The sequence below is a fragment of the Lygodium microphyllum genome, chromosome 2 (genome assembly GCF_053477565.2).
Source record: "Lygodium microphyllum isolate KBCC chromosome 2, Lygodium_microphyllum_v1.1.10, whole genome shotgun sequence".
In the NCBI taxonomy this organism is placed as follows: Eukaryota; Viridiplantae; Streptophyta; class Polypodiopsida; order Schizaeales; family Lygodiaceae; genus Lygodium; species Lygodium microphyllum.
The window spans coordinates 155,318,856-155,390,944 of record NC_141136.1 but is presented as its reverse complement, the minus strand read 5'-3'; the positions used below and the strand labels follow the sequence as shown (position 1 = coordinate 155,390,944).

At 41.9% G+C, this 72,089-nt stretch overlaps 2 protein-coding genes across 4 annotated transcripts; one reads left to right on the top strand and one right to left on the bottom strand.

The window, feature by feature from the left end:
- Window positions 1-27,963: 27,963 nt before the first annotated feature.
- On the bottom strand, window positions 27,964-30,157 carry LOC148040505 (zinc-finger homeodomain protein 2-like). Of its 3 annotated transcripts, none has more exons than XM_087700020.1 (4): window positions 29,828-30,157; window positions 29,692-29,733; window positions 28,632-29,567; window positions 27,964-28,363 (listed from the first exon to the last, which is right to left on the bottom strand). In XM_087700020.1, exons 3-4 carry the CDS (start codon window positions 29,429-29,431, stop codon window positions 28,309-28,311), a joined length of 855 nt encoding a protein of 284 aa, XP_087556146.1. In that variant the 5' UTR covers window positions 29,432-29,567; window positions 29,692-29,733; window positions 29,828-30,157; the 3' UTR covers window positions 27,964-28,308. The 3 variants fall into 3 exon arrangements, with proteins under 3 accessions (XP_087556146.1, XP_087556155.1, XP_087556138.1); XM_087700029.1 differs by having other exon boundaries at window positions 28,632-29,529; XM_087700012.1 differs by having other exon boundaries at window positions 28,632-29,529; window positions 29,692-30,157.
- Window positions 30,158-41,171: 11,014 nt separating this feature from the next.
- On the top strand, window positions 41,172-43,348 carry LOC148040504 (U-box domain-containing protein 8-like). The gene has a single exon (XM_087700000.1). It carries the CDS (start codon window positions 41,589-41,591, stop codon window positions 42,753-42,755), a length of 1,167 nt encoding a protein of 388 aa, XP_087556126.1. The 5' UTR covers window positions 41,172-41,588; the 3' UTR covers window positions 42,756-43,348.
- The last annotated feature ends 28,741 nt before the right edge of the window (window positions 43,349-72,089 follow it).

Genomic DNA, 72,089 nt, shown 5'->3' with positions numbered 1-72,089 from the left:
AAACATGCATAATCAAGGGGCGGTAAGTATTGCAAAGCAGAAAGCATTTTCATTCCCTTCAAGAACATATGGCCCAAACGGGCATGCCAAAGAGATGCATGTAGAATGGAACTGACTGACAAAACATGGTTGAAGCTTGGAGCTTGAGGATGGAGCTTGCTTGAAGCTTGCACTTGGATCGTGGAGCTACTGGAGTGTGCGGGAGAGGAGGTAACTCGAACGGCATGGAGGTAAGCTCACTACACCCGTAGATATGGATGGCGCATCGGCTATGTGAGAGGTAGCCATTAGTACTCGGCTTGGAACGCTTGAAACAATAAGCGGTCTGTGGGTCTTGGCAGTTAAGCAAAAGCTCCCACATTTTGGTTCTGTTGCCGGGACAAACGAATTCAAGCCTTGAGCGCTTGTGCGCTTCGAATCGAGCATCGAAGTAAGGGTTTTCCCCCGAACTGGTGCTTGAGATACGTAGGAAGTGAGGGGGTTAAAGATGGTATTCGATCTCCTTAGGAAGTAGGTTTTTTGCTTTTTGAGATTTATGTTGTGAGATGGAGTAGTGTAGGTATTTATTTTGTGATTTGGATGCATTAGAGTAGGAGAAAACAAAGAAAAACAAAGAAAATAAGCATTAGGGTTTATTGTTGCAAAATAGGGCAAAAACAGGGCAAGAATCGTGCAAAAGTGGTAAAAAACTCACTTGTGATGCCTAAGATCGGCAAGTGAGTTATTGGGGGCATCAATACCATACCCGGGAAGGGGTATAAGGGCCAAAAGTAGCAAGAAAGGCCACATTGTGCACTGTAGGGTTTCGGGAGAGCAGGAGAGAATAAGAAAGCTTGGTGAGTGGATCCGCTTCGCTCTTGGCATCAGAGAGATATTTGCCCAGTCCAAGTAATTCTACACCTTCCCCTACATGAGTAGGATGGATCTGGAGCTACTTGACTAGGGGGAAGGCCTCCAACACCCGGCACGGCAAATTTCATGAGATTCAGCGAAAAAATGCACCACGTCCGACTTGTCGAGTGACGGCAATTCTTGTCCGAGGCCCAGAATCGGCCCTCAAACCGCTCGGCCATTTGGCCCTCGGCCCACTCGGCCCTCCGGACCATTCGACTCGGCCCACTCGGCCACTTGGTCCTCAAACCATTCGGCCACTACCACTCAGACGCCCATGCTCGGCCCTCCTAACTTAGCCTCGGCCCACTCGGCCCTCGGACATCCAGGTTCGAACTGGCTGAATTTGGCATTCGGACAATTACATACGGCCCTTTCCACTCCGCCCTCGGATGTGCCAAATCGGGCACTCGAACCCTGCAATTCGGACCAGTTGGGCCGAGTGTACAGTTTCACCAAATTTTCAGAAAACTTGACCTGACCCGGCTAAAACTCAGCAGCGCGAACTGTCGAAAGCCCTTAGGACGCTCAGAACTTGATTCTGGCACACGGAATAGCCAAAATCGTAGGGCGCAGCTGCTTAGCAGCTAAAGTAGGCAATTGCGAGACCAGGGACTTAAACGCAAACCACTGAGTGAAAAAGCCTAATCGGACCCAAAAACGAACGAGGCAACGAATTAGAAAAACTCACTCGAGCAAGTGGTTCAAGATTTGGCTGAACGATCCTCCAAACTATGCATGGTGTTTACCATAACGGCCCTGCAGGTCGGGGAGGGGACTACCCCCCGGACCCCCCCAGAGGGGGCTCTGCCCCCTCTACACCTCCCCCAAGTAGGTTGGAGAGAAAATGCGCGCCGTGACAGGCCCTCCAACTTAGACCCTCGGGTAGTAATGGCTCTACATGAGCATGGATTCTCACTTGCAAAGGAGCAACCAAAAGCCTGTACTCGAATAAAGACAAACAGAGACCCTAAAACCTCAACGGGCCAATCTAGCCATCAAGGGCAAAAAGGCCACACTGCAAGGATACATGTACATTGTGTTCAAACTGCGTCTAGTCAAAGCAAAATGCAACATCATCAAGCTACCAATGCGAGAATGACTAGACATGACAGTCCTGACGATAGATGTATCTTGAGCAGTGCTGCACAAACAACCCAAGATCTCGGTAGAGAATCCACGTCTGACTGTGCAACGAGGGACTCAAAGGCATATATCAGAAGGCTTGAAGCTATAAACCAAGACCCGGAAGATGAAGGCATAGTGCCATCTGCTTATCTTAGGATCAAAGTCACCGCAAAAGGAGAGCATAGTGTTCATGCTCTCATTGATGAAGGAGCAAATTTCAATATCTTAACTTACGAAGCATGGACTCTACTAGGTCAACCAGAGCTCAAACCAACTGATGCAGCTCTTAATCCTTACGGGGAACACCCACCAGCACTTCTAGGGAAGTGATGAATCCTTGTAACTATTGAAACAAAAAGCTTGCCAGTCATGTTCTATGTTCCGCCAAATAGCGAGAATTGTGGAAAGGAAATCCTCCTAGGAAGGCCCTTCAAAAAGGCAACGAAGTGTGAAGCCGACTATATCGCACAGAGGATACACCTAACACTACTAGGTGTGAGCATAATCACAACTTTTAGCAAGGGTGACCTCACCAAACCTCGAGGGAAGGGTAAGGAGCTTTCTGACATACAAAGCAAGCCTAGTAATGAGAGCAAGGAGTTGTTAAAAGAGTTGATACAAGCGCAGGTTGAACGGAGAGAACCAGTGAGAGTGAGGCCATACTTGAAACAAAGAGGTTAGGAGATAAGGCCAAGGATAGGGTTTGGACTTACAAATATCGTAGAAGATCACGAAAGAAGCCCAAGCCTTATAGACGAAGGCATCAATGGAGGGCTAGCGCAATGCCACGATGGATATCCAAGGCGTTGCTTCGTGCTCAAGGGTATTATACAGGCAACCGATGGATTTGGATACCAAAACCCCTTGCTAAACCACCTTGGTCAGAAGCCCAAATTAGGTCAAAAGCAACGAGCCATGGGAGGAAACCTAAACGAAAATCCAAGTCTCGAACCAAAAATATTGGAGTGATTGCGCCCCTCACGATTGAAATCAAGAAACCAAACATGGCCTATCAAAAACTAGAACCTCAGCCTAGCATGCTTAGCAAGCAAATATCAGAGGTATCCGTTGAGTGTGCACAAGGTCCACTAGTGCCCAAGGAGCCTTTGACTTCCCAAGAGGATAATGAGCACCACAGGCACAACATCACTCATGCAACAATCATGAGCAAACCATTCAGCCCCTGTGCCATGTCCGCCTAAGAGTCCTAGGTCTCCTATATCCTCTCTTCCCAAACGAACCCAAGAAGCACAACAACAGTCGTCAATGGTAGGGGATCACTCCCAATCTCTGTCTCCATCAAAGCTTCCAAACACCCAAGAGGGGAAACATGACACTAGCCGTAGCTCTCGGCCCAAGGATATGCCCGTGCAACCAAATGTGTCTGGATCAACTCAGGATCGATCTACACAGGTGAATGCTCAAAGGATAATAAAAGACATGACCATGTCTGATCGCCCCAGGGACTCGACACTGCAATCCCCCAAGAGTAACCAGCCCACTGGACTAAACGCCACTGCTTCCAATCAGGGATCACAGCATTCACAGCCCTCGGCCGTGACTACACCCCTTACAGGATGTGTCCCTAACAATTCATCTGCGGAGGAGGTGCCACAATCAGTATCCTTGACAACTCCAACCCGTCCCAAGCACCTAAAGCCTAGGCTCAAGGAGAAACCTCTCAAAGATGTGGCCAAGGAGATGACGCAACAAACCACTCAACCTAGCAAGGCTATTCAGCAGGCCACGCCTATGTTCCATAAGGACACACTAGAGAAAGGAAATGCTAAGGTCCAACCAGGCATAACAACGGTTGACCTAGTCCAGGGTCCTGAGTCATTGAGAGATGCGCCTTCACTAACCAAGAAAAAGAGGAGAAAACAGTGAAAACAACAACAGTTGCAGGTGGTTGGGGACCCCAAGAACTTTGAGACAAAGAGCACTAGAGAGTTGATGAATAAAGCATCGACTCCACCCACCAATGGACCCATTAACGCCTCCCCTAATGGCGGTGAAATCTCAAGCACATCCGTGTGCTCTGAAGAATCAAAGCAGTCGTCACCAACAATGACTGCTTGCAACACTCAATCCACCGACAATAGAACTTGCATTCACCAGTCAAGAGTGGAAATAACGTTGTCACAACAGGGCGACAAATTCATACCAGTCACGTCCAAGGAGAACCATGATGCAATAACGAAGCCTCAAGAGAAACATGGAAACCCCAAGCGCATGAACACTCCTAGCATTGACCAATCTTGCTCATCTAGGCCTGAGCCCCCAGGTACGCTAAAGCCCAGGCAAACTCCTAGAACCTTGCATGAGATGGCAATCAAGCAAGCCCTCGTTGAACATAGAAGTGTCGCAAAATGCATAACTGAGTTGGATGCCAAGCTCAAGGTGTTCGCATGTGTCTATGTCCTGGTAGACATGCGCGTATTCCCTAAAGAGCAACTCGGAGAATACTTTCCCTTTCCTTTATCTTGGGAAGAGCAAGAACATCTTGATGAGCACTATAGCAGACTCCTGCACGAACACTTGCTACTCATCTCGGGCAAGAAAGCCGACGAACTGCGCTTAACTGTCACATTCAATGATGCATTCTGCCAACCAAATCTCTTAGAGATAGAGCAACTAAAGGGACTGTCAGAAGGCCGAAGTCAATTTGAACAGCGTTGGTGTGAAAACCGCGTTGCAATGGCGAAACTAGGAGCTCAAATCATGACAGTCTTTGAGGAGCAATTGGCCAAATGGTGATCCCAAAGAGACCCAACCTATGTGGCATCAACTTCCCTTCGAGTGCTGACTGCCATTCGGGGCACGGACTTGGCTGAACCGAGCCAAGAAAACCCTCTGCTTGATAAGGTTCTCATTGAGGAGGAGTTACATGTCACCAGTAGACTCGGGCAAGGTTCCATGTTACTCGATGTGGCAAAATATCTATCAGTATTGAGTAAGCTGCCATGTGTACTAGATGTGTGTGCCACGCTTCAGTACAATCCCGAGTTCTACAATTGGTTTCTATCCTCGTGAAGTGACAGGGATTCGTAAATATGTATATATATAAACAATGACTTTTGTGTCACCCTGTATAGACACTATCAACACACACAAGTAATAAAAAGTCAAGTGCAGACAGAAGAATCGGGGCCAACAGGCTAGGCTAGTCCGGTCCCCCTTTCACATGATCATGTCCGCTTCCGGGCGAAGGGCATGCACCCCACATTGCCACCATGGAAAGCCCTGACCAACATCTCTGATGATGTAAGCACGGCGCAGTCCCTCTCTATACACTTTTCCCTTTCCGGCCTATCCTTCCAAGGATGAGCCTCCCCAAACGCAGGACCACCAACCGATGTAACTCAGCGTGAGTCAAGATCTGCTAGTAGCTAGAGGCTAAATGGACACCATTACAGGGGCCATCTCTCTGCAACGAGTACAACATGTTCCGCACCTTCTCTTCTAGTCATATGCGTTTGACAACCCACACTGAAATCCCTCCTATGAGAACAATCTTATTCTGTATCAAGGCCTAACCCTTGGATTGCATCTTGTAGGCCCCCACAAGGAAAACATGGAGAACCACGGGCAGCTGGCATGCAAAGACACTCTTCGTGGACGATGGGAACATGCAGCACGCGCCCCTCCCGCCGGTGCACTATGTGCCCACTCTCAAGAGATATGCAAAGAAACGCGGGCCTAAACGGCACCGCCTCGGATGAAGGCCTAAAAATCCTCAGACGAGGAAAGTCAAAGTTTAGTGAAGCGTGCAAGCCGTGGCAACACCAGTTGCACAAACCCCCCCCCCATGTACGCTGAAGCACCAGATGCTCAAGGGCTAAAAAGGAGGCCCGAGACATGGTAGAGTTCAATGAATTATTTAAAGGCATTTTTTAAACGATGGCGGCCCGGGACTACACCATCCATGTCCCGGCCGACATGTGCCCTGCCCGACCTCACAAGAGTCTCGCACCAGCACCAGCCCAGTCGCCTAACCAATCGGACTCGCCCCGCCTAGTACAAATCGACTAAGCCCCTATGATGTACAAGTAGCTTGACAAGTTATTAGGACATAACTTTTTGTCTTTTGATGGGTAAAAGGGCAACTCCCCACTTGTACAACTTCTTCTGCCTATCGCTAATGTATGCCACATCTTTGACAAGCGATCACATGGGCATTACAACTAACATTATAGCATTTCGAAACGTCGTGTTTTAACATAACTACATTTGTTGAATTACTTAACGAAATCAAGCATGTGCTCTCATGACGTGACAAGTGGATGCAAGATAACACAGGTCTTCGTGCAAACGTGTTCAACGCCTGGGTCACTGCAAAACCACGACTGTGCACTAACCGCAACAAGGTCACACTGCTGAACACGAATAGTCACCCTTGCGAGTGCCCACATCACACGAACCAACGCATAGTCATGGGCTACACTCTCTTCTTGGGCCAAGCTCTACACTCACAACGGGTGACACTGCAATCGTACTGATATTGCAACAATGGCTCCCCTAACAACAAGGCTAAGGCCAAATCACCACTGTCATATCCATTTCCTGAGCCTCCAAGGCTTGACATGTTCCAACCCATTGAAAGGCTCATAGCCTCCGCATATTGCAATGGTTGTACTGGGAAAAAAAAACCAAAAAAAAACCCCGATCACAGCACCGCACCTAGGGCTCCTTAAATTAGGTGCGTCCAGTGACCTTGGTCGGCTAGCTCCGTCCCTAGTCCCCTAGCCCCCTAGCATCACCCATAATAGTTCAGGGCACATCAAGGGCATAATAGCCCTAGGGAGCTTGTCTCTCCCGCGGTTAGACCTGTTACCCTGATCATTCACACAATTCCCGCTTCCACTCTGCCTTAAACCCATGGCAATCAATTGGGGCACACCCTGCACAAATGGCCATGAACAGTACACCGTCCTCATCCACAGGCCCAATGTCTCCCACCTACGGCTCATACACTATCCCTGTGTCCTATCCTGCTACGTCTACAATCACAATGCACAGGATGTCGCACCCACCTTCACATGTACTTCTTTCCACAATGGACCACTCTGTTTCATCCACACGGCGTTATGAGCCACCAGGCCGCGGTCTTCTACCTACATAATATTTAAGTATGCACGAGCACTCACATAATATCTGCACGAAAGTCTATACACAGTTTGGGTCCTCAAGTGCAGGACAATACTCCAGGCTCGACCTGTCTCCCAAACTAATCAAAATATGTCTTGTGCATGCTAAGAAGACTAGCACTACCCCTTAGGGAGAGACCACCTGAGAGGTTTTCCAATTGCAAGTCTTAAAGACTCCAACGAAAGCGTCGTCAACTCTACATCAACACTCCACTCTGACCTCTTGCCATTTACGTCGTCATGGAAACCACCAAATAATCCTCACGCGCACAATCCACCATGACCATCCCACGAACACCAACCCCCGTGCCAGTTATGAGTGGCCATTCCCAACAAAAAATGACCCTATCGCCATCATATCATCAACCAATCGGAACAGCACAGTGCCACCGACGACCTTCATCCGCACCAACATCAAAACTCCCCCAAGGCAAACCACAATAGTCCCTTCCACCCACATCTTTGGTGCAAGCTCCGCATGCTACCTACGATGGTGAGTGCCATGGGACTGGCACTCGTCTAGGAGGGGGGTAATGTTAACCCCAACACGAAGAAAGCAAAAGAAAATAAAAAAGATGCAGGGCAAAGGTGGAAAAAATGTAGCTCGACTGAAGAAAGAAGAGGAGAAAAGGCCAAAAGCGCAAGGGCAACCTTAAAAGTCCAAGGCAGCTACAAAAGGGGAAAGGTGCATTTTAAAATACAAAGGCGCACCCTGAAATCTTGTAAAAGAGTGCCAAGCGGTGGAAAATCCGGAAAGCTAAAATAAAAGACAAAGACAAAGACAAAGGCCAAGGCAAGAGAAATGGAAGGCAAAGGCACACCAAGAAAAGTGCAAGACAAAACTTGTGTAAAAGAGCGCAAGCGTACCGCGATTTAATTCGAGGAGCACCGAGCTCTCACCCGTGCAATTTGTAAATATAGATGGGCAGCGGAAAGGAAGCTAGGAAGATAGAAGGACAATGGGAAAAAAGGCCTAGGCTACGACCGGCCATGTAAAAAAGGGAAAAGGGGATGACTGCCCAAAAGGGATTTAGGGTTTTGTATATAAAGTTGAAAAGTGAATGAGAAGCTCATTCTTGTGTGTGGCAAAAAGTGGCTCTCCTCTTCTTTTTCTTCTTCTTCTTCTTACTTGCTTGAGCTTGTACTTGAGAGAGGGAGTGTGACAGTGTGAGGGAGTGAGGGTGTGAGGGTGAGGGACTGTGGGGTGGAGAAGCTCTCCAACTTCTCCTCTCTTCTTCTCTTCTCTTCTCTTGCTCGCGGTGATGGAGCTTGGAGCGTGAAGCTTGAGGATGGAGCTTGCTTGAAGCTTGCACTTGGATCGTGGAGCTATCAGAGTGTGTGGGAGAGAAGGTAACTCGGACAGCATGGAGGTAAGCTCACTACACCCATAGATGTGGATGGCACATCAGCTATGTGAGAGGTAGCCATTAGTGCTCGGTTTGGAACGCTTGAAACAATAAGCGGTCCATGGGTCTTAGCGGTTGAGTGAAAGCTCCCACATACTTTGTCTTTCCCCTTCTCTTTGTGCTTCTCATTGCACAACTCATGACACTTTGGGTGTATATGACCCTTCTTGCCACAATGATGACATGTCACATTAGCATTTCTCCCACAAGACTTGCTACGCGACTTACCACAGGACTTAGACCTAGACTTCTGCAAGTCTCTGTCACGTCTATACCCACGGTCATTCTTTCCATTACTATCTTTGCCTCTAACAGTCAAAGCATGCAACACATGAGATATATCCAAGTTCTTATGGTTGATCTCTTCCTGTAGAAGAGCACTCTCTACATCAGGCAAGTTCAAAATAGTAGCAAGAGCACATAAGGCAGTATGGAATACATCCCATGACTCACTCAAAGTCCCAAGCAAAAACAATGGAGTAATCTCATCATTAAAGGTAATGCCCTACGAAACTGCTTCACTCAATACATCTGACTTGTTGGACTTTTCTTGTCATAGAGGTTCATATTCAATGAGAGACAAGATGAGGGTGGACTTGCATAACTTATCAAGCTCATCCCATTCGTCATCAGTCATAGTTTCAAGCTACTCGCCATGCATCCTTAGTGGCTTTATCTGTGATTTCTACACCAATACCTGCCAAATTTAGCTCTTCCAATAGGCATAATCCATACCATCAATCTTAGTTATGTTAAAGATAGCACTATCAGTAGAAGAAGATGCCATATTTCAGTCCAAAATGGTGCAAATAGTTCAAAACTGCTTGTTGTTTTCTGTTGTAAACAGCCAAAATACTACCAAAACCAAGGCAAAATGACCACAAATTGATAGTTAATGATGTTGCCCACCAAGTACCATCAAAAGTACATAAAACCAAGATGATTTTGCATGAAAATTCCACATCAATCCATGCATAACTGCTTGCTGTAATAAATTACAAATGGAGAACAATGAGAGCAAAATGTAGGTAAAATGGATGCACCAAGTCAACCACTGACTGTCAAAGCATAACCAGCATTAAGCGGACATAAATCAACATGTAACAGTCATCTAGACATCAAGCAAACACCCAAGCATGTCAATGTAATCCTCAGTAAGCCAGCACACCCCATGTGTAATAGGGCAAAGTGTACACAACACAAGCAAGACCTGACACAAATAGGTGCATGCTTAGAGAGTACAAAGCCCAAATCAGCCCAAGTACATGTATGCGGACCACAGCATATCAACCATGCAACATCCAAGTGAAGAAGATCCTAATCTCAGAAGACTCGAAGCTCGATAGCATAAACCACCTACTCAATGTCTATCAAGCATCCAAAGATGCTCTCACTAGCACAAAATCTGTATGGATCAAGCCAAGAGGCTCAAGAAATGCATATGATAGCACTAGTGTGACGGAAGATCCAAGACCAAGCATCAATAAGACATCATGAGCATATAGGCTCTGTAGCCTCCAATCATAGCATCCATAGACATCAATTGTATCCCAAATACAACCCTAGCAAGCCAAGAAATATCCCAAGTAAGCTCCAAGAATCCAAATTCAAGCCAAGACAAAGCTCTAGTAGCAATCAGCTCCAAACAATGTAATTAGCATGTACTAGTGGCATAGGCCAAGCATGTCAAGACCGGTCAGACATAAGCAAAGTACATGCCACAAGTACATCAAAGATGGAGCATCCAAATGCTTTCCAAAGCCGAGCTCAAGCTCAATCAATGATCCGATATGAAAGCCAACATCCCGAATGTCAATACATCTATTGCATACATCCAAGACATAGCCTGAAAAACCAATAGGCATAACCAAAGGCAATCAGAGGCACTTCATCCCACTGTGTATAGTAGACATTCACTGCATTAATGGCATAGCATACGAGTATGAGATAGTGTATGTAAATGAGCTCCATGACTTGTACACTTCTACTACAGAGACTGGACAAACTTGTTGTTGTATATTACAGCCAATCTGTACTCAAATAAATGTCCCAAAGCTCAAGAGAAGCATCAATACATTGCAACCAACATTGCCAAGCATCGCTCTAGTGCCCAAGAGACCAAGTATGGTCATTGCCATGGAGTAGGAATGCTGCCCTTTGCTACCATGAAATAGCACAAACTAATGTGGCCAATCTGATGGTGCTGCTTCTTGTAAGTGGCTAATTTAGGGTCAAATGAAGCTTGAAGGGGTGCCAAAGAAGGCACACAACAAGCCTTAGCAAGTCTTGTATCAAGCCAAATGAGATATGAGAAGAGGGAGGACCAATGGTGGTTGCCCCTTCCTATAAGTACCCTGTGTGACATGTAAACCAATGAAAACGCTAAAGCAAAAGAAGCAATACCTCTACTACAATGCCCTGAGGGTGCCCCCAAAGGGATCGGAAAGGTGCTGGGAAAGTCGAGGAGTGACAAGAGCTCGAGGGAGTTGGCTATGGCTGTTGGAAAGGAGATCCAATGAGTGTAGGTATTCGAAATGAATGATGAAAGAGTCAGGGACTAATCTCGAATGCTCAAGCAACCATGCTCTGATACCAGTTGAAAGGTGAGAAGGATCAAAGCTTGCTTGGAAGAGTTATGGTGGGAGAACAAGAACAAGTAAGAGAGAGTGACCAAATGGGAACTCCAACAGTCACAATGTGTGACCAGGCCTTCCTTTATTCAAATTGTCACTAAAAGAATAAAGAATAAAGTGATGGTGATGGGCGCCCACCACCTGCAGTGTACAGTGGCGGGTACTGTTAGTGTGCAGTTGACTAGACAGAGGCGCCTTTACCCCCAACATTAGAGAAATAAAAACTATTGATTTCTAGGCTCTAAAAAAGGACATCGATAACCTTAATAGTTGCATGCTTATAGTAACAAATCTCAAAGTCACTTCTGTGTAAGCTCCATCCATCTCTTTTTTTCACCCCAAAGATCGAGCTAATCACAAAGGAATTTCAACAAATGATGGTCATTTCAAACAGTAAACCAAGTGCTATACAACTACTGATACCATATTTTAAGTGCATGGATAACCACTAATAATTCCTTGTGTTATAAGATCCGAGATACATGCTCAATCTTCTTATATACTTAAAAGATATATGGTGAATATTATGTTGGCGCAGAGAGAGAACAAATGAGAGAAAAGAAAGATGTAGAGAGAAAGAGACAGAGAAATAAAGATTAACAACACACTAGGGACTGGAAGATGGGCCAGTCCCCCCCTTGTGGAGTTATATTATTGACAAGGAGAAAGCTCCTCCATTACATATAAACCAATTCTTAACTTGTAGATCTTGAAAACAAAATCACAGTTCCTTGCACGGTATATAACCAGCTAACACTTGCATAACTTGAAAGTTGGCATCTTTTGATCCTTCTTGAGTCTCTCCTTCTCTCCTACACAATATGTGTAGGGATCTCCTCTTGGAGCTTGATTTCAATAGAGCTTCCACAGCACTTGCACAACTCAAGGGTCGGCGAGCTTGAGCTTACACAGATCCTTGCACGGTATACAACCGGCAAGCACTTGCACAACTCAGAAGTTGGCTCCTTTGATCTTCTTGATTTCTCTTCTTCTCTCCTATGCAATATGTGTAGGGTTCTCTTCTTGGTGCTTGATTTCAACAGAGCTTCCGCAGCACTTTGTGAGACTCAAGAACCGCCTTCTCTCCTCCTCTTGCATGTATGCAAAGTGATGCTTCCTTCACCTCCTCCACTCCCAAGGAGAGCCTCCCTTTTATAAGCTCCAAGAGCTTCTCTTCTTGGAGAGAGACTTGAGGGACAAGATTGGAAAGGTTGATCTTCATGCAAGATGTTATTCTAGGACCTACTCTGCAGCACCAATTTTGGAATATCTCTTTGTGCATTGCTCGAATGGAAAACGTCCAACACAAAAGTTGTAGATCTTGCCATTTTTGATAACCCTAGCAAGCCATTTTTAGAGATCAACTTTCTATCCCGATATATTTTAAAAATGGATTCACCATGTCTGTTTTAAGAAAAACCGCTTTTTAGACTCTATTCTTAACTTGTGGTCCATGCAACCAACTTGAGCCATAAATAAGGAGAGTTCGTTAGATTTTCTTGGGCCTTAACCTTAAGATTGACTTCCACACAAAAGCTTGTGTTATCTTAGACCTTAGAAAGAGAAAATCACTTCTCTCCTCATTTTCAGAGGATCACGTCTCTCGTCTTTCTTAATGAGAGAATTACCTCTCTCGCTTTCCATAGTGAAAGAATTACTTCTTTCCTTAATTCATTAAGAGGGAAAAGACCTTAAATCTTGACTTGTAAGGAAGAGGATGATCCCAAATGAATGCAATGCTCATTACACACAAGTAAACGTTCCCACGAGGCGTCCTCGGATGCACACATAAATACATATACACAGTGCTAATGCACTTCCTCTTCTTAGAGCTCAATCCATCTTCATTTATGTGTAACTCCTTGGTTCTTGTGTACACTCTTACTTTTGGCAAACACTTCCTTCCCCTTTCATAACTTGCACTGCATGTAGCAGATATCCCCATCGCAGTGCTCTGATCACCCCATTAAGTGATGCACTAGGAATACTGGTCTCTAAATGGTCTCATGGCCATGCTAGATCATCATCAACACTTCAAGAAAAGTGAGTCATTAATTTATTGGCATAAATTTACTAAATAGAGAATGTGAAATAAGCAATCAATTTAGTTACACCTTGTCTTGGGTTTTGTTTGGGCATCGGTGAGCTTATAGCTCTCGAATGCACATGTCAACCATCCTAATAAAGAACAACACCTATAGCATAATCATAGCATCGGTATGAGTCTCATTGGGTTTTTATGGATCATATTTTGCAACATTGATACAGTAGCAATAAGCTATTTGAATGTTTGGAAGCATTGATTGACCTCACTAATCCAAACAATAGGCATAATAATGTGTTTTTTCTTACTTCAAATACCCTTGAGCAAATATATCAACAGCTCAATAATTTTTACATAGTCCTTAATGAACTTCCAAAAAACCAATGAAACCTAACAAGGATTTCACCTACCTAATGATCCTTGAAATAGGCCAATGAAGTACTACTTGTAACTTTTTGTGATCAATCTAAATGCCATTAATGGGTCAAGATGAAATCTTCAAGGTACAAAAGCTTTATGCACAAAATTTTGCACTTAGATAGGTTTGCAAATAATTGCTCTTGCCTTAAGAGATGTAAGACAATCCGCAAATGAAGTATGTGTTTCTCCAACAACTTTATAGGTGAGCATGTTATCTAGAAAAATAAATTCTATTTTCTAAGATACATATAAAACATATCATTTATAATCTACTAAAATGTTGTGGGAGCATTTATCAACCCAAAAGGTATGGCCAAAAAATGAGTGTACATGCCGCATATGAAACATAGTTTGAACATCATCAGCAATTATCTATATATAATAATACCCATTCCTAGTACCAATCTTGGTGCAATATAATTTACACATAGAGTCGATCAATAAGGTCATCCATCTAAGGTACTTGATCGTTATCTCTAATGGTCACCTCATTGAGACCTTTGTAATCAATACATAAGCCTTCATACCATCCTTCTTTTCTGCAAGAAGGATGAGCATGCCCCATAAAGAATTACTAGATTAAATAAATCCCTTGGCAAGATAGTCATGTAAATGCCTAGCTATCTCATGCTTCTCTTTTGGACTAAAACCATAAGCCCATTGAATAAATCCCTCGGCAAGATTGTCATGTAAATGCCTAGCTATCTCATGCTTCTCTTTTGGACTAAACCCATAAGTCCGTTGAGAGACAAGGTGGCTACTAAGAAATGGCTCTATCTTTGAGTATGTGTCCCAAGCATCAAGCATAGCCTTGCTGCCCACCAAACATATGTCTTCCCCTAAAGCGTGATTTGTATCTATCCAATGCAATGTACATGATCAAACTAATAGAAATTGAAATATAACTATGAAGATAAGAGATAAGGCCTAACCCTCACCCCTAGGTGTTGTGCTTGCACGCATCATAGGGAGAGGTGATGAAAGATAATAGAAATTGGTTAGCCTATGCCTATGAATAGACGTTTATTTAAAAGGGGGAGAAAAATATGTGGGTAGGAGAGAAAAGATGAGAAAGAAACAAAAGGTAAATTGAGCTAGAGGCAAGCAAAAAATGGAACATTATTGGAGATGGAGGAGACTATTAAATGTTGTGGACGACTAAGACTGGCTATTCAATGTGTGTGTGTGTGAGAGAGAGAGAGAGAGAGAGAGAGAGAGAGAGAGAGAGAGAGAGAGAGAGAGAGAGAGAGAGAGAGAGAGAGAGAGAGAGAGAGAGAGAGAGAGAGTGAGTGAGTGAGTGAGTGAGTGAGTGAGTGAGTGAGTGAGTTTACTTCATAAACATTGATAGAGAGATGAGTGACGTTGAGAAATAAGAGTAAGAAAATGGGTGAGATAAATAGCACGAGTGAGAGAGGGAGAGTTATTTTAATGTGCAAGTGTGAGGTCAACATCCAAGAGAGTATATGAGAGTAATTGATTGCTATTATAATAGACTGCTAGAGAAATAGGGGTGCAAGGAGCATTACATGCATATCTAGACAAACCTTTTATTAGCACTTGCATGGTTATGAGCTACTAAGTCCCCTAATTGTATTGAAGTTTAAATAGAGGGTTGTCCACATATAACAAATCATTGAACTCATGCCAAAAATAAACTATGGAAACTAAAATGTCCAACACAAAAACTTAAACCAAGGTGGCATCTCATTTGGCCTAGGCTACCACATACAATTAGGCCTAGCCACTTTGCCATTTGTCACAAAATTGAGTCATGGCCTAGTCAAAGTAACAACAAGGCCATCACATTGGCCTTGACCTATCATACCACCAATCAATGTCACTACTACCTACACGTGTATCATCAACACAATGACCTTCATATTAGCTAGCTAACCTCAACTCCTCTCTCTCTCTCTCTCTCTCTCTCTCTCTCTCTCTCTCTCTCTCTCTCCCTCCCTCCCTCCCTCCCTCCCTCCCTCCCTCCCTCCCTCCCTCCCTCCCTCCCTCCCTCTCTCTCTCTCTCTCTCTCTCTCTCTCTCTCTCTCTCTCTCTCTCTCTCTCTCTCTCTCTCTCTCTCTCTCTCTCTCTCTCTCTCTCTCTCTCTCTCTCTCTCTCTCATGCAAGTCACTTAACTCTCAGCCAATCACTATTTGTATAGGTTGCTTGAATCTCTCTCATCAACCAATCATAGCCCTTTCATAATCTGCGTAGTCTGGCTCCTTACCCCATTAGAGTTTATGACTTCCCTAATAGGTTGCCTAGCAAGCATTGTTTGTCTCATAGTAATCTAACAATCAAGTCTATCATTCTAACGAACCTAACCCTTCCTTCATTTGTTTTTTTCTCTTTTTCTTTCCCATCCACATATTCTCTGCCCTTCTACATAAAGACTTATTCACGCATACGAGTTGACCAGTTTTTAATCTCCCCATCACCTTCCCCTAGGGTGCAAGAGTAGCATCTAAGATTGACGGTCAGGCCTAAGCTCTTGTCCTAACAATGAGATCAACCCAAAGATTTTCTCAACAATCTTGGCATCACTACCCATCCACATACTCTTCCCCCTTCTACATAAAGACATGGTCATGCATACGAGTTGACCAATTTTTAATCTCCCCATCACCTCCCCCTAGGGTGCAAGGGTAGCACCTAGGATTAAGGGTTAGGACTAAGCTCTTGTCCTAATAGTGAGATCAACCCAAAGATATTCTCAATGGTAATGGTGTTACTACCCAAGCCAAATAGAGAGCCGAACTCATAGGAGGAGTATTTATATCAATGAGTCCACAACTTGGAAGCAAAGAATATGGTTTTAAAGACTTCGTTGTTGCCAAAGTACAAGAAGTGGCTATAACCAATAAAAAATTTAAAGATGAAGTTAAGCAATAACGACCAAAGTAGAACAAGTACAAAAGGAAATTAAAATAAGAGTGAAGATAGATCAACACATACAAAATGAAATCGAAACAATGAGACAAATTAATAAGGTATAACAAACACCGTTTTTTCAATAGTTAATGAGCCTCTATTGTTGATAAAGAAGACTACATTCCATGAACATATAGGAGGCCTCCCTTGGGGATGGCATGAAGAAACACAAGAGCAACTAGTTGACAAAGAGAGCCAAGAATGCTCATAGTCATATAGACTAGAGACAAAACTAAATTGTCTCCAAGCTATAATAAACACCATCTTTTTAGTGGTTAATGAAACTCTATTACAAGAGAAGATTGGGTTCCATGCAACTATAGGAGGCTACCCTCAAGGATTTCATGAAGAAACACAAGAGGAACTAGTTGACAAATGCTTCAAGTTCTTCAACTTGCTAACAATGGTCTACTGTGGCCTCTGAATGGTAGCTCCCCAAGCCCCATCATGGACGTCATTAGAAGACAAGGCAAAGGCATTATCCAACACCTAATGCCAAACACAAGTATTGGACAAGAAACTTGTATTTTTGTATCCACCACTCATTGCAACATGTGTCCCCCATGTACCCTCTGTTGAGAAACCACATCATTTCATACAATTTTCCCTTCTTCGTTCCCATTTTTGGTTTTTGTTTCGAGCTCCAAAAGGCTTTCTAAGGCCTTTCGAGAGAGTCAAAGCATCACATGCCTAAAAGTGCAACATAATATGAGAAGGCCATTCTTTACTCTTAATGACAAGGTCTAACAAACCATGGAAAGAATCCAACAACCAAAGACCATGAAGGGTTAAGGGACTAATAGTTTCATAACTAACTTGATGTGGATCCCTTCCATCACACTACAAAACTCACTATTGTCATGCTTTGAATTTCATCATAAGATGAAAGTTAAACTAATTGTGTCATTAAATCAAAGATAAAAAGTGTGAAAAAAGGAGCCCCATAAAAGGGAGTGTATTCTTGCCTTTTACAAACCATCCAAGGTTGAATAAAGTAATGAGGGCTTCAACCCATGTTCTTGCATAAGAATATTATCTTACTACTATATTATTTTAGCTATAGGTTCGGAAAGCCCCGAACCTCCGGAGGGCTTCCTGAACCTACCCCTTTTTCCAGGCCTCCCTTTTTCAACCAAAACCCCCTCCCCTCCTCTCTTTCTCACGTGCAATATCTCAATTTCTCTTCCCCTTTCCTTTTTTCATTGAAGCCTCTCCCCCTTTTTTAAATTAAAACCCCTTCCCCTCTCTCTCACTTATAATCTCTCTTTCTTTTTCCCATCCCCTTTTTAATTAAATTATTCCTCTCTCTCTCTCTCTCTCTCTCTCTCTCTCTCTCTCTCTCTCAGATTAAACTTTTTTTAATTAAATATTTTAAAAGTTTTTTAAATTAAAGTTTTCAAACATAGTTTTTCACACACTTTGAGAATGAGATAGAATATAAGAGAGAGAGAGAGAGAGAGAGAAGAAGAAGAAGACGAAGAGAGAAGGGGGAGAAAAAGGAAAGAGAATAGTCTTTTTTTAATTAAACATTTTTCTTCTCCCCCTCCCCCCTCTCTCTCATGCGTACGGCCTAGGTTCTCTCTCTCTCCCTCTCTCTCTCTCTCTCTCTCTCTCTCTCTCTCTTCTTAGATTAAACTTTTTAATGTAAACGTTTTGTTTGATTAAAATAAGAAGAGAGAGAGAGAGAGAGAGAGAGAGGGGGGGGGAATAGAGAAAAAGAGAATTATAGAGAGAAAATATAAAATTTCAGAGAGAGAGATGAAAAGAAAAAAGAAAAAGAGAGGAGAGAGAGAAAGAGAGACAGAGAGAGAAAATAAGAAGAAAAGAGAAAGAATTTGAACACAGTGAGAGAATTATAGAGAGGAAATATAAAATTTAAGAGAGAGAGAGAGAGAGAGAATAAAAGAAAAAAGGAAAAGAGATGAGGGAGACGGGAGAGAGATAGAGAGAAGAAAATGAGAGAGAGAAAATAAGAAAAAGAATTATAGAAAAAGAATTTGAATATAGAGAGAGAATTATAGAGAAAGGAAATATAAAATTTAAAAGAAAGAGAAAAGAAAAAGAAAAGAAAAAAAGAAAATTTTATTTTTTATTAAAATAAAGAGAGAGAGAGAGAGAGAGAGAGAAAGAAAAAAGGAAAAGAGATGAGAGAGAAGGGATAGAGATAGAGAGCAGAAAATGAGAGAGAGAAAATAAAAAGAGAGAGAATTTGAACACAGAGAATTATAGAGAGAGGAAAGATAAAATTTAAAAGAAAGAGAAAAGAAAAAAATTTAAAGAGAGAAGAAAAAAAGGAAAAAAGAGGAGAGAGAAGAAAAGGAGAGAGAGAGAGAGAGAGAGAAGAATAAGAATAATAATAAGAAAGAAGAAAAGAGGAGGAGAGATGGAAAAAAGGAGAAAATAAAAATTTCTTTTTAAAATTTAAATATTTTTTGTGAGAGAGGAAGGGAAAGAGAGAGAGAGAGAGAAAAGATAAAATTTAAAAGGGAGAGAGGGAGAGAAGAAAAAAGGAAAATCAGGAGAAAGGGGAGAAGAAGAAAAGGGAGCGGAGAGAGAGGAGAAGAAGAGAGAGAATACAAACGTAAAGAGGGATTTATATAGAGGAAAAAAATAAAATTTACATAATTTAAGAAAGGAAAATCAGGAGAAAGGGGAGAAGAATAAAAGGGAGAGGAGAGAGAGAGAGAGGAGAAGAAGAGAGAGAATACAAACGTAAAGAGAGATTTATATATAGGAAAAAGATAAAATTTACATAATTTAAGAGAGATTGAGGAGGAGGGAAGAAAGTGAAAGAAGAAGAAGAGAGAGAATTATAGAGAGAGAGAGAGAAAAGATAAAATGTAAAAAGAGAGAGAATAAAAAATAGAGGAGAAAGAGAGAAGGAAAAGAGAGGAGAGAGAAGAAAAGTGCAAAGAGACGAAAAGGAGAGAGAGAGAGAGAGAGAGAAAAGAAAAATTTTAAAAAGAGAATAGAGAGAGAGAGAGAAGAAGAAGAAGAAAAAGGAAAAAAGAGGAGAGAGCGAAGGAAAAGAGAGGAGAGAGGGGGGAGAATAAAAGGAGAGAGAGAGAGAGAGAGAGAAGAAAAGCGGGGAGAGAAAAAAGAAAAAGAGAGAGAACAAGAGAAAAGAAAAAATAAATTGAAATAAAAGGCAAAGAAAAAGAGAGAGAGAGAGAGAAAAAAAAAAGACAGGGAATTTGGGGGAGAGAGAAAGAGAAAAAAGAGGATAGAGAAAGATGAGAAATGGATTGTTGAGCGAAATCGCACGGCAACTTCGCTTGTTGCTTCGAGGCAACGAAGCTGCCGTGAAACGGCCTAGCGTTTTGTGCACACGAAACTCTAGTGTACATTGTAGAAAGTTGCTCCCCAATTTTTTGTATGTTATCACTAGTCAACTAATACCCTCGACCCTGCCTCCCCCCAAAAAAAAAGAAATGTAAAAATAAATTATATATGATATCAATAAAGAATATATTCTATACATAATATTTGAAGGTTTTGCAAGGGTGCCTTGTGTCACACCAAGGGCACCCCCTCAGGTTTTGCAGGGGCGACCTGACACTTGGTACCCTCTCGGTTGTCCTTTTTCTTTCTCGCATTTAAAAAAATTGCTCTTTTTTATTTTTCTCAGTTGATCTGCGGGAGATGTTCTCTTGAATCTCTTCTCCTCCTTTCTCAGGTTATGAAATAGACTCGATCTCTCTTCTTCTCCTTCTCTCTCAGACTACAGGTTCATGCGCCCTCTCTCCCTACCACAGGCCGTGTAGGACATCCAAACTCGCTCTCTCTCTCTCTCTCTCTCTCTCTCTCTCTCTCTCTCTCAGAGTACGCTATTGTGAGGTGCAGCATGCAAAAGTTTGGAGGTCGATGAGTGGCATGGGCATAGCGGGCACGTCTACTATTGGCAAATGTGTGGGAAAAGACCAAAGGGAAGCCATAACAGGAGAGTGGAGAAAAACATGAGAGAGAGAGAGAGAGGGCCCCCATCCCCCTGCTACTGCCACTGGTGTGCGCCCCCGCGCCACCCCCCCATCCTCAGGAAAACCAGAAAGGCAAGGGCTGGGCATTATGATTGGGGAAGAGGAGGGGTAGGGGAGGTCCTCTGGTGTTGGTGATAGGCAATGAGGGAGTCGAGGAGGGGGAAGGAGACGGACCGGAACCTGTGTGTGTCCGACGATGCAGAGGTGGAGGTTGGGGACGGAGGTGTGGAAGATGGGGGAGGATGGAGAGTTTTTGGGAAGCTTGAGGGAGGGGAACCGCAGGCAGCTTCGTGCACCGACAGAACAGAATCTTTTTGCTTTTCTTAACGAAGGAAAGGGGGGCCACGTGGCACTCCATCCTGCCTTTCGCCAGACCTCCTGCCGGTGCCATGTGTCCTGCATCTCTCTCTACCTCGTCGACTGGCGGGGAACCACCTGCATACTACTCTTCCTACTCACTGCCTTTCCCTCCTCCATTGGCGGGGAACCATCGGCCGGCCTACCACTGCTCCTGCTCTCTCACATTGCAGCAGACGTTCGAGTCACTGCCGCCATTTTCTACATCAATATCCTTCGCCTTCTTTTTTGTCTGGCGCTGCTCCTCCTGTGAATTACCTCCATGGCCAAGGCCACAGCTCCGTCCCGTGTGCTTGGACACCCTGCGCAACAGCATCGAGGAGTTCAACCACTTCTCCGACTCTTCATCTGCCATCTGGGAAGACGTGTGGGGGGAGCACATGCACCATGGCTTCTACGATACTTCCATTCCTTGCTAGCAAGCTATCGGTTAACAGGGAGGCATCGTTAGAATCCCTTTTGCCCAGTACAGGTAAGTCTTTAGATTTATGTGAGCTGAAGAGGAGGAGAAGTGCCAACGAGAGGCCTTGATTCCTTCCCCTTTGGGGCATGTCAGGCAATGTTGTCTACCATGGCGCTGCTGTAGATGCGATGGGGGAGAAGGGGATTGTTCTAGACGGACAATGAGGTCCATGACGAGGCAGGGATTTCTCTATACAACGTTGTTATCGAACCACCATCTTCATCTACTAGTCCACCCTCTTGACGGACAACGAGGTCCATGACGAGACAGGGATTTCTCTATACAATGTTGTTATGGAACCACCATCTTCATCTACTAGTCCACCCTCTTGAATAATCAACCAGTTCATCATTAAATGTCATCGCTAAATGTTCACCAAAAATTTCCAAAGATTTAATGTTTGACCCCCTCTTGTTGTCTGCAACACCCTCTCATTAGGCTGATTGTCTTTGGAAGGATGGCATCAACTTCATGGAATCCCCTCTCTCTATTTGTCATTTTACAGGTTGCTATAGGTTGAGAGCTACACGACTCAAGTACCAAGATTGATGAAGTCTCAGTGAGATTATTTCTTATTAGGTTGCAGTTGGTGGCAGTTCAGGAGGTAAGGCTTTTGTGTGTTCATTTTTTGTTGCATGTTCACCCCTTCAACCAACCAACTAGCATTGTGGTTGGTTGGCTGAAGTGGGTGGGGGTTTTCCTCGGTGGGCATATTATTTTGGGGGTTCGATTCCCCTTAAGCCCAATATACACACTTTTTATTATTTTGTATATATTTTATGAGATTAGTTTTACCTTTTTTTTACAAAGAAATAAATTTTACCCTGCTATTATGATTGGGGTTCGATTCCCCATAAGCCCAATATACACATCAATTTTTATTATTTTGTATGTATTTTATGACATTAGTTTTAGCTTTCTTCACAAAGGAATAAATTTTACCCCGCCTCAAGATAGTTTTGTTTTCATGGCATGAAAAGGAAACATAGCTATGAGCTTCTTTGTTAAATATGCCTTTGCTCTCCTAGATCATAACGTTGCCTTTAGTCACCTCATGCCCACCTATAGCTCTCCTAGATCATAGTGTTGCGTTGATTAGGAGTGCTAGCTCTATAGCTTAGCTTTCATCATCACCTCCTCATATGTTCTTTCTATGATTGCTCGACTGGTATGTCAGTATTTGAAAATCTATAATTGAGCTCCTTCACATAGCATGAACTTTATTTAAAATGTCGAACTTGCTTTGGCATGGTGACTTTCCTTGAGATTGCTTGCAATCCACACTCCCAAGGCAACCTTGATTATCATCTCCCATTACGTGATGGCCATCTCAATAACATGTCTACATGGAGTTTTTGTTTCTCCTTGGCATGGTAAGATTTTAGGGTACTATTGCATAATTTGTAGCAAACTTTCTTAGAAGCCATGAGCACTTGAATCAAAGACAACTCTATTATAGTTGTCTAAGGCCTACACTTGATATGTGTCTTGCACCAAAATTAATAAAGCCCATGGTACTCAATGCACAATAATTGAATTGGAACACATTATTAGACTCAATTGGAAGCCATAAGCAAGGAGTAATTGGGCAATGTTGTATGAAGAGTACCAAATGGGAGTCACTTTTTGTATATATCCAATATTTTTATAACTTGATGTGTTATCACTTGGACTCCATAATTTTTTTGTATATATGCAATCTTTTTATTAATGTATTAGTCATATAAATAAATATATAGTACATATTATTATTATATATACTAATATTAAGCAAGGGGGGTGAACACATGTCGACTTGAGACATCCTCCCATGTGTGTCCCTCCTACAACCACGTGTCAACCTGAGCCACCCACCTACGCATCTTCATCCTGCTCGCACATCCTAGCCTTCATGCAAATACCATAGGCACGATTCGTCATAGCTTTGCACGGGGGGAAGGGAGGGGGGACTTATAAGGTGAAGGGTTGGGTAGGATGTTGAGCTTTTCGCTCAACCTTTTGGAATCAATGGCAAGTTGTGTTGAGCTATTTATTTAATATATATGCACATCTATTCAATAAGTAAGTTTGGAAGTTGAAAATGTGAATTTGTGTATGTGAACTATTGCAGAGACGGGTCAGCCTACCCACTCATGTGAAAATAATTTTCAACATTAAGTCATCAATTGTATAATGTGTATTATAATGCATTATTTATGTACTATATACAATGTTTCTTTTAAACATTAACACACGCGCACACATATATAAAGTGTTTTTATAATGTGCATACACACACACACATTCTCTCTCTCTCTCTCTCTCTCTCTCTCTCTCTCTCTCTCTCTCTCTCTCTCTCTCTATTTATTTATGTATTTATATGGAGGTGATGGTATGAAATGTGCATTAGGACACAAAACATTGGTGCTTTGAGCTTTAGTGCAACGTGCTAAGACAACATTGGTGCAAAGCCCTAAGAGAAATATGTTAAGCAATAAAAACAATGGTGGGCCAAACTTAAGTTGGTGCACAGCACCAACCTCAATGTAAAGCGTCGGGAGGAAACTAGGTTCACATGCCTAGTTCTTGATTGCAAAAACGAGGAAACTTTAGACAAGAGTCCTCAGTGAAACTACCAAGTCCCATCTCTCTACTTTACCCAACATGCAAGACATACCATGGTACTACTTTACTTTGGACAATGTATTTTCCCGCTTTAACTTACACATTGACCCCCTCAAAACAGTTTACTAACTAAACTAACTTTGGCCTCCCAAAGTGATTGTAGGGTAAAAATTCTAGTGAATTGTGTACCAAGCAACGCTACACCACAAGCGATAGTACCAAGCAACACTACACCACAAGCACTATCGCACTAGCCAAAAATTACAAATAAAATGTATTCCCTACATCCTTTCCAATGTGTCATTTTGCCCTTATTAGTAGGTACTACATGGTATTCTACCTTGCATCCGTCCCAAAAATGTGTTCCATATCGTCCTTCCCAATGTGTGATTTTGCCCTTATTAGTAGGGACTAGATGGTAGTCTACCTTGCATGCGTCCGAAAAAATTATGTCGAACCGAGTCTTCCTTGCCACAAACACACGAGCCATTTGTGAGACCGCTTCTTTTAAGCTTCTCCACAGATAACATGGCTCCCATAGTCGCTTTCCAAACGAAGGTCTTATCTCTAAGAGGAAGGCCAATCTCCCATAAGTCCTTCATGGCCTTTTAATCATACCATCACACTGTTAACTCCCCCAATTCAATTTGCCTTGCAGGCATTACATTCTTATTGGTGTTCCCCCTTATCACACGACTTTGTCGCAAGTAGTTCTAAGATTGACATATGCGCTTGAGCCATTTGTCTCCCCAATCACTTCCAACTACAGTCTGATGAACTCCCACGCAGTCTTACATGATGGTGATAAGTTGTACATCCTCTTAGCTTCTTTTAAAGGATAGTATCCCACCTCCTGGTTTGCATCAATGTAACACTTCGAATATCCGTTTTTTTGCTAGTGTTTTACCTCTTCTAACGAGAGCCAGTGATGTGGAGGGGACAGAAGCAACAAGACCAGAAGATGTTTTGGTTGTCATCAATAATGACATTGCCCTTGCCCAAGTTAGTTGAATTTCCCTCCAGGGACTACACCCAGTCTTTTATCAGAACCTTCGATGCTTGTGAGTATATTATTTCTCACTACATACACCCCAATCCCTGCAAAATCTCAAGATATATTTCCTTGCCAGGTTTTCCCCATATAAATTTGCCCATCGAAGTGTCCCATGCCTTTTGCATGTTGGAATTCCATGACAGTAGTGGGAGATGGAACCTGAGGATCAGGAAGAGAGAAGTCTTTAGGGGTTTTTATCTTACATGAAGTAGCCATGCAATTATGCTCCAATTGCTACTTTTCTTCCTCACTTTCTCCATCATCCATTTGGTCTTACCGACCTTTGTGACTCCCACACCCACAGGATACCCAAGATGCCTAAAGATTGTAACTTTGTTACTTATATGCCCCTTCCATCTTAAGTTAGCCAAATCCTCTCCTCTGTAGCATGTATTAGTAAGGACTTGCTCATACTTATCTTTAGTCTGGCTGCTTTTTCATACCATCCCAAACTTGCAATGCCTTGTCCACATTGAATTTTCAACCTTCAATATCATGAAAGGATCATCAACATACTCTTGCCCAACTAATTGTTTATCCCTATACTTGATCCTTGAATCTCTCCTTTCTTTGCAGGACTCTCAAGGAAGCAAAAAAGTGGATGCGTAGCAAGTGCAGTGCAAAGAGAAGTGGACTGAGTAGGTAGCCTTGCCTGACCCCTCTCCTTAATATCACTGGCTCAATAAGTGAGCCATCGATGGAGATGTCCTCCTCGGCATTGTAGAATAGCAACTCTCCTATCAAATCCCATTTGCAACATGGGTGTCTAAGACAAGTATTACCTGCAGATTTTATCAAAGGCTTTTTCCAATATCCATCTGGAGAAAGACTATGCTACTGTGACTTTTCAGCCAACTCAACTGCAAGGATAACGTTTAGGATATAATCTATAAGGGACCCCCTCCTCATGAAACCATATTGCCTATTGTTAACATACCTTTGCATGATTGGGATCATTCTCATGGCTAGTGCCTTCGTGAATATTTTGTAGGCGGGCAGTTTCTAAGAAATGCATTGGTTCTGCTTGAGCAGCAGGGCAATGGTACTCTCCTTCCATGAATCCGACAGCTGAACTTTATTCCAATTTCTAATATTCATGACGACATCCTTTAAGCTATCCCAAAATTTAATGGCTATCCCTACAGTGACACCATCAAAGCCTGGAGGCTGGCGCTTTCCTTTATCCCTGGGATGAGAATGATTTATAAAGACCCTCAACAGAGAACTCTTTTCGCAAATCCTTGTTAACTTCTACATCGATTACCTTGCCAATATGAGAGAGATTATTTAATGCTTCCTGTTCACAGCTGTCTGTACATAGTGTGTTATCACTAATCATAAGCAGTTCCATTACTAACCCCTACTAGCGTCAAGAGTTTGCGTTATTGTTGGTGCCAGTTCCGCACTGGCCGGCCGCCCCTTTTACCCAGGAGGAATTCCTTATTCACGAATCACTACTGAAGGCAGGGCGTATATCTGTACCGCAGAGACGCGTATCGATTCTCGGAACACCTATGTGGCTCTCTTAAAAGTGTCGCACCGAAGGCCGAAATGGAGACCTGGGTTTGCAATGGGTAGCATAACTTCGAGTTACTGTTCGCAAGGTTGATAGTTCCCCGTACGATTGCACCCATCGCTGGAGATGGCGAAGATAAGCGCACGACCACCTCAACAGGCATGACCTGTGTACACTCACCTATCTCTCACACACCCACCCCACACTAATCATTCACGTCATCTTCCTGGAATCCAAGGCTGGGCAGTGGGTTCACACTGCCACAACTTCACAGTAAGGAGGCGGAAGTTCACGGTCGTTCACACTGGCGGCAGAAGTGTGTGGAAATATATTTGCTGCGTCTTTATGCACACTTTTGTGTAAAAAAAATCTCTTTATACAGGAAAGGGAGCTGCTCTGAGGCTTCACATTTGTGGCCTCTGCTATTGCCCAACGCTAATAATCTTTAAGATTAAGATGTAGACAAAGGATCATGTTTGAAGCAGATTTGGATATGCAAATTTGAGTTAATAGGGTGGGCGAATATAAGACACAGGAGAGATATGTGCATGTTTTTTAAACAGACCGTCAATTCAGAGGTCTCTTCGTAGAGGTTTAACCACCGGGAGAATTGAAGTTGTCAATTCGACAACAGAGAAAAATGCATAGGCTTCTGGGATTCTGGGATTATTCTTTCCACAGTGCCTTCCGCAAGTCGTTCTTTCCTGCACCCCGCCTTGCCTATCGAGAAAATCCGGAGGCGGTAGATCAGTAAGGAGCCATTCAGACGTCACCAAGCTAGCTTGCCCAAGGAGTTTTTCCCACCACTAATCAAACAAAACAAAAAATCTATTTCCAGAATGGAGTGAAGACGCTCCAGAGCACGGGACACTGCAGAGACGTATTGTTCATGTGAACACTTTGATGGAGGTGATATTAATAATCTGGTAGTAGCCTGCTTCTTATTCGGTTAAGCCGAGAATATCCATGTACGGCACACATTACACATGAAAATTTGCCAACCATCACAACCAACTTGCACATGACTATCAAAGGTAAGACGCCATGCACAATAACACGATGCACACTATCGAGCTAAGGCCACGCAACTTAAACGCAAAAAACGAAGACCGCTTATATCCCAGCCATGTTACAGATCATTAACCAGTCAGATTTGATGGCAATTCCAACAATAACGATCAATCACGGGATACCTTGCACTATATAGACAAAAGAATCCAGAAACTTCCTTATGTTCCTGGCGTCTGCAACCAGCAAATATTCCTGCAAATCTCGTTGAAATAACAAGAGTACAGAATGCACGGTCAGCATCACAAAAAATGCCACTACACAGGAACAAACAAACTCTGATACCAATCAAAATAAGAGCTTCAGCAAATCCTTCGACCTGTACCATAAAGAATGAAAGTCATTTTGCCCTGTCAAAAGCTTCTGGAAAGTAGAAACAGAGTAATGGTCCAAACAGATAGACATTACATCTTAAAGATGCCAATCTGATTTATCAGTTGACACCAAAGAAAATGTGGCATTTCTAAACAATTGCCCCATTTATCATCTTGACCATTCAGGGCAGTTAGACAAAGCCACCTTCTAAAACAGCAGATTGTAATCCTAAATGTCAGACATCATAGCAGGCTCGAGTGCATTTCAATGTATCTTTTCTGCCATCCAAGTTGCACCATTGATCCAAGTCTTCACCAAGTGTTCATGTTGATTTGCTTCATGTAATTGACTTCCACACTAAAAATCAGGAGGACTTTCAACCTTACTAAATAGATCAGTATCACCAACATTCCTGTAATCAAAAAAGGATGCACATTAAAACTCGAACAGTACAAACCAACAAGAAGAATCTAAAGCCTGCTTTGGCACTTATAAACATGGAGCAAATGTCAGCTCAGCTTATCCATTCCACATACTTTTGACCTCCAGCTGAGCAATGATTATTATGTATAGTGATTAGGAATTCGTAATAAATACATAGTTTCTCAGCAAACCCATTGAAGTAATTAGCAAGTAGAATGAAATAAGCCAGGACAAGCCAATATGAGGATGATACTTACGGCCTCTTGGTTAAGCTGTGCTTATGGTTGTGCATCCAAACCTTGAAAACACTTCGAGGAACACCAATTTCATTGCAAAAGGCTTGGACCCTATCTTCATCATGCTTCAACATCCTCCATCCCAATTTATCTGCAAAGGCCATCATACTTTCCTTCTGCTCTGCAGAAAACTTAGTTCTGTGCCTCTTTTTCCTTGATGACGACCCCGATTGAAGGTCCGCCTCCGGAGAGCTCATTGACATCATCATATGTCCATGAGAGGGTACATCTCTTGATGTTTGAATCGCCAGCAGCGGTGTGGAGGGCCCTGACATCTTGGAAATAAGCTTAAAATTAACTCTGCAAGTACATGGCTGTTCACCCTCAACTTCTTTGCGATGGAAGTTGCGGTGACAAGAGCAAGCAGCACACATCAGAGAATCCAAGCCATCTTTGCCACCAGGTAGAAACTCTCCACAACCATCTAGGGCATGGCCACCCAAGCTGGCGGCATGGTTCTTCATGCATTCCCGGTACCGCACAACCGGCTGAGTTTTTGAATGGCTGCTGATGCTATTATCTTCCTGTCCAGGTGCCATGGCAAAAGGGTCACTGTCACTGCTATCTTCAGTGGCAGTATGCAGGTGCCCACTGCCAGACATGACGTGCAGCCTCGGCGCCTTATCATCTGTCGATTCTGATGAGACCTCTCCTTCTGGCGGGGAGACAGCTGAAGCACCATTAGGCATCTGAATGCGCACAGGGTCAGCATGGATGGCATAATGGCCACTGGCGTAATGTAACATGCTGTCACGGTCCATATAGGGGACCCTTCAGCGCTCCAATATCACTCTTGAGCATACCATCGTCGATTATGCATCCTACGAATTGCAGGGCTCGGATTATCGATCCCACGACTCTGCACAAATCTATGCATTCTCAGCTGTCGCTATCGAGCTGCACCCATCGATACAGAGGGGAGTGCAGTTAACAAGGCAATAAGCAAAGCTGTGCGCAAAAGAAAGGGCATTGCCCTACTCGGAATCAGCATTAAATAAACGGGTAGTGCACATAGGCTTACAGTTTTGTGCGTCTCCAGTTCTCTCTCTCTCTCTCTCTCCGCCTACAAACAGAGGCAAAAGACTATGAGAAAGCGGTCCACTGCTGTCCATCGCCTCTTTCCAACCATTTCGCAGGGAAGAAGCTTGTGCACTCACCGACAAAATCCGTCTTTGTTTCCGGCCGAAAGAGGGCGAAGAGAAAAAGGCCCCCAGCTCTCTCTTCCTCCTCCTTGCGTCTTGAGAGAGCTTCTACCGACAGAGAGCAGAGAAAGCCTGTATTTCACCCCAGTTGATGAAGATTTGCGGTGGATTTGAGAAAACAAGCGAAGTCAGCCAAGCCAAGCCAGGTGGCGTAATTGCGCAGGGATTAATTAGTGTCCTAAAACTCTGGCCTCACACTTCACTCTTACCCTGTTTCACACGTACGAAACCCTAGGTTAGCCTCGGCCGTCCAGTCCCCAACCATGCTGGGAGCACCCATTTTCCTTCCAGGCTACACACGTGAGTAAGAAGTACCCCAAATGCTCCTTTACACAAGCCTTCCAATAGCTCACGTTTGAAGAATATAAATGAGCCTCAAAATATTTACACCCAACAATATTTTCAATGGTGGACGAACCAAACTAAATAGGTGGATCTTTGGATGCTCGCTTTAAACCCCCCAAAGAGGAAGCCCAATTTATCATTTCACGGGGTAGGTTGGAGTGATCGACTTGCTCAAATACTAATTATACGATTATCCATTGTATAACATTTATCGTCATCACACACAATGTGTTTATCTTTATGTTTCTGTTCCTTTTATTTCCCCTTTCTTTTCTTTGTATTTACCCTTGGTGCCTTGGCCTTCTTTTTACATGAAAATTTGAGGCATGTGTAGAAGCATCCATGGAAAAATGCACATTGCTCCTTGGTTGCATCATCCATCTTTTGCTACTTTTTCCTCTAGTATCACACAACAAGGTGTTTGATAATATGATTTTCACATAATAGAGCCAATCTTAAGAGGACTCCATTGTCTTCTCACCACCTATGTCACTTTCTAGGGTTCCTATACCCTTGGTTTTTTGTAAGATGCTAGATCTTAGGTATCAAAGCTAGACTGCTCGTTTCCTCTTTTGAGGCCATTTGTGCTAGAGGTAGCAATTCACAAGATTTATGGTGCACATATCATATCCAAATTGGAAAGTGAGGGGCTTGATGAAGATCTCTCAAAGTGTCTACCTAGTTAGTCATAAAATTTGCTATATGGTAGCACCCATGTTGTATTTCAATCATTCAAGTGCTTATGCTACACAAGGTGCCTTAAATTGTGCTAGCAAATGCATATGATTCTCCCCATTAGCAACAACTTCCTACCTTTTGTCCTTTCTCATCACAAGCTTATAAATTCATATTTATTTGAATCTCTCCCTAACAAATATTGATATGATACACATATCAAACAAACATTCACAAGTGCAAAATCTGAGCTAAACTTAACATAAACATGCCATATAGCCCAATCATATATCATTCTAGCCAACCTTATGCAATATCATCCAATGGGCTATATATCATTCTAGCCAACCTTATGCAATATCATCCAAGGATTGCTTTATACACTTTTGGATCTCTTGATAATTCATCAATACAAAGAAAGTAAAGGTGAAGTATTGGACTTTAGATTTACCATGACTCTTCAGCTTCTTAGGCTACTAGGTGGAACCATTTGTCAATCACATTATCGAGAGTGGGCTCAAGAGGACGCTTCCTCTATATATCCCTAATTTTACTATTGTAAATGCCTACACTAAAACCACCATGCAATATGGCTTTCATGTCGAAACATTTTAGTGTACTAGGAGCAATTTTTAAAAAAATTAAAAATCATCTTGTTTCCCATAGTGGATATAATGGCTTTAGTCTTACTTGAAGTAGAATTTGATCTAGTTCCCAAGTTGAAAATGTTACCTCTTAGCTCATCACGATCCATTGTCCTTAAGTCATGCCAAAGTGTGGGATTGTAATGAATCAAGGCTTCACTTTATATTTGGAATTCAAAGGAGAGACATGCAGGCAAACCAATAATATCCTTTTGGGTGTCAATTCCAATCACCTAACCAAGTTAGTTCTTGCAATGCCAAAGTGTGGGATGGTAATGAATCAAGGCTTCACTTTATGTTTGGAATTCAAAGGAGAGACATGCATGCAAACCAATAATATCCTTTTGGGTGTCAATTCTAATCACCTAACCAAGTTAGTTCTTGCAATGGAGTTGTATCAACTATTTGAGTTTCTCAACTTAGTCTTAGGTAAATCAAACACTAGCTTTAGTACCATTTTTAGTTATATGTCAAGACTTTTGGTGGCAATGTTTGCTTCTCTTGGTGCTAGTAAAAGAGTCAATGCATTGTTCCTAGTCGTTTCAAATTCCATTAACCACCTTTGTTTGCCTTTCTCACAAAACTAACTTAATACTTTTCACTAACTTATATTGCTTGATAACTTCTATTCCAAAGGAAAACTATTTGCATTTTTTGATCCGTGTCTTGGAGATGTTAGGTTGGAAATTTAAGAACTTGTTTTGTTATCAAGTGGCTCTACTAGAATGCTTCATTTTGGGTAGCCTTGGGGTTGTTTTCATAACAAAAATGTCAACTAGTGCTCCTAAAGCCTATTCATGGCCGCACTCTTAGTTTTTCTTTATTGATAGCTTTGGTAGAAGATGATGGGTCAATTAAGGAGCTTTCAAGCTCAACAATATTCTTTCTCTTGTTTTCTTTATACTTGGCTTGATTTTATGCTAGTTACTACACTTGAAGCATCTAGTGTTATGCTTTCATTTTAATATTATAAATACACAATAGAGGAGATGCCCACTCCATGTTGGGAAAATTTACACCTAATAGTATGTCACTCAATTTTTCTTTACTATTCTTTAAGTTTATTTTGAGTTTTATGAGTCGTACTTTCAATTTTATAAGAAAAAGAGAGAGAGGGAGAACTTCTTTTGCTTGCTATATGCAAGTCTCGCATCCAATCTACATAACAGTGGTATTTGAGCTCAGTTTATATCTAGGGCTTCCAATCGCCTATCATCTTGTGCGAAAGCAAGCTCTCTAGAGCAGTCAGACTCTACAATCTATCTCAGCTCAAACTAACTTCACAACTAGATTTTCGAGGCTTTAAAACCCCAAACCCCTATATGCTTTGCTAAGAAATTTTGCTATTTAGCCCAACATTGAAAAATCCAACCTCCTTATCATGGTGCCATCATTCTATGTGTTAGAGGCCAAAAGAAGTTTTAGACTAGCTTAATTATTAAACTTTATTTAAGCTTTAAGAAGCTTAAAGCTTCTATTTGCAATTCGGGGGGGGGGGGAAGAGGGGGTATCTTTTTACCGTCGCCATTAGATCGATGCCGTACTCTTGTCCTCTAAATCAAGTTTTTTTTTAAGGCTTAAAGCCTTGCTTAATCTTTGCCTACAACTTCTTTGATCAGCCCAAATCACTATTGAATTCCAGTTTTTAAGAGAGGATTCCTGCGCAGTTACTTTGGGGCTACGAAACTTCATCAACCTATCATAAAAATTTCTGATCTTTGGCTTTCCGCCTTTTATCTAGGGTTAGGAGGATCACGTCTTATTATTTTGTTAAGAAGCCATTTTTTATTTTGGTGCTTACATGCCAAAATTTTATTACTACGAGTGAAGCGCCTCTATAAGGCATATTTATTATTTAAATATCTTCATCAAGCCATCCGCAATCATCATGTCTCATGAAGGACCATTTAGCACTACAAATTTTGATTCTGCATCATCACTTTTTCTTGAACCAAGCATGGAGTAACGCATGGATTTATTGGCCATGCAACTAGAAGAAGAGCATTAACATCGCACCCAACTAGAGTAAGAGTTGCGATCTCTCAAGTGTCCATCATCCCAATTTTCCTATGCTAATGACACTATGGTCCACACCATCAATGCCACCCTTGAAGTGTAATCCATCCACAAAAAGGTGAAGATAAGCAAATGTACCTTCAAATTTAATACTTATAATAGTATTAAAGATCGTTGTAAGATTCTCTCTTGGCTAAGTCAAATTGACTCATGTTTTGATAATGAAAGTTATGCTAAAAATGATAAAATCAAGTTTGCTTCACATTAATTTATTGACAAAGCTTCTTTATGGCGGGATGTTACATGCAAAAACATTGATCGTCATCTTACATGGGAAGCATTTTGTAAGAAGATTCTCACTAATTTTCTTCCTACCTAATTTGAGCTTCACGTACAATAACAATGGAATGTCTTTATGTAGTGAGAGCAAGAGACCATTCCTCAATACACGAAAGATTTTGGAATACTTTGCTGCAACTTCAAATGGTAGAGTCTATAGTTGAATCAACTTTTAAAAGGAAGTATATGTCTAGTCTTCTTCTATTTTTCCAAGCTGAACGAAGTCAACATCTTTAAACCCAATAGATTGGATGAGGCTATCTCTTTAGCACATGATGTCGAAAATAAATAAACTAAACATCATGACAACTTTCAATTTCCACAAGAAATAATATGGGTAACAACAACTCTCGTTTCAATTCTTTTCATACTTCCAACTTTCAATTTTAAAAAAATTATCCTAATCTCCAACGTTTGATACAAATTTTTTATAATAATGTGAGCCAGCATGCTTCAAATTCTAGTCCCAAGATTTCTCATATACCTTTTAATATGCCTATGTCAATTAAACCAAAAAATCAATTTCAAGCATGTAAATTGTCATAAATGCAATCACTCTCGCCATATTACAAGTCATTGTACTATGGGCAATACTTGTGATTAGAAAAAGCCTATTGCACATTTAAATTATATTGGAGTTGATGAAGCAATTGAAGACCTTGAAGCGATGCAAGATTTTGATGAAGCCACACTTATGGGAGAAAACTCTAATGACACTAATGAACCTATTGGTAAAATTTCTATCCAATGATGCTTTATTGAAAATGAGATGTACAACCCATAATAATGAAATGACCATTTTGCATGATAACAGAAGCACACATGACTTTGCTTCGAAAAAGATAGTTAGAAAATTACAACTTAAAATTATTTCATTCACTCATAAAATTAAGACTTCTTTTTTAGGGCAATGATATAATAGAACTAAAGAATTATATGGATTAGAAATTTACATTAATATTATAGAGAAAAACAAAAAAAATTAATGGCATCATTACAATTTGTCAATGTAATTTTATGCATGCCATGGTGGCATCAATTTAATCCTAATATTGATTATGACATGCATTCCATGCATGTGTAACATGAAGGTAAAAAGGACAAACGGACCACTAAGTTATATGCATTAATTAGTCATACTCAAGCAAAGTGTACCATTCAAAAACAGTCTAAAGCTTTTCTCATATTAATTAATGAAGTCAAAGCTACCAAGCTTAAGTTAACCATAAGACGATAAAATTTTATTATTAAATTATTAAATTATTTTTCCTCTAATTTGCCTTTTTAACTTCCTCCATCATGACCCGAGTATCATCGAATTGACCTTCTACTTGACTATAGAGCTCTAAATAAAATTACTATTAAAAATCAATATACAATTTCTCATGTGGATGATCTATTAGACAAATTGCAAGGTGTTACTGTATTTAGCAAAATTGGCCTTAAGTCCCCACGACTACATTAAACATTTATAAAACTGCCTTTAGGACCTCATTTGACCATTATGAATTTTTAGTAATGTCCTTCGATCTTATTAATGTACCTGCCACTTTCAATAGAATGATAAATTGAATATTTTTAAATTTTCAGCATTGTAATATTGTATTTTTCAATGATATTCTTGTTTTTAGTAAAACTAAACGAGAACATAAATATCATTTATCTTTAGTCTTTAGTTTACTCAAACAAAATCATATTTTTGTTAAACTAGAAAATAGTACTTTCTTTTTTAAAAAAAATTGAATATTTAGGTTATAAGTCTATTAAAGAAATCCAAGTTGGTCCATACAAAATTGAGGCTATTAATACATGGCCCACACCAAAAAATGTGCATTAAGTCCTTTCTAGAACTAGCCAATTTTTATCGTAAATTTGTTAGAAACTTGTCATTACTTGCCTTGCCATTAACTTTATTATTAAAGAAAGATTTTGTATTTCATGGGGTGACAAACAAATAGTGATCCTTTGATTTACTAAAGCATGCATTAACTCATATACATGTTTTACAAACTCCCTAATTTCAATAGAACATTATTTATAGTCGTTTTACTAATGCTAGTGATTTTGGCATTGGTAATGTATTGATGCAAGCTGCTATCCTACCCTTGGAGTATGTTGCCAGGAGGCACCTACATGAGGGGATGAGCACCTTCAATGGTTCTCCCTTATGTGCACGTTGACAGGATGAGTACCTTGAATAGTGCTCCATTAGCACGGAGCACGTTCTTAAAAATAATTATTTTTCATCTTGGACGAAAGGTTGATGGTGGGGGACATCTATCCTTTATGGATGTGAGACTTGCATGTGTGAACGCAGGTGAAGCCATAAGTAGGCGATGCCACAATATTCATATCTTAAGTGCTAATATCTACATGATTTGAATATTTGATGGAATTTCAATGATTATTTAATTTATTATGGCTAGTTGCATTTATTCAATTAATTATTTTTCTAGTATGGTTTTCTAAATTCTTGGCATGTAGAGCAAGATGAATTGTATACAATGGTAAGTACAATTTATTCCATAGACTTCCTCATTAAATTATTTAAATAGCACACTGTCATTTATTGTAAGGCATGCATATATTCTCTTTGTAAATATTTATTGACACTTGAGATTTTAGAATATATATTGAAGATATTTTCAAAATATTTTATGGCTCTCAACAATTGTAAGTTGCAAAACTGAGTGCAACTATTTATTTAGTTAACTCAAACTATTTTATCAAAAAAGTGATTGTAAAGGGCCTTTTTATTTAGTTAACTCAAACTATTTTATCAAAAAAGTGATTGTAAAGGGCCTTTTTTTGGCAAAGCAAGATTCATTTTAATGTTATAAATACAGCATGGAGGAGATGCCCACTCCATGTTCAGGAGGAAATTGCACCTAATAGTGTATCGCTCAATTTTTCTTTATTTTTCTTTAAGTCTATTTTGAGTTTTATGAGTCGTGCTTTCGATTTTGAGAGTAGAGAGAGAGAGAGAGAGAGAGAGAGAGAGCTTCTTTTGCTTGCTACGTGCAAGTCTCGCATTCAATTTGTGTAACACCTAGAGACTTCAAGAAGATCCCTTTAAAGTTTCCAAAAGTTCATTTGTGTAAGCACATATGTTAATGCATGTGCCATCATTAGTGTCATGAGTTACATTAACAATTGTGTCATCACATGTGTTAGTACTTATATTAGTACCTATCCATAAGTCTTTGTGAGCAACTATAAATAGGGATCTCATGAGGCTCCCATGAGGTAGGTCCTACTCCAATTCACGTCTAGTGCTCCAATCCATATTGTAGTCAAGTTGTATATTGTATATCATTCTTGTCTATAAATCTTCCAATCGATAAATATAGTGGTTGATTGGATCTCATTATAATAATGGTTCCAATCCTCCACCACATTAGCCTATTGTATTCTCGTGAGATCTATGTAAGCGATTCTCATTCTAGTTGCATAATAGTTTGGCTCCCACTCTTGATCTCATCTAGCCATAAAGGAGAGAGTGTAGAAGGTGTCGTTCCCCCCTACAAAGCATACAATAACATATTTAAGAACTATGAGAGAGCAACTTTGTTGGGCTCCCAGTCTTGATCTCATCTAGCCACAAAGGAGAGAGTGTAGAAGGTGTCATTCGCTCCCCCCCCCCCCCCCCCCCCCCCCCCCCCCCCTACAAAGCATACAATAACATATTTAAGAAATATGAGATAGCAACTTTGTTTGCAAGCAAATAAAGCCCAATTATTAAGTCGAGCTTGCAAGACCTTTAACATAAATTCCAAGAACTTTAGGCTAGCATTTCCAACCAACAACATCCATTGACCCTCTCCAACATAGGAGGGAATTCAATATTAGTCTATCTAATAAGTTTGACGAGACCAAATCAAAGATTTTAGGACTTTAAAACAAGTGACATTATTCCTTTACATGCAATTAGAATGGCATCGTACCGATGCATGTCCCTCTCTTAGTTTGCATCCTTTGTTGAGAGGACTCCCCACCGCTATACTACTTTGAAGCCTTTATTCAAGATAAATTTGTAACATTTAAGGAAAGGGTGGCTTAAACCAAGCTTTGGGAGATAAATAAAGGTAGCATCCAACATCATTCTATACCTATGAGTTTTGGTGACTCGCATGCAACCTAACATAGCAAATGATGATTATTTTATCAACCAATTTTATTCGGAGCTGAGATGATGAGAAGGATCTTATGTGAACTATGCCAAAGTCTAATACATTGAGAGAACTTATTTCTCTAGTAATAAAATGTGATGATATAATAGTTTTAATAAGGGAAGGCATGAAGTAACCCCAATAACTTTCCACTTGATTTTCATCAAAGATTATTCTAAGATTGTTATCCCTTTAGCCAATATAACTTGAGAGTATAAGTTTGATTTGCATAAAACTCTAAGGTGGTAAAAGCTTTTCAAATGCTCAAGATGGCCTCACAGTAGCACTGATTGTACCATATTTAGATCTATCCAAACACTTTTGCTTGAAAATTGATGCATTAGATTTTGGTGCTATCCTGACCCATGGATGTGATGATGATGGAGTACATATTGTTGCCGTTCGTCTGTGGAATAAATCATGAGATCCATGAGAAGGACCTTTTCACCCCCATTAACTCCTTCAAAACTTGGTGAAATATTGTTGAGGGAGCACATCATAAGCTTATCATCTATACAGATCGTAAAAATCTAGAATACTTTATGGGGGGCAAGCAAGATAAGCCATTTTTCTATCTAAATTCAACTTTGTCATCTCATAATGATAGGAAAATCAAATGCCTTCTTATGATGTCCATACATTGCACCTAGAAGGGAGATGCAACCTTTGATTGTCAAGATTATGCGTGCATAAAGCGTAAACAACTCAAGCTAAACATAGTGACCAACAAAACACTTGGGGACTTTCCTTTTATTATTCAAGCAAATAAGAAATTTATATGAACTTTCTTACCCAAATACCATATGCTAGCTACAAGAGAAGAGGGGCATTATCTTCATGATATCAAAGAAGTTGATGATTGGATTCTACAAGGGTATTTTCTATACACCACCAAAGTCAATGTGATTGCAAATACTCTACCTCCCTAGCAGTAGGCTTTTTTGGAGTAAACAAGAAAATAGAGCTCATATCATGTCACTTCTTCTAGCTTTAGATGGACATACAATACTTGTAACAAGGCCAAGGTTCTACATCATTGTCCAATTTTGATAGTAACAGGGCCAAAGATTCTACATCATTGTCCACATGTGCTAGTAACACGGCCAAGTCCACATCATTATCCACATGTGATACTTGTAATAAAACCATGGTTCCAGATACTCATTTGCATAGCCTATGATGCATAGTCCCAATAAACTGTGGTCATAGATATTGATGGATTTCATCATAACTTATTTCATGCATTTGGATACCAGTTCAATGGTGATTGACCAATAACCTAAGTAATCATTGTTGAGACGACACCAAAACTCTTTTTCGAGAACATTTATAATCAATAATGGCCCGTTGTTCATATTGAGTTTTTGAGAGGTTTCTTCAAACTTCTAGGCTTACAAATGAATCTATCCTTGTCTAATCACCCACAAAGTGAGACAAATGAAGAGTGCAAATTGAGTCTTAATCAATATCTTCCTTAATGCTCAACTATCATCAAAATAATTGGTGTATCTAGTACCCTTGGTTGAGTTTGTATATAACATCAATACTCCTACTTTGCTCTTGCTTCTACTCAACACACTCCATTCTTTGTTAATCATGGTCAATACCCCATAATGGATGTTCATATAAACTAGCAAGTGAAGAACCCAATGGCCATATGTGTAGATTTCGAGAAAATATACATCAAGCATGTTCAAGAGAAGTACAAGAGCAATGCAGATTGCCATTGATGCAACACCCATCATATAGGGTTATCACTTGATTTTGACTTCGCTATCCATGATCTTTGCGCTTTATGCCCTTCCCAAAAGCCAAATATTAAAGACTTGGACCATTCAAGATCGACGACCAAGAGGATCAAGTTGCTTACTATCTTTAATTATCACATTCCATGTTTTAGTCTTGCCACACATTCTTCATCTAAGGGAGTATCTTGCAATCACTGCCACTAGTAGAGATTGGTGGTCACCCAAAAAATGAAGTCGAGAAAACCCTTGATTTGTGGATCTCACGTGGAAGACCGGTAGAGATTAATGGTCACCCAAAAAATGAAGTCGAGAAAATCCTTGATTTGTCGATCTCCTGTGGAAAACCTAAGCACCTTGTCAGGTTCATGTTGCAAGCAAGCAAACATGGGATTGAGCTTTTAATGTTTAAAGAGCACTAGCTAAAGTACATAGTTGAAACTCAAAATCATCAAAGGGCAACATTGCTCCTCGTAGAACTTGTTACTAAATAGATAATGCCATTGATATGCATGTTCCAAAAGCTTCCACCTTATCTAGAAACTTTTAAGAGATCCGTTGGATGTTTTCAAAATGCTCCTTTTATCAGTGGTTTAGTGAACTCTTTGATCATGCTCATGTCAACTCTTCTATCATCAATCTTGTCAACACTTGTACACACACTTTTGTTAGCACTTGTGTTAGCCCGAATATCAATGTTTATCTAAAAGTCTCCTTGAACTAGGATAAATAGGGGTCTTGGGTACAAGCCCCTTGATCGTGCCAATGCCAATTGTGAGGCTCCTGTGAAGCAAGTCTTGTTCTAGTTCATGCCTTATCTTATCTAAGTCTTCTCTTATATTCACACGCATCAATCTTGTAATCAAGGAATTTAGTCTATATTCAACCTTGCTATTAATGATTTCAAATCTCCATCAAATTATCATTTGGTATTTTTGTGAGATCTATGCAAGCAATGCTCCTCATTCTTGTCATAGCTATAGAACAACAAATGTAATGGAGCTCTAATAGTAGAGGTCACAATAAGATAAGAAATTGATACGTGCAAGTTGTGAGTTAGAATGTAAGAGGGGGGAGGGGGCGAGCGAGAAACACCACTTCCCTACTAACCCAAGTGACGCTAGAGGAGGGGGTTACATGGACTTCTCTCAAAGTAGGCGCTGGTTTGAGATTCCTTTAGATAGATGGAAGTGCCTCCTCTTTAACTGGATCGAAGGCGCACATCCATGACGAGCATGCTCGCTCTAATGGGCGTGTGGCACGACTCTTATCGCTAACGACACGCTTCCCAAAACAAAAACAAAAAAATAAAACACCAGTTGTGCAATTATTGCTTTCTGAGAGACCAGGGGCGGCTCAGCGCGTGGATCGGTAGCCCCACAAGAGTTGTGGGGACCTCCTCTCTTTCTCCCACCTTCCTCCCCATTCCTGCGGACACGCGGAGCCCGAGAAACAGAATGCGAAGAAGAGAATACCTAGAGTCTGCTTCGTCTCTGTGGCGTGCTAGCAGAGGGGAGAGCACCATTTGCAACGTCTCCATATACCTACTGGTTGCCACGTCTTGCGTCAAGCTTGGCCAGACGAGAACATAACTGCTCTGTGCAGATTTGCAAGCTGATTTACCAAGGATCAGCGATTTTCCTTGTTTGAGGGTGTGGGGAGGGAGATACAGAGGGGGGATCGTCGCCCAATTTCGAATGGCTTGTAAATGGTGTTGTTGCGCTACCCGGCAGGAGACCTAGGTTTCCCTTGAACCTGCGCCCTTCACGTTTTGCTGTTTTTCATGGCTGCCCCACCAGAGGATTTCCGATGCCCCATTTCTTTGGAGCTTATGAGCGACCCTGTCATCCTTGCTACTGGACAAACCTACGATCGCACATCCATTCAGCGCTGGCTCGATGCTGGGCACAGAACTTGCCCCAAAACCAAGCAGGTGCTGTATGACACTAAACTCATTTCTAATTATGCCCTCAGAAGTCTTATCTACCAGTGGGCAAGTGCAAATGGAGTAGACCTCAAGAAGCCTGCTGAAAAATATTCCTCCGCTCTTACTCCGAGCTACGGCATGGTGGAGAGAGAGGGCCTGATACGTCTCAAGGCCCTTGTAGAGGGCTTAGTCAAAAGCCTCTCTAGCTCAGTCTTGCAAACACGCAGAGATGCTATCAAGAAGATCAGTGACTTGGCTAAAGATGGTAAGAAGAGTCGCAGTTGCATTGTGGAAGCAGGTGGTATTGCCTGCATCTTGGCTTTGATATCGAGCGGAGATTCACAAATTGAGGAGGTTGGGCTAGATGCCTTGTTGGAGCTCAGCCTAGATGACGAGAATAAGGTTGGTCTGGTTGCGGAAGGGGCTGTTGATGCAATAGTGCAGGTCTTAAGATCAGGATCCATGGATAGCAGGATTAAGGCTGCAACCACTCTCACCAGCCTAGCGCTGGTTGATGTCAATAAAGCTACAATAGGAAGCCGACTGGATACAATTCCTGCCCTGGTGAAGCTCTTGGCTGAGGGAAATTTGAGAGGAAAAAAGGAGGCGATGAATGCTCTCCGAGGACTCTGCATGTACCATGAAAATAAAGCAAGGGTAGTGTCTGCAGGAGTGGTTCCCATATTACTTGCTCTTCTTATAGAGGGAGGGACCGAACCTGTAGAGCATGCCCTCACTTTGCTGGACTTCTTATCCACAGCTACTGAAGGTAGGATTGCTATAATAAGAGAGCCAGCATTGCCAACCTTAGTCAGGTTGCTTAGGTCTGGTTCACCAAGAAGCAGGGAGCATGCTGCTGCTGTGCTCTGGTCGCTGTGCTCGAACAGCAAAAAATATACATTGCAGGCTATTAATGCTGGAGCCAAGGAAATATGTTTCAATCTTTTGCAGATGGGCACTGGTAGAGCAAAAAGGAAGGCCTCAGCACTGGTCAAGGCATTTCAAGAATGTGAACTAATGTAGTGGAATTTTAAGCATTTTATTGCTTTATTATCAATCACTGGATAGAAAAGGAAGCTTAGGTTGGCACTGGGGGCTGATAGCTTTTGTCTGTAAGATTTGCTGTCTGTCTTGCAATGTGACATGTAGCATGTTCTTTGCAGCAGAGGTGAACTTGTAAACATATGATATATAGGTGGTTCTGGGGTCAGCCTATGCTTGTAAAAATTCATAGCAAAGAAGTTGGACCTTCCAAGTTGAGTTTGCTTGCACCACCAGAAATCAGATAATTGGAACCAGGTTGTTTTGTATAACCTATGTGCAAGAATTTTAGTGCAGCTACACAAAAACCTCATCAACAGTGTGGAGCTTTAGTAGGCCAGTCTTAATAATATTTGCAGCCTCATCCCTCAACACAGGAAAAATTTGGTTGGAAATGAGGCTAAAGCATGAAACAATTAAAGAGCTTTAGTCGGCCAGTCTTAAGAATATTTGCAGCCTCATCCCTCAACACAGGAAAAATTTGGTTGGAAATGAGGCTAAGGCATGAAACAGTTAAAGAGTTTTGATCATATTGATTTGGAGATTTTGTTAATGAATTTCTTAAGCAGAATATTTAAAGGTGCCTTAATTTGTTTGCAAGCATAGGAAGGTTTAATTTTTGCAAATATGTAGCTCATTGTTGCATTCAATTGTTCGATGCCTCGTTGATTATTGTTTAAATTTGTACTCTAGTACATGGCCCTTTGATTAGTTTAAATGCACATTTTAAATTTCTGCAAACGGATTCTCTTTAATTGATCTGTAGGTTCTAAGCACAGGATGTCATGTTCAGCTGCAACACAATTATATGAACTAGAACTGCAACAATTTGTTTGCTGCAATTGGGAACTTTTTCATGACTTATAATCATTATCAGGCAATATTTGGGGCAGTTTACATCTATGCTACTGTATCGATTTAATTGTTTGGCAGACATTTCTAGAAGCATGGGTGAATTTTGCTTCATCTGTCAATGTGCATGGAAATTTTCTCATTTTCTTCTGGTAACAAAATTGTTCAAAGACGTGAGCAAATGATTTGAAGGTCAGAGTGGTCCATCTTGGAATGTCCCAATGTGAATTCTACATATACTGAGCAGACTAGGATTTCATTGTTTGTAAATCTGAAACTTGAGATATATTGAGGCGTTTGAGATTTTGAAATTTTGAGGAACTCAAATTGTAGATTCCCATCACATATGCAGGGGGAATAACTACGCCATTAGCTAGTCCCCCGCCAACCCCAAAAAAGAAAAAGAAATAAAAGAGACATGCCACTTCAATGTAAGGGCTGAAGATGGGCTTCTAGAAATCCCAACAATCACATTGTCAAAAGTACGTAAGAGTAAGAAATATGCTCCTTATTATGAAGTGTTGAACTTGTGTTCGTGAACTTGTGACTACCACTATATAGCAAGTCATACTGAGAAACCAATGTGCGTTAATAGGGCGTTTGATTTGGGATGGTTGATTAATAGGGCGTTTGAGATGGTTGAGGTTTTTCTCAATTGCAACGACAATAGGTTACCACAAAGCTTTCATGAATGACAAGTAGGTAGGCAACTAAGGTAACAAGGGGAGAGTTGGTGGTTCGGCATGTCTTGAAAGCACATGCTTATTAGATTGCATGAGTGGAATTGGACTTTGGAACATGGGTGATGGTGACAAAAGTGGCACTTGAACTAGCATTGATGCGTCAACAAATATGGCTAGGGTTGCAATCATGTATGTGCTATGTTGGACTACACTTGTGCTTGAGGGAAATGGATGCTCCAGGTTTATACCAAGAAGGGGGTCAAGGAGTAAGGCCAATACTTAAGTGGCATTTACAAGTGAAAGCACTTGGTGATGTCCATATTGGTTCAGTTTCTACTCTTAATACTGGTCTAACATGTGAAGCGCATCCTGATACTCTTTTTAGAGGTTTTCTTGATACAAGGAGTTTTTATCATTCCCTAGATAGAAACAAAAGATAATTCATCATGGAATTTTGTAGAAACCCATAGGAAATTCTTTCTATGTGAGAACCATTTTTATACATAGAAATCAAAAGATTTGAGGTAAATTCCTAGTTATTTGTAAGTATAAAATACAAACATTATAGGCTCATGTTCTTACATATGTCAACTCTTAAGTAGGAAATCCAATGGGAAATTTTTAACTAGAAAATTACATCAACACATAATGCCAAAAACAATAATTAAAAACAAGATTTGGAAAATAGCATAAATCAAAGAATACATTGAGCAGCACACATGTATGTTTATGCATTGTTCAAATCTCTAATATGTTGAAAAGTAATGGATATGATAAATGAAGAGGTTTAATTATATCATTGGCTTGTTGGCTTCTTTGTGTCCTTGCACAAGACTTGAAAGCTAACAATAATATTTTTGAGAGACACACACACACACACACACACACACACACACACACACACACACACACACATATATATGTACATGTCATGAATTGTTTCCACACCAGAAAGCTCTAAATGCTTAGTTTCCATGTTTTCTCTTTCTATTGTCATATCAACTCACATTAAATTCAAATCAAGAAAATTACAATATGAAAAAATGCATATTAAACATCAGTACTACATTATTAAGTGATCATCATATACAATCAAAACATAACTCAACTAGAAAGTTACCCATTTGAACATAATTTGAAATGTTAGCCTCAATACCTTGGTTTGGGAGATAATTAAAATCCTACTTTAAACAAAGTAAGTATTGAAGATTATGCTTTCAATGTATGGCTTAAATCACGACACAAATTTATCTATACCTTTGACGTTTTTTCCTTTTTGTTGTTCCTTCTTTTCACTCTTCTTTGTTATAAATGATCCCTCATCTTCTCACTTAGCTAGGGTATCATATAGAACATGCCGATATGTAATAAGTTGTATTTTCATTATTCACTAAGTTATTAAGGTATTTTTGTCTCAAAAATGTATGTCATGTACCTTTTTCTTTGATATACTTCATAATCATAATTATCATCGATTGAATGAACTGACATTAAAAAGTAGACTTAATAATCATGTTAAAAACATGCATCTATAGGAAAAGGATTATATACCTTGTGTTTCCTTGAGTTATTGATACTTTATTACATGGTTTATTTGCATTTGGTTGAGTACACTCTTTTGGATTATTCATGCAAGAAAATTTTTGAAAACCCTACACAGATTTTTATATCAAGTGTCTTGTCTTTATTTTTATATTCATGTGAACACCACATGCTAGGTAGAATCTTTATTTTCTTATCCTTTTTTTTGGATACACACAATCATCAATCCTTCAATCTAGATCATGTGTTCTCACCTTCCATATATTTTCTTGCAAGTAAACTATAGTTAGCTATCCCACTTTAACTTGCTTCATTTCATAATTGATTGACCTTATATTGGCACATTTTAGATCATTTACCTCACATAAAGCATTTAAAGGAGACTTCAAATCAATGATTTCATTCTTTTCTAGCCAAGGAAGATTGCAACCAAACTTTATGTACCAACTACTCTAATAGTCTAATACAATTCTATGAAAATGGCATAAAACCACTCTATAAGACACTCATGCCTATAGTGGTGTCCACAAGCAACTTTCATGGCCACCTTCAACCACAATATATCACCTATAGTTATAAGTTCAAAAGAAGAGTTTTACTTCACAATTGCATCATAGCAACAAAAGTGATGTACATGCTTTTCAATGGCCGACAACCATGGCCACAATGGTATTTTCAACACATTTTACCACTACCTTAACTCCCACTTTATAAACTTAATCTTTTGAGAAACATTTTCATATGTTTTGTTACTCTTTCTACCTCTATGTTACAAGTTTGATTAATATGTTTCTTTTCACATTAGTTGCATCCTTGTATCTTAACTTTTTTCATCCTATTGTTATTTCCTCCATTAGAGTTACTCTTTTGTATGCATGGTCATCGTCATTTGTTGAAAATCTCCAAATTCTTTTGCCCTATCAATACATGAGACGCGTATGAGACCTAGTAAATACCATTTCAGGCAATTATTACCCCTATATAAAGATCTAGTAAGGATCCATCACGTGGTAATATAGATGCATTAAATAAAAATACCATGCAAGAATTTTCCAAAATCTATATTTCTTTTTGTAAGGAAAGATACATTATTAAATTGCAATGAAATTATCATAGATATATGAACACAACAAGAAATTGCAAAAACATATACAATATGTTCTAATAGTGGAGCTAAGTTCAATCCCAAGAGCTCCTTGGACGTTGCTCTCCGTGAACCAAGTTGTTCTCTCAAAGTATCTATATCTTCTCTCAACCAACCATGGTCACTAGTTTAGTTATAGAAAGCATAAACATTGTATATAAATATCAATCATAAATAGAAGAGATTCAAGATACCTTCAACCTCACCTAGTACATAAGACAAACATCATTGCACCTACTTCTGATTTTCCTCAACCTTGTAGGATTTATGATACTTACTAGGACTCCTTGATGCTAGGAGGCATATTCCATGGTGGATTCCGTAAAATTATATTTATTGCCAGGGCTCATACACAAGGTGGATTCCTTGTGCAAAAAGTCGATGGGTACGCCTATCTTTTTTGGGCATCTTGTTAATTTAATGTGCAAGTGGGTGATTCCACAAAGTACATATTTAAATTAATGGACATTTATGAGTTTAGAGTGTGCACTCATAATAAATTAAGGTTAGGACTGAGTTCTAACCAATTTATTTACTTTGTAGCTAAAGATTGCTAGGTATTTATTTTTTTCGGCTTAATTTTAATATTTTCTAACAATTGTGAATGCTTCAGTTGATGTGTAGAGCAGATGGCACTGGGAAGCACTGGGCGATAGCATGTATTGAAGTTATTTAGCAGAAATTATCATTTTTGATGGGTGCGCATCTTAGACATGGCACCAATATTTATTTTGACGCGCTTATTTATTAAAGCGCTTGACATATATTTATTATTTTGTATACCCATGGATGCATGATTTAAATATTTGTTATTGGACATTGTATTTGGGCACAACCCGACTCTTTGGGCACCCAACTGCTTTATTCTTTATGTGGACAAAAGCAAACACAAAAGCTAAAGCATGCTAATCGTAAATTTGGGCTATTTTTGAGCTTGGAGATGAATAATATATTAAATACATGCTTTGTGGAGCGCTCACACAAGGCATGGGGGGAGATTTTACCCAATTAGTCTTTTGCTTCATGTCGTGCAAGTCTTCTCTCTTGTTTTTTGTACAAAAGTAGAGTTCTTTTGTTATTGGGGACCTTCCGGCGCTAGCTACATACGCATACAACATCCGATTTGCGCACCACTTTCATAGGGCAAGACACAATAAGTAGATTAGAAGCTCTAGAGCGGTTGTGTGGAGAACTCAAAATGGATAAATTAGAGGTAATAAAAACCAAACAAGAACTTCAAGAAAGACTAGATGCGACCCAGTATGCTCTAAATAGAACTCCAAGAGAAAGACTCAAAACTTCAAGAGAACAAAAAACTCAGCACTTAAGGCTAGGGAGGAAGAAGTGGAGGAGTTGTGAAAAATAATATTAAACAAATCACAAATGATTGATATCACACTCCAACTAGCTCAAAGAACACAAAAATAGTATTGCATGAGAGAGAAAGCCCAAAGCATCAACAAATATATGGCCAATGGAGGAAGACCGCATATATAGGCCTATAAGAGACAGTAGCCACTAGCTTGATAGGGGTTGTAAGACTAGTAGAAAATGAGACCCAAAGGCTATAAGAGACATCACTAATGAAGATATCTATTGATTTAAGAGTAGCATTGTATAGTGAGAGTCAACACAAGGTCCAATTGGAAGTATATAAATATATATGTCAATCATGGATAAGTAGTAGAAAGTTTTTAAGGAAGCTACACTGCTAGTATGTATTCCATGGATTGAAGATCTAAATGAACTCAAAGCTCAACTAAGGTTGATTTCTAGTACCTTGGAGAGCTTAGAGCACATTTGAGAAACCAATCCAATGTTCATAGAGCAAACAAAGGAGGACTTAGTCCATGACTTGAGAAAGAAGGTTACGAGGATCAAGAACTAGAGGCTATTTGTATTTTGCAACTAGAAACACCACACCAAGAATCTCCCATTACCATAAAGCCTCCGATAATTATGGTACCTCCATTGATCTACTAGAACCACTAGAGTTTGATGCAAGTAAATCCAAAGAGCACTTTGTAGAAGAAAAAGATCAAGAGCGGGGTATACCATGATGGTGCAGACATATACTAAAAACACAATCTTAGAAGTTGAATATCCTCTTCCCCTTAAGCTCCTATCTCAAGAAGAAGAGGAAAATCTAGAAAAAGTTGTGCAATGGCACCAAGAAAGACATAGATCGGGCACCTTGGTAGTCTTTGACTTCAAGGTGAGTGAGGAAAGTAGGTTTATAAGATCACTACCCTTATGCACAATATATTGCTCATATGAGAAGTTGAGAGTATAGCATGTAAGTAGCTCGACTAGTTGGATCTCATTGCCCAAGAAAGGTCTTACTATACACAAGGAAGCAAGGGCAAATATCTCAAGCAAAAACCAATGGAAGCATGCAATCACCTCAAGATCTTGACAAGTTGCTATGACAACTAGTCATACCATACAAATATAGGCTCCCACCACTATTTTTTACATAAATCTAGGTATTGATCAAGTGGTGATGGTTTGACTCAACCTAAGAGTTACCTTATTATCTACATTTCATGTATACTTATTGGAAGACATGATGGATATAATAGGTTTGCCAAGTATCTATACCCTTTCTTCCTTGAGTCATCCTTATAAGTGCATAAGTTTGAAAAGGAATATCTCTTTAGCAAAGGATACATCTAGAAAACACTCTGGTCACTTCTCGAGTAGTGCATTATCTTCCACACACTCAATTGCATTTTATTCAAGAAAAGAGAAAAAAGAATAGAAAAGAAAAGAAAAGAAAAGAAAAGAAAAAAAAAAGCACATCATATTTTACTACACCTAGGAAGCGTTTGGTCGCCTTGGTCAACCAGTCCTTATTTCTAACTCTCTCGTGTCCACAACCCCTATATCACAATCTCAAGGAATATCAAGGGCATGATATCTCAATCTTGCTTAGACAACCTATCACCTTGAGATCGGCAGAGCACAACATCACACCAATTAGGTTCTCAAATTGTGGGATCACATTCGAAGTTCACTTGCAATTTGACCCAACTCCTAATTGCACAAGCATGTGCATTAATCATTGCACAACTAAGGTAGATACACCCTTAGAAAGAGCATGAGTAACCTGTGTCAAGCATAATCTGTCATGCCCTCATCCACTAGACAATCACCACCCTCCCACTCTTTAACGTATCCCTATTAGAGCACAAGCAATCTACTATAACAAGCTTCTTTTGGTGTGAGTGCCATGGAACTAGCACTTGTCTAGGAGGGGGCATCATGTTAATCACAAGTGCAAAAGTCCTTGACAATACATTTTAAAAGAAAAAGAAACTATTGTATCTCCCTCCAATACAAATTGTATACAAATTGAATGGCACCATAAGACTAAGATATGCACAATCTAATTTTCACATTTTAATCTCCCTTCCATGAAGATTGTATATAAACTGAGTGGCACCAAAGACTAGAATGTACACGATCTAATTTTTACATTTAGAGTAAGATCTAGGTGCATACAAAAGAAGGGAAGATTGATCATATGGCCATAAAGACAATCATGTATAAAAAGTATGAAAAAGAATAAAAAATGCTATTCATGTGTATGCTAACTTATCTTTCTATCTCTCTTGCTACTCCATTATCCAAGTGTGTGAGAGTGCATGAGAGGGAGTGAATGAGAGTGTGTGGAGTGAGGCACGTGCATGGTGAAGCTTCATCTATTCTCTTTCTTCCTCTACATCTAGTGAGTTGAGTGCTTGAGAAAGAGTATGTGGTGTTGAGTGTGTGAGGGATGTACAACATGAAGCCCTATGTTGACATCGCAAAGAACGTCAATAAAATAGCGAAGGACCTTGAGGTGTGGTTTTCTTATATTGATGGAAGCAAAAAGTTAGGCTTTTGCATCCATTGGCAATTTTTTGAGTTTGGACTTAGGCTCGTTTCCCCCATGGGTAGGTATTGTAGACCAAGTTAGTGTGTTTTGTGAGCAAGTAGGTGTGGGAGGACCTGAAAGAAGAGCCCACCACTCTTGCCTAGGGATAGACACAACCATGTTTGGAGGCTTTCAAATTTGGGGGAATGGAATTACCTAGTTGAGCAATCCCTCACGGAGCATATTAGTAAAGGGATAGTTGAGTGATTCAAAGAGAGTTAGGCTTTTGGCTACCTTAGAGGGAGTGGTATAGGGATGAAGAGGGTTAGAAGGTCACTAGGCCAACCATGAGGTGTCTTTATATACATTCTAAGAAATGACATCATCTAGGAGATAAAGCTAATTAAGCTTCAATATATGCCTATTCAATAGAGAAAGATGGGGAAGCTCCACTTTCAAAATGTGGTGGAGGAGAACTTGCATCGGAATCTATACAAGACATCAACACTTCTCCAAGGATATTAGGTTCTTGCAAGTTTTTACTTTTTCCTACTGATTAACTACCAAAAGGATTCTACACATTAGCTATGTTCTCTAGCCATGCTCAACAAGTTTTTACATCCTCCCCTTCACTTGATAGAAAATAATCACTCATATATACTAATGTACATGGAGAATCAACCTTGAGTGCCTCAAATGGACCCTAGGAGAAGGGCTACTTGGCCCCATAGCCTTCACATCTAGTAAGGCAAGCCTTGTTTGGGCCCTATCATTATGATCGAGGTAACCACATGAGAGATAAGCTGAATGGGAACCAACTTGATTCCTTTGTGAATTGACTTTCTCTCAATAGTAGAGGAATAATATTTTAAGTATATCTTTATGGAGAGATGGGTGTGGATTAATCTTATAGAGCTACGAGAGCTAGGCCACCCCCTTTTGCAAGAGCTACCCCTTTTTCAAACTTTGATAGGGTAGAGATGCTGACTGGGAAGCTTTCAAGAAGATACCCAGGGAGGTATTTTGCATTGAAGACACCAGTTTGATTACCTGCAAGACTTTCCAAGAGTGGGTTCTACAACCCAATAAGGGTCTTGTGGGGCTACTACAGAGTTATTAAGAGAATTTGAAATAAGTTTGAGTAGTTAGATCTTGCAAAACAACAAGCTCTTGCAAGTGAGAAAATTGAATTGTTTCTACAAGCGGTAGATCCTGAGCTTCAAGAGAAGCTTGATGATGTGTTAGAGGATCAGACTACAGAGACATGGCTTAAAACAGAGTAGAGGTATGTTAAGGAAGTTGTTACTGCACTGGTGAAAAAGAATAGAAGAAGAGAAAGATTGAATGTATCTAGCTTGCCCACTGTTAGGGGCAAAACAATTGATATATCCAGTAAGCCACCCACTTTTGTGGCTACCCCTATGGTTGCACCTGTTGTTCCCACTGCTAGGGAAGATGTATTAGATGAATTGGTCAAAGGCATATGGGATCTTTAGTTAAAGGCCACAAAATTGGATGAGAAAGGACAAGAGGAAAGGGGATGAGCAACAGCAACCCCTATGCCAGGGAAAAGATGTATGTGGTGTGATAGTTTGCAGCATGAAAGGAAGGATTGTGTTGCTTATTAGGAGGCCTTGGCACGACAACTCATCCTTTGGAGAGGAAGGTGTGCAAAAGTTGTTGGAAGAGTTGGCTATCTGAAATGCTTATGCGGTTGTACATGCTTCTACTTTTGGTCTACAGTTGGATAGAATGCTTGGCCAAGTGATGGTGGTCTGAAGGTTACAGTATGGACACATGCTTTGCATGTAATTGAAAAGAGGAAAGTTATTGATAGTGAAAGGGCAAAACATTTGTGACATAATTAGCTGTGAATCACTAGTAGATGCATATTTAGTAAAAGGACAAAACATGGATGTACTTGTGGAAGAGAAACAGAAGAGAGATAAAGATAATGCAAGGATATCTAAGAGAGTGACAAGAAGAAGTGTGGATCCTCCTAAAGCTACAAATCAACCACCTCTCGAGCATGTTATGAAAGAGGTTGGGCAGGGGCAAAAACATGATAGCAAGCAAGAGGGCAAATAGTTGGAATATAAGTTGTAGTAGTCTAATATTGAGACAGCCCCACAAATGCCTTGGAAAATCCTATAGTGGAAGATTCAGTCATTGCATCTATAGATTTTCTCAATGCATCTAAAGAGGTTTATGAAGCTCATGTTTTACTTGATGTAGGGAGTTAGAGGAAGATTGGTGAAGTGTTGGATGCACATGATTTACATGATACAATTATTGTTTATAAGACAGTTCATAAGCTCAAGGATATGTCTTTAGAGGATATTAGATGTAATGCTCCTCAGTTGTGGAAAATGTTTCGGATGCTTTGTCAAAGGCCTTAATAGGCAATTCTAAGATGCTTCAAGATATGGACTACTTCACTATTTTTGGTGATGGTGAGAATATGTTGGATGCAAGTGAGGCTTAGTTTATGTTTGATGTGGTACTCAATATTCAATATAAGAAGATTCCCATGTACTGGTGGACTCTGAAAGAGCAGACATGTTGTTATGTATTTGTTGATGGGTACATTGATAGCATGTATATGGAGATTCAACAGCCTTTAGTGTATGATACACACCCAATGCCTTATGACCCCAGAGGGGATACTAGGTATGGTTCTCAAGAGTTATGTAGATACTGAGTATTTTGATCTATGATCTAGGGGGATACCTTCTTATATGCATGTTAAGCGACAAGTTGACGCTATGGGTATTTGACCTAGGTGGTGCATTAATGGCACATACTAGAGGATGTGTAGGTTTAGAGGGGGTGGATGTCATGCCACTACACGCGGACACTGTGTGAAAAACCATTGAATGCATCATCATTTGAATTTCTTATTAATCTAGAGATTCAATGCCATCTTAGTCATTAGTGCTAGTGTCTATGCTATGGATGGTTCAAAAATACTAGATTTTTGGATAAATTTAGCCTATTTTTGATATTCTGGATATTATTCCTTGTAAATATCCTAAAAAGCTATGGAAACTTCTAGAATAGGGTGACATGCAAAAAACAAGTTGCTTTTTCAACCAGTTTTGGAGATTTCCTGAAAAAGAAGGATTGGCGAAATTGTGCACTATGCGATTGCAGATTAGAGGCAGCAAATAACACTCTAAACTGGGAGAAGAAGAAGGAGTGATCCAGGAGATTTTTGATTAAGTGTTGGGGTTTTACCCCCCTTTGGAGCCAACAAAACCACCAAATTTACGGTCTAAGCAACAGAGAAGAAGCTACAGTTTGATGCACGTTTTTGGTCTACAAGGGAGCTCTAGGAGATCTAACGCTTGGAGATTGCTTCTGAATAGTGCCAGACAAGGAATTTATTTATCTTCTTAGGTTGTATCTATACATAATGCTTTGATTCATTGTGCTTTGTCTTTAACTTGTGTACCTCTTGCCTATTCTTTTTATTCTCTTCTATCTTCTATTCTCTACTTCTGTCTCTCTCTGATCCCTGGTGGATACGACCTTTCGACTAAAACCCCTCTGACATCGTACGACGTAGTTGTATTGTAAGATGTGGTTGGACCACTTCCTTTTCAAGGAGATTTCATACTTATTTGGCACTTTGATTTTCTACCCACTCTTCCAAGTCTTGGAAGAAGTGGTTTACACACTGCTAGGTTGGTTTTTATTTTCCTATCTCAGAGGTGAAACAAGACCTAATCCATGAGCTTGTTCCCTCACAACATAAAAAATGAAAAGAATCCCATCCTTACTTGGGGAAACCCAAGCAATGGTGATGGACTCCCTGCTTTAGCATGGCAAATCTCCCTCACTCCTTATGGACTTGGAGAGCGTGCATGATGGGCTATTAGCTCAGTTGCGGTAGAGCATGCCCTAATAATTGCATTGTTGCACTTGGGCTATGAAGAATTTTAGACACATGGGTAGTTAGATGTGCCCATCAATGCCTAATCCTAAGATGGATATATCCAATTCTATTACCAATGAACATTAGCATGGCATATTTCTCCTCTCTTGACTTTTGGGATCAAATTCTTTTTTGGGAGGATGGACAAGGTAATAGGTGAAATTCTATGGGGATTCAACTTTCTATTCATCCATGGGATCCACGCAATCCAAGGAGGACTGCTTAAACCCCAAGACTCCTCTCGGGAATCTATACATTCCTTATTAGTGTATGGATGACTCTCTCTTTAGCTTAGATGTGAAAGAAGGAGCACTTGAGAATGCCAATTCACAAACCAAGAACTACGGAGCTATCCTTCTGATTGGGGGGTGGTGGAAGGATCATACTATCAGAGCCTCTTCTACTTTACTCATGGGTCTATAGAAGCAGTAATTGGTTTCAATTCCCATGTTCGAGGGGTCCTCCAACTAAGAAGGACTCCTCAAGAAGGCTAGGATTTTATGCCTATACATAGGAGCAATGTCAGGTGGCATGTATAGCCCTAAACACAAAGAAATCTTGGGTGACAATTGTTCCCAAGTATTTAAGTCCATCCACATCAATTGGGTATTTCAGGAAAACCCAAAACCAAATTGATACCATGAGAGAAATGCCTTTGTTTTTCTATTTTGCGATAGGAGTAGGTTCGAAAAAGGATCCCAAAGTGTACAGTTCAAAGTTGAGTGTTGATGAGGATCTCCCAATGCCTCTCTCTCTCTCTCTCTCTCTCTCTCTCTCTCTCTGTATTTTCTTTTCCTTTTCCAATGTTTACCACAACACAGGGGAGCGGGAAATGGAAAAAAGGAAATAGCAAAAGGCACAGGACAAAAGGAAGAAAAAGGCGCCTTAACCGGTAACCAAACCCTGAAAAAATTAAAAGCACAGGCACGACCCTAAGGAAGTCTTAGAGTCACCCAAGGAAAGTAAAAGAGTAAAAAGTGCACCATTAAGTGTGAAAGCGCTCCCGAATCCTTGTAAGAGAGCGCCAGGCTCACCCCTGTGCAAATTGTATGCATTAGTTGGGAATAGGATAGACTAGAACGGTGGGAAATGAGAAATGGGCCTACGCTAATGGCCGGCCATGTATAAAAGGGGATGACCGCCCATGAAAAGTAGGGCATGTATATAAAGTTGAAAAGTGAATGAGAAGCTCATTCTTGTGTATGGCCAAAGCTTCTTCTTCTTCTTCTCTTGTTTCTTGCCTTCTTGCTTGTGCTTGAGAGAGGGATTGAGAGAGTGTGAGGACGGAATCGAGTCTTGAGCGCCGCACGCATCAAATCGAGCATAGAAGTAGGGTTTGCAGCCCGAACCAGTGCTCGAGATAACTAGGAGATTGAGGAGGTTTTAATCCGTGAAACAAGTAAGAATTTTGGTTTGTTGGAAGCATTAGTGTAGGACTACCATTCTGCATCTCTGTTTTGCATTTTAGCTGCACTAGATTAAGGTTAGATTAGGTTAAGAAAAGAGAAAACAGAGGTTTTGGCTGCTGCTGGAAATAGGGAAACAGGGGACTAGATTCAAATTTAGGAGACTAGATTCAAATTTCTGGGTAAAACAGGGAAAGAGAACTGGCTTTAAGGCTTTGCAGTGCTAGGAAAGGACCTTAAGAGGCTTGGGAGGCCAGGACAAACCTCATTTCACTGATTAGCTTTGAGAGAGAGAGAGAGAGAGAGAGAGAGAGAGCTTCTGGTTGCCAAGAAGAGGGAGCGCTATCATGATTCTGGGTGCCATCAATTTGTGCTACTCCGGTGAGTCTGGTGTTTCTTAGTAGTGCCCTAATCAGATTTGGAAAGTCTCTTGTGATTGTGTGTAGCAGGCATCAAGTGGGATTGAAACGCGTCGGAATCGCACCTGCCGCCAGACGCAGTCGGACCAGGTCTCAATGGTCCGATTCCCAAAATTGGACCACCCGAGTCATGGAGTCGAACCAGCCCTGTCCGATTCCCAGAATCGGACAGTCCGATCGAACGTGCCACGTGGCACTCGGACCGCCCATCATAATCGGACCACTCTGTCCGCCCATCATAATAGGACCGTTCGACTACTAGAGTCGGACCAGACCTGTCCTACTGCAAGAATCGGACCACTGTGTCCGACTGCAAGAATCGGACCGTCCAAATCCTAGAGTTGAACCAGCCCTGTCCGATTCCCAGAATCGGACCATCCTGCCAGAAAGAAAAAAACGAGGATCTTTAGTTGACCCTGTCACAGACCTGACCCCCAGAACACAACCCTGAACACCCCCAAGACCCAGTTTGACCATTAGAACCTCAGAGACTAATCAAACTTAGAGCAGAATAGAAAACGTAGCACAGACCTTCAGAAAGACCATAGAATACGCGAGGACCGAGCTTAGAACTCAAATCAGGCTAAGAATGTGGAGAGAAACAGAGTGGAGTTCGCATTAAACACTTTTTGCATCGGCACTTCACTCTTGTGTTCCACTAAGTTTGCACTGCAAGAAAAGAGAAAAGCCTGTTTTCACACCAAGCACCAAGAAAGCACTAAGCGTAATGTGTGAATAAGGATTGCAGCTGCTTTCAAATAACAAGGAACACATCAGGATATCTAATAACATTAAGGAACCCACTAGTAGGAGAAGACCCCAAGATTTAGACAAGTGCCTGAGTGCCCTACTAGTAGGACCTGGAGAATGCATGAAGACACGGAAGGCAACAATATAGAGGATTGGACATTGCCGGCGGAGCTGTTTGGATTGATTGACAACCTTGTGGAGCTGGAAGCAGAAACAATGTTGGGATCGAGAGGCGAACAAGGAGAGGATCAATTAAACTTAGGAGAATTTCCAACCTCAGTCCAGGAACTAGTCCACAACTATGATCAACTCACTAGGACCGTGATTCAGGGCAGACCTGTAGAGGAAGTGGTAGCAAACCTGGAAGAAGAGAGAAGAGCGATCAAGAGAGCGTTAGAAGGCATAATTGCTTACAACCATGAGCAAAGGGCTAGAAGGCTACATCAAGACGTAGATATGTACGAGGCTAGACGAGTGCTAGACCTAGCTGGAGCGGCCAAATCCGAACTGAATGTAGAGAGGGAACGGGCAGCAGAGGCTGACATGACATTGAGCGAACTGGTAGCAAAGCGACTCTTGGACAATACGTCCGTTGAACAGAGTGCTACTGCCCTAGCCACTGCGCTACTATTGGGATTGGGAGTCACGCAAGGGGCTAAAGGGCAGGCTAGAATCCCCATCGTAGCAAAACAACTAGCTAGATACGAATCTAGCAATGACCCGTACAGCTTCATGGAGCAGTTCGAGCAAGTATGTGAGGCAAATGGTCTTACTGACCCTGCGCAGCGAGCTCAAGCTTTCAGCCTGCCCTTAGGCGATAAGGGGAGGACCTGATATTCTAGTCTAGACGACGCAAAACGTACGAACTTTGCTCGCCTTAAGGGCCTCTTCATCAAGAGGTTTTCGAAGGCAGGGTATTCGGATAACCTCATCGTTAGGTTGATGAATATCAGTCAAAGGGAGAAGGATGACATTAGGGATTATGTCACTCAGGTGCGTAGCCTCTACAAGAGAATCCCTGCCAATGAGCGATCTACCGAGAGGGCAGTGTCTACAGTGTTCATGAACGGGATTCGGAGTGAGGAGCTCTATAAGGCTTTGGCCAGTAACTCCACCTTGCAATGGGACATGCTAGCTAGAGTTTTCGAGGAGGCAATACGCGTAGATGATCAACTCAGGGAACGCAGCATGAGGACTGCCAACCGAGAAAGTGCAAGCTAGAGGGACCCTGAGAGATCAACTACTTCGGGGGAAAAAGCAATTGCTAGTGTGCAGGATAAGGGAAAGAGTGTAGACCACGACCAGGGGATGGCAAAAATGAGAATTGAGATTGCACGGTTTTGCAAGAGCTCATGAGGAAGCCTGTGAGATCGCATGTACAATGTATATACTGCGGCGACAATCACCTCCCAGTTGAGTGCCAAGATTCTAGATCTCAACCATGCTTAAATTGCGGTAGATTTGGGCATGATGCAATGCATTGCAGAATGCCGAGGAGATTCCCATATGCACAACAGTACAACCCTCCATACTTAGATAATAGGCCACCCAATTTCTTTGGAAGGGGAGCCCAGTTAGCTCTTCCAGCACTGACTGACTCAAGATTTGCCGTGCCTAGGCTCAAGATGAACCCAACTAGTATACCCAGACCACCAGGGCCTTTTGTAACCCACCCATCTAGCGATGCTCCTGTTCACTTTGTGGAGGAGCCTAATGAGGAAGAAACATATGTCAACCCGTACATATCCTATGACAAGGAGGGCAACCCAGTCCTGATGGACTATCGGTCGATGCTGATGATGACTTTAGGAAGAGGAAGAGGCAGGGGCTTTGGAGGGCCTAGCCAAGATCCAGTCACATGCTGGACTTGCGGCCACCTAGGCCACATTTCATCACGCTGCCCAGAACGAGAACAAGCTAACAAGGACAAAGCAGATCTCTGATGCACAGAGTGTGGAATCACACATCTCTTTCCTGACTGTCCTAGGCGGAAGCCATCAACCAGCTCTGCCAACATGCCATCGGTGCCTTTGGGGCTCTTTGGAGATGAAACCTTTGACAGTGAGGATACACCCATCCCACTACAGGTTATGACGCGAGTGCAAACAAAATAGGTAGGCATCTCTTTGCTAGGGCCAAGTAACATTGACGCAACCTCAATAGAAAAGAAAAGCCAGAGGAGACAGAAAAAGAGAACCGATGCAAAGATAACTCTTAAAACCAAGGAAGCGACTACGTTAGTAACGGGAAAGAGGGTCACAGACGCAGAGGCGGAGACCTCAGCTCCTAAGACAACTGAGCTAGGGAGTGCCATGGTAGGGGAATATCCCCACCCCAAATGGCAGCTCAAGGCTATAGCTAAGGTCAAGGAGTGGGTCAAGGACGCCCAAAAGCACCTCAAGGACGCTGAATCCATATTAGAAGATCCTATTGACTATTTCTCCAGCGTGAGCACACCAGTCTCACCTTTAAAACCACAAGCTGCGAGCATACCTGCACCATTGGGGGCAACTCAACAGCAAGGCCAAGGGGAAACTTTCCAGGGCAGACAGAACGCATGGCCTAGAAATGCTAGCCTCAGGGGAAGACAAGAGCCCAGTAGCCTCCTCACAACCTTGTATTCTACTCCATTAACTCTAAGCTTGGAAGACCTGCTTAGGCAGAATCATTCCTTATGGCAGGAGTTAAAAGACTTGATGGAGGGACACATAGGACTTGTGGGTGCTGATCCACAAGATCATGATGCGGTTACACAGATCCCAAGTCTGACTCTACACTCAACTCCTAAGTCTTTGCACATCAATGCTTTTTGGGAAGGCACTGAAATGCATGCAGTTTTGCCCGTCCTAGCCTTAGGAGATATGACGCGAAAAAGGAATTGTAGACACAGGCGCAGGTGTTAGTGTACTAAACCATGCAGTCTTAGAGGCATGGGGAAACCCTCCTGTAGAGACTGCCAGGTTTAACGTCACGTTAGCAAATGGAATGAAGGTAAGACCATTCGTGGTTTTAAAGAATTGGCCAGTAAAGATTGCCGATGTGCAGTTTTCAGTAAACTTCATTATCATGAAGGGAGTGGATTACGATATACTATTAGGCCGACCTTGGATGAGGAATGCGCGTGTCATTGAGGACTGGGGCAATGGTTTGATTTTCCTAGGGAACATAACTAGTGCAGTGAGGGTAGAGGTGGACACTTGGAAGACGACCCCTGTTGACCTAGATGCCATCTTAGCTATGCTGAAAGGCGATACTCAAACGACCAAACCCTATGGATCACTCACTAAATATATTCCTTGCCCTGAGGATGAGAGGGATTGGATGCACGTTTTGGCAACCATTGATCTACCATTCTCGGATGAGGAAGAACTATATCGGCAGGCTGCTAAAGCCGCAACCATGCCAATTGAGGAGCCAATTGTGCCACTCTGCATGATGGCAGGAAGCTCACTCAACCCAGGTAAACCAACCTCGTTCCATATCCCCAACAACAAACTAGAGCTTCAGGAAATCGTAGAGTATCTGACCAATGAACTGGAAAGCAACTTGGCCACTAACTTAAAACCTCTACGTGATCTATTAGCTAAGCCAGAATGGAAATGGACTAAGGTCCACGACTTGAATTTGTTATATAACTGGGCTTTAGTCACTGATGACAAGGAGACCGGAGAGAAAAGCTTAGGTGATGATGAGCAGTCATAAGGACAGGACACTAATGACGAGGAGTATGAGGACTGTCGCTCTACGGGAGAGGAGAGTGAAGATGAGATAGATACAATAGAGCACGACACGGAAGGAAAAGCGATATAACAAATCAGGGCAGACTCGTGGCCTAGAAGAGGAAGGACCAGTCAGAACGAAAAAGGAGTCATGCGAATTGAGTGTGACAGATCCTGGCTAGAACACATAGGAGCTGTGGATTATGAGCGAGCTGAAGTGGCATGACCATGGGTAATCCCAGTGCTCAAGACGGATGCACCTACTGAACTATGACCCCCTGGGGAAACACCTTCCTCAAGTGAGGGATGTGAGTTTAACTCAGAGTCAGAAGTCAGCACTGAGAGTGATTCCAAGATACCACAACCTTCTAAAGTCAAACGCACCAAGGGAGACTTGCCAGTCCACTTGAGGCCCAGGAGGCTAAAAGAGGAAGCCAGAAAGCAAGCAAAGGACTCAGAAGCAGAAAGGCAAAAGAAACTGTAGGATCTACCCAAACGGTTTACAAAATTTAAAAAGGGTGACAAAGTGGTGATTCTGCTAGGTGCGAAAAGACAAGGCCAAACTAGTGAACCGATCAAGGAACCCGCCAAAGTTAAGGAAGTTAACTTGGCTAGGGAAGGTGAAAAGCCAAGACCTGTATTCATTGCAAATGACTTGACGGAGGATGAGGAGACCAAACTTGTTGCACTCTTGCAAGAGTACATTGACGTATTTGCCTGGACATTGGATGAACTTAAGGGAGTCGACCCTAGGGTTGTGACTCATAATATCCCAATGGTCCCTGATGCAGTGCCAACGAAACAACGACCTTATCCCATGAATCCCAAGCACGCCCATGTAGTAAAAGAGGAGATTGATAAACTCATGAGGGCAGGATTCATATATGAGATAGAGCACACGGACTGGGTATCACCTATCATGATTGTCATGAAGAAAAATGAAAAAATCCGAGTGTCCATGAACTACAAGAAAGTGAATGCTGCTACAAAGAGGGATAACTATCCTTTACCTTACACCGAGCACATGCTTGAGAGGGTAGCAGGTAAAGAAGCCTACAGTTTTCTGGATGGTTTCTTGGGCTAATAATCAAGTGCAAGTGCACCCCGACGACAAGCACAAGACTGCCTTTGCCACGGAATGGGGTGTATTTGCCTACATTGTCATGCCTTTTGGGCTAATGAACGCACCTACGACTTTTCAATGCCTAATGTGCACTATCTTTAAGGACATGCTTAGGCGCGAACTAGAAGTGTTTGTAGACGACTTATGCTTACACTCTAGTTGGGCCGAACACTTAGAGAAATTGAGAGCTGTCTTTGAAAGGTGTAGGTTGTACCACCTCTCCTTGAACCCCTTAAAGTGCTAGTTTTGGGTGAAACACGGATGTATCTTAGGGCACGTAGTGTCAAGGAAAGGCATTGCCACTGACTTTTCTAAAGTCAGAGTCATTGTTGACTTACTGCCACCCGATAACTACAAGGGAGTTCAATGCTTCTTAGAACACACTGGATATTATCGACGCTTTGTACTAAATTACACACTAATTGCTAGACCATTGTACAAGCTCTTGATAGTGTTCGAGGGGACTGAGGAGTGCCAACGCGCATATAAGGAGTTGAAAAAGGCTCTTACTACTGCACCAATCTTACGAGCCCCAGATTGGAACATAACGTTTCATGTACACATAGACGCCTCTAAGTTCGCTATTGGAGCCGTGCTATGCCAGCCTAGTGAACTACACATAGATGCCTCTAAGTTCGCTATTGGAGCGGTGCTATGCCAGCCTGGTGAACATAACTTAGATTACCCGATGAGTTTTGCCAGCAGGCAGCTCAGAGAGACCGAGATGAACTATTCCACGACAGAAAGGGAGGGGTTGGCCATGGTATTTGTGGTAAAGAAATTTCGGCATTATCTGTTGGCCACTCCCTTTGTCTTCTTTGTGGACCATCAAGCCTTGCTATATCTTGTAAACAAGCCTTGCGCTATGGGATGCATAGCTAGATAGTTGCTCCTTCTACTGGAGTTTGACTTCTCTATGGTTGTACGCAAAGGAAAGCAGCATTACATGGCTGACCACCTGTCCCGCATACCCATAGGAGAAGCCGTTGGACAAGGCATACCTGACGATTTATCGGATGCTCATCTCTTTAACCTGTCTAGAGAGAGAGAATTGTTTAAAGCTGATCTGACGCCGTATTGGGCCGATGACATAGTGCAAGTGCTAGAGAATGGACTACCTAAGAGATCCATTGAGAAGGCCAGGCTTAGAAGACTTATCCTAAAAATTCAGCCATACCAACTGATAGCCGGCCAACTCTACAGGTTGGGACAAGACGGTTTATTGCGCAGATGCATATGTGAGCACGAGATGCACGATGCATTGAAAGAAGCACATGGCGGAATAGGTGGAGGACACTTTAGCGGGGACACAACAACCCGAAAGGTGCTATAATCCCAACTATGGTGGCCCATCCTTTTCCGCGATGCAGCTAAATTCGTAAAGCACTGCGATGAGTGCCAAAGGACCAAAGTGCCTGTGCGGAAAGACAAGATGGAGTGGACCCCTGTCATAGCCCGACAACCCTTTGAAAAATGGGGCATCGATTTTATTGGACCTATCAATCCTGCGGCACAATATTCCCAAGCTCGCTACATCATAGTGGCAAAAATCGATTACCTAACGAAGTGGGCAGAGGCACGGGCCACGAGGAAGAGTGATGCTAGAACCACTGCAAAGTTCTTATGGGAGCAGATCATTTAACGGTTTGGCTGTCCAATCGAACTTGTAGGCGACCAAGGCACGCACTTCATTAATGAGGTGATTTCCCACTTGCTCTCTACTTTCCTAATAATTCATTGGAAGTCCTCTCCCTATTACCCTTAGGCTAATGGCCAAACCGAATCCACGAATAAAATCTTAGTCAACGTGCTTACAAAGGTAGTGTCTACTTCAAGAAGTGACTGGGACAACAAGCTAATGGTGGCCTTGTGGGCCTATCGCACAGCTTATAAAACGGCTGTAGGACAAACGCCTTTTAGGTTGACGTATGGAACTGAAGCCATTTTACCCTTAGAATTCTTCATCCCTAGCTTAAGGATAGTAGTCCAGGAGCGTTGTGAGGGAAGAGAGGCTTGGATCAATCGCCTAGTGGAGTTAGAGCGCCTAACGAAGACCTGACTCCTCGCCACTGACTCTCTGATTTGTGAGAAGGCTCGACAAAAGATGTGGTTTGACAAGCATGTCAAACAGTGAGACTTTGAACAAGGGGACCTTGTTCTGCTATACTCTATAAAAGGACATAAACAAAATATGAAGTTTCGGGGGGTAGGGCCTTTCAGAGTACGCATGATTGGTAGAATAGGGAATGTTGAGTTAGAGACACTTGAAGGCGAAGGAATAAGCTTTTTTAATGGCAGCCGCATAAAGAAGTACTATCCTCCTTCCCATCCATTACACGAGCCACCCATGCTAGAATCCCCAATGAACGTCTGCATGGCTACTATAACCAACCTTACAGATCAGGACGAAGAAGCAATGGCACCGACGTATCTACGAATCACAGTCACAATAGGAGCGACGTATTCTTTCGATGCCTTGATTGATGAAGGTGCCGACTACAACATCTTGACGCATGACCATTGGACACGCACTGGTCAACCGAAACTACAGCCCACTAATGCCAAACTCACCTCATTTGGGGGTAATGCTTATTCACTCCTAGGGAAGTGCAAGGTAGTCGTTTCTATCGAGTCTGAAAGTTTACCAGCTTTCTTGCATATGTTTCCTGACACTAAAGGCGCCGGTAATATGTCACTATTAGGTCGTACTTTCAAGAAGTAAACGAACTGTAATGTGGATTACAACCTAAACCGCATTCATCTTGCTATAGGCAATGTGCGTATAATGACGACTTTTAGCAAGGACTGTCCTGACTCCTCCACCATTACGAAGCCACCGGTAGAAACCCCTACGACCATGCTTCAGCCCGACGCTAAACCGAAGAAAACTAAGGCCTCATGCCAGGCTCTCGACCCTAGGCCCAAACCCACCAAGAGTGCTCACAAGGCCAAGGAGTCCAAGCTTATATGGGTGCCAAAACGGCAAAGACCACATTCGGGTAGACCACCCAAACATGATTCTAAGCGCCAAAATAATCAGCCATCACGGCCTAAGAGGCAGTCTAGACGCTATCGACGTAGACACACAACCATGCCGTGATGGATCCCCAAAAATCTCCTGCGAGCACAAGAATACTACTACGAGGGCAACCCCTGGATTTGGGTGCCTAAAAATGGCAAGTTTAAAAGCTCATCTACAAGCAATCTCACCCCAGCGAGGGAGGCTTGCACACATGGTGCCCAGGGCATAGTCAACAAACCATTGCCCGCTGTGGCTAGTAAGCCCTAGCTCATCTATCAACCAAAGCAAACGCCACAAGCCTTAGACTTACCTAATTCAGAGAACTTAAATACCCCCATGACTACTCACTCAGAACCCAACACAACTCCCATACCCTTAGAGCTAGCACCTCAAAGTGCTTCGGAGTGCACAGCCACACCTGTGACACCAATGATGGAGTCACCACCACTATCCAGTCCATTTGCACCATTCCCACCAGTAGGTCTTAAACCTTCCTACGCGGTACAACCTTTCCTTTCCTTAGCTAAAGACCTCATTGCGACTTCTGGGGATGACTTAGTAACTTGCATCAAGATGTTGGACGAAACTTTCACTACATTCGCTAGAAGTTATGAGCGGCTAGACCTAGGTCTTCTTGACAAAACACTTGCTTCGGATGTTCGTGCATTACCATGCACTTGGGAAGAATACGAACTTATGACCTGTAAATTCCCCACAATTGCTGCTGAACTGATAGCAAACGACGAAATCTCAAAGGAGCAAGCTGTCCTCAGAAGACTAATCACTTCTATCGTAAGCCTCCTCGTTTTGTTCCTGAGAACGAGTTACAAGAGCTCATGTAGATGGCAAGCTCGCCTTCCACATTCTTGCAGCAGTGGTTTGCTCTGAGAATCCAATGGGAGAAAAAAGGTTGCCGGATAATGACCAATGCTGAGCAACGCAGGGCAGTTAAAACCATCGAATATGACCCTACTTATGTGGCACCTATCTCATTTAGGATTTTGGTCATCACCCGCAACCAACATTTAGATGACCATGTGCTCGCTCACCCTTACATTGACGAATTCCTTACGGAAGAGGAATTACATGTTGCAAGCCGCCTTAATGTTGGAGATCTCTTTCACGATGTCTTGACCTACATCTCCCAAGTCTCCATCCAACCATCTGCTCTTGATTGTCATGCCCAACTCGAATACAATCCAAGCTTCTATGATTGGTTATTGGCTAAGTAAGTCAACCCACGAAAAACAGTGTTTGCCTCATCCTTCCTATGCTAATCCTAGGAAGGATTCCTTGAAAGATCCAAGACGGGGGGAGCAATGTGAGCAAGAGCAAAGCAAAATGAGAGTCATGCTATCTAGCAGAATGTTATGATTAATTAAGTTTCAATGGAAGATACTGCAAAGGGAAAACAATAGCAATTGCTGCTATGAGCCTGTCTCTAAAATTCAAGCCTCTAAGCAAGTATACCAATTTTTGACACATACATTTTTCTCTCAAAATTGATTTTTGAGTAGAAATAAGCCGATTTTTAAGCATTAATGTTGGCATGGTATGTTGACAAGTAACCACCATAGCAGGACAAGACAAAGGGGACAAACTCCCATTTTTTGAAGAAGAGATAACCAAGTTCGGCATCAACATCGAGACACGAGGATACAGTTAATTCACCTTCAAGCACACGTTGAACCTGGATGAGGCCATCTTGGAGGAACCTGCAGTCAAAGAATTGGTGGACAGATGCCACCTCCACAAGTATGTGGAAAAGGTGGGGCAGGCCGTGGATTACGGCATGTGTGCTGAATTTCTGAGGAACTTTGACAAGGGTAGGAACTGTGGCACTGTCACAGTGAGGACAGGGGAGCCGGAAAGAAGAATTGAAGTGCCCCTCAATGCGGCAATCGTAGAGAAGGCCTTGGGGCTCCTACCCAAGAAAGAGAGGCGGCCAAGAAGGGATGTTTACGCCATGCTGGGGGTAAAGAAAGAAGACATGCACACCGTGGATGGAATCAGCTTGGCTGACATCCCGGATCCAGTAGTGAAATTGCAAGCAAAGATTATCCACACACTCTTCTTGGGTCAAAGGTACAATGCATTGATGAACATGATCAGGGTCCCGTTGTTAGAAAGCATCGCAATAGGAGTCCCTGAGGAGGTAGATTGGAATAGGTTCGTGCAGAAAACCATTCAAAGCTCAGCTGCCCTTCTCACTCCAGCGGAAGCACCAGTAGGAGAATCCCCTGCCTCAACCACATGCTCCACAAGGAAGAAACCTACCTCAAAGGTAGCCACAATTAGATATGGTGGTGTTTTGACAGCCATCATAGATGAAGCGATGAAGGATGCTGGAGTCAGGGAAGAGCAAGCTGCACATCAAAGCCCATCGCATCAAAGCTCACCTCACCGCGAAAGAGAAGAATCAAGTGAAAGAACGATAAGTGACAAAGGAGAACAGGAGGTGCCGCCTACACAAGCAAGCAAACCAGAAGAACAAAAGAAAGGGGACAGGAGATAGAAGGAAAGGAAAGAGAAATTAAGCAAAGAAGAACGAGTTGAAATCAAGAGGGCTCAAAGAGAGTCTAGGAGGGCTGAGGAAGAAAGAAGGAGGAAAGAGGAGGAGGAGCTTGCAAATATAAGAGAAGAGTTAAAGAAGGTAGAAGAGGACAGGAAAAGAAGGGCGGAAGAAGAAGTTGAAGAGTAGAGACTGAAAGAGCTGGCCGAGTTGGTAGAGGCTACACGAAGATCTGTGGAAGAGACCCGTGGGAGTGGAGAGCTTGAACCTGTGAGTCCCCGTCATAAAGCCGAAGCTAGTTCAAGTGTGGAAGCTAGTTCAAGTCCCTACTACATCCACTTCCTTCCTCTTTTGTGCCTGCAACGACTGAAACCGCGACTACAACCACCACACAACCCACACCTCCCCTCGACACAGCACGGCTAATGAACATGGTGCAAATGCTAGTGAGCAAAGTGGTCGAGATCGTGCCAAAAACCAGATTGAAAAGGCCCGCTGCCGCAGATGCAGAGTCACGGCAAGACCCTAAAAGACAAAGTCTGGAGGCATCAACCACCACACCCCATACTCCCGTGCCTGCTGACACTGACTATGATGCATATGTGGCTGAGCTACTAGCACAACTGGACAAGGCGAAAGAAGAGAAGAAGTGGCCTTGCTGGAGCTAGAAAAGAAAAAAGAAATGACAGCTGCCCTTAGGCTAGAAGTCTCAAGGCAGGGAGCCGACCGACGAAGAGAAATAAAGGCCCTGCAGGACCAGCTAGTAGCAAAAACAAAGGAAGCCTAGGACAAGGAAAGCCGCCTTAGACAAAGGCTGGAAAATGAAGAGCAGAACCTGGTGGCAGAGCAAAGAAGTCTAAAGCTACTAGTGCATCAATACAATGATCCACAGCAAAAGGTCGCTCAAGTGGAAATGCTAAAACAGGAAGTTTAGGAAGGTGAAGCCAGTATACCACAAGAACATACCACGGAGCTCCGGTTGTGGCAGGAGCTAGAAGAACAAAATAGATTAATAAGTGAAATCGAGTTTCTGAAGAGTGAAGGGCCAGGAGTCTCAGCAGCAGAAGTAAAACAGCTAAAAGATGAAGTGCAAAGATTACAAGATGCGCTAGAGACCTCCCAGGAAGATGTAGAGGCCCTCATGGCCATGGCTTTCAATCAAAAAAGGCTATTCCTTTTGCTGAGATCTAAAGCCAAGAGCAACTGGTGTAGGAAAAATCAGAAGTACTGGCCAAGGTGCACCAAAGGCTCAGCATTGTAAATCAAGACAAAGGGATTGCTGAAGAGCAATTGGCTCAGAAGTTAAGAGAAATAAACCAGTTATGGTTTTTAACAAATGAGCAGCAACAGGTAGTAACCACCCTGGCGAGCCAACTGGAGAAAGAGAGAAAAAGGATGGAGGAAAGAGCTATGGATTGGGAAAGGAATAATTTTGACAGGGTGAGGGACTTGACCGTACGCTTGGCAGTGGCAGAATGCGAAAGAATGCTTGTAGAAGCTAGGGTTGAAGCTGTCGAAATAACTACTAAAACACAGCGGCAGGCCTTCCTCAACACGGTGCTCCATGTCACACAAGCTAAGGGCGATGATCCAGTGGAAAAGGTGAAAAGAAAGTTGGAGCTAACCACCCGAGCTCTAAGATATGGTCTTCAAGAGCGGGAGCTCAACGAGTACAGGGATCACTAAGGAGCAACAATTCCGCTACTTACAATGTACGGGCCTTTCCACTACTGAGCTCAAGGAGCTAGGTTTTGAGGAGCATGAAGAGCCACCACCACCGCCCGCCAGTCATCCCATTTGTGGTTGAGCGACATGTCGAAGAGGGTCCGGATTTCGAGCAAGCTGATGAAGAAGAGCAACAAAGAATGCCGAGTCCGCCTCAACCCGACCTCCCACAAAAAGAACCTGCAGATGCCCATCTGCCTGAGCACATAGTTGCAGCAAGGAGAAGAAGATAAGAATTAGCTGAGGAGGCCCAATGCCGAGCATGCACAATTCCAAGACAACTTCCTGAAGAGCCCATGCCACTGAGAAATGATACACATCCTGTAGACTGGCCCCAGCAGTTGGTCATTTGGCGTCAGCGAGAGTTCCATAAAAGGCCGTTTGAGCTTTCATTTGCTTTCCCACGCTCTCTGGACCGGGCCCTGCCTCTAGGAGTCTTAGCCAAGTTCAAGGATCTAGCTAATGAGCTTGCAAACATATGGATAGAAGAGAGGAGCATGATAATGACTAGGTGGCGATAAGAGCCACATGAGTACTGAAAAGATAAGGTCAATCTAGTTCCCAAAACCGTCCAAGGCTATGAGGCACAGCCGAAATGGCGGAGGAGGATTTGGGACACCAATTTTGATGCATGGACCGCCTTTTGTAATTCACTCCCCGAAGAGCGCAATGATCCTATCTACATGCCCTACCCCCATAGGCATGGAGTGGACTATGATAGAGACTTGCATGGGGATTACGACTTCCCAAAAACATATAATGTAAATGCTAGGAGCCCTGAGGAATGTTTAGTGTTTAGGTTAGAGGATATACTTCCTTCTATAAATCATTTTCTTGTAGACTTCTCTTCCTGCCCAGATCCAACGTTTTTGACCACTTGTAATTACCTCCGACTTATCAAATTCCTGCTACTCCAAAAACCCACAGCAGAGGAAGCCCATCTCCCCCCACTCTTCTTTGATATTAACCTAGGAATAGATAGTAGAGCTATGACTAGGTTAATGATGCGGGCTACTCTCCTTCCTTCCTTATGTCTAGAGCTCTTAGAAAATATGAGTGACACCTGCTTCACAAGGTGTAATCACTCTTTCTTGTCAACCACTCCTCTGAGAGCTAAGGCCGATATTAAAGAATACCTACAAAGTCGCTCATTCTTATCTCAATGTCTGCGACCGCCTCGTGATTAAATGGGTGTGATATGCCTTGCCAATTGTACTCCCTCTCTCATTCTTTTTTTTTTTTAAAAGCCACAAGGAAACAAAGACAAGGTGACTGGAGAGCAAGACAAGAGAAAAAATAGCAAAGCCGAAAGATGAATCTACTACTAAGCAGGTTAACAAGGAGAACACTTCACATGTGCTTACAGTCTCCCTTCATTGTTATTGTGCACCACACTCACTCCATCTAGGGTTCTCCCTAGCCCCTTCCCCACTTCACACTTAGGGTACATCAAGGGCAGGAATTTCAGACCTGTCACCCTAAGTTTTACACCACACCTCCAACGATGCACGAACTGGGTCCTCAAGTGTGGGACATTACCAAGGGCTTGCCCAAGGTTAGACCCATCTCCCAATTCCACTGGCACGGGCACCATGCACTACATAGTGAGACAGGCACACCCCCTAGGAAGTGCACAACTTTTCTTGCAAGTTATATTCGTGTTTCAAGAACTGGCTGCTTGGCTGAAGAAGATCACCCACTACATCCTCCAATGACAAGGAATTTTTCCATGAGTCAGGCATGACTCCATTACCGCAACTTCAGGAGCTCTGCTGCAAAGGTTTAAATGGCTCAATAGATTTCATGTTGCCAATCATCCGTCTACTGATGGCTGCCATGACTGAACCAAATCAAGTAGAAGGAAACCCCAGTGATGGATCTGCCATTGGCATAGATCTTGGAACCTCGTCGTCCAATGATCCATGCCCAACGCCTCAAGATCTACGGATCACTTATTGATTCCACAAGCTTGAAGACCTTCAACTCAAAACTGAAGACCTTCTACTCAAAGACAAGGATCTTCAACCAAAGCCACGGATTTTCAAGGCAAACAACGTTTGGGGGGTTTCTCCAAAATAAATCCCTCCAATACCATCCTCCTAAGGGATTGCTTATTGCTTCAAGCATTTCGGATACTCAAAAGATGACCGGCTACATAAGGGGTGCCACAACAGTGTGAAAGATGCCGAGTATCTTTATGGAGCCTAAAGCATGCCGAAATCTCTCCTGGTCATTGTCATCAAACTCCATCACTTCTCATTCACAAGCATCAATGCCATCTACCCACCATTTCCACCTCGCAACAGTAATATTATCCCACTACCTCCCACCACAGTGCCATGGGACTGGCACTTGGCTAGGAGGGGGGTAATGTTTACCGCAGCACAGAGGAGCAGAAAATGGAAAAAAGGAAATAGCAAAAGGCGCATGACAAAAGGAAGAAAAAGGCGCCTTAACCGGTAACCAGACCCTGAAAAAATTAAAAGCATGGGCACGACCCTCAGGAAGTCTTAGAGTCGCCCAAGGAAAGTAAAAGAGTAAAAAGCGCACCATTAAGTGTGAAAGCGCTCCCGAATCCTTGTAAGAGAGCGCTAGGCTCACTTCTGTGCAAATTGTATACATT

Coding starts and splice junctions, on each gene's coding strand:
- LOC148040504 (XM_087700000.1), top strand. CDS start 41,589: ATGGCTGCCCCACCAGAGGATTTCCGATGCCCCATTTCTTTGGAGCTT.
- LOC148040505 (XM_087700012.1), bottom strand. CDS start 29,431: ATGGACCGTGACAGCATGTTACATTACGCCAGTGGCCATTATGCCATC. Junction 28,364..28,631: donor CACAGCTTAACCAAGAGGCC/GTAAGTATCATC, acceptor TTTTGATTACAG/GAATGTTGGTGATACTGATC.